This window comes from Metopolophium dirhodum, chromosome 1 (genome assembly GCF_019925205.1).
Source record: "Metopolophium dirhodum isolate CAU chromosome 1, ASM1992520v1, whole genome shotgun sequence".
In the NCBI taxonomy this organism is placed as follows: domain Eukaryota; kingdom Metazoa; phylum Arthropoda; class Insecta; order Hemiptera; family Aphididae; genus Metopolophium; species Metopolophium dirhodum.
In genome coordinates this window covers 148464568-148535068 of record NC_083560.1, presented here as the reverse complement: position 1 = coordinate 148535068, position 70501 = coordinate 148464568, and the positions used below count along the sequence as shown (strand labels likewise).

The following is a 70501-nucleotide window of genomic DNA, read 5'->3' as shown; positions in this document are numbered from 1 at the left end:
TACAGTTTAACGTCATTCGACGGTGGATCACACTTCATTATAATAATATTTTATTTGGTTTAAATAACTGTAAAATTTATTTAAAAAAAAATAAAAAATAAAAGTATTATCTTATTTAAATGTAATTTATTTTAGCTTATTTTAAAAAAAATGTATAATTATATTAATTATATTATAATATTATTTAATTTAATTTAAATGACTGTAAAATGTTTTTAATTAAAAGTAAAATTAAAAATTTAAAGTATTATTTTAATTTTTATTAAATTGCTCTAAGTTTTATTCTAATATTATATTTATTTAATTTATTCAAATGTTTGTAAATTTTATTTTATTTAATTATTTATCGAATTATTAAATTATTAAACTATTATTTGTTTTAAAATATTCGAACTACTATTTAATTTAATTCAGTTTGATTCTAAATTATTATTTAATTTAAGTTACAAGGTTGAACAATTTATAATATGTTTTTTTTTTTTTAATTAAATCGAAAATTCATGTTCCACAATCTTAATTAACACAACTATATTTTTTTTATAATATACTATGGTCATACGCTATACCATAGGAGACGAACAATAACGGAACTTAACTAGATACTTACAACAACGCAGCTGGTATGATTGTTGACTGTCTCGCTGGCAATTCCATTTCTTCGATGTACTGACTGGTAGTAGTTACTTGTACAGGGTCCTTTCTCGGAGTTGTTGGCAGGTGTACAGTCTCCCAACGGTGATTCAATGAAGAATTTGCCTCCTTGAATGGACTTAGATTGCAGAAAAAATTTCAAAAATTTTCGAAAATTCGAAAAAAAATTTCAAAATTATTTTTTCCTGTTCTCTAAGTATCTATTGAGATACCCTGTCCACAGCGCCAATTGTAACGTTCCCCAGTCAATAGGATTGAAAGATGATGGAATAAATGTAAATCTCGAGTGTTTAGTATAATATGTTTGATTTTATTTAACTTTTTCAACTGTGATAGATTATGTAAAAATTACTCTAAGTCCAAATATACGGATGAAACTAGCGAGATGTGACAATAGTTCTGATGACTGCTCCTAAGCTCGTTGGTTGTTCGTCTGATGAACGCTTGTCCCTGAGCTCTCCTCGATGGGTCTGTCCCTGTCCCTACTTATTTCTGGATAACCGTATATGGTCATCTGTGTCCTCGGCACGCGCTCGCGCCCGGCAGGAAGTTGAACATATATATATGCTATTATTGTACACGCGCGGTGCTTTATTCCATAATACTCACGATTTTATATGGACATTTTATGCGAGTTATTTATATAAGTAGTCATATAAAGATTGACGCATGCCGTTCATGGTCGCGCGCTCGTTATTCGTTTGTACTACTACACACGCAGCGCATACGCTATTACTATTACTATTAATGTTACGCGGCGCGTACTATAATATACGATATAATATGCCGTTCGATGCACACGCGTGTATATTTCTCGTACACTTTATTATTTATTTCTACTCATAACAACAACCAAACGTGGCGTTTCCGATATCTACGAATGCGGAAAACAAAACTGAACACACTCAAACCTCCAAAAAGGAACTCAAAACAACACAAAATCGGATTTTTTTAAAAAAACTGGTAAATATAATTGGCTAAAATACGTACGAGAGTCCACGGTATCCGCTGCTAGCGGCCGCGGCCGGCCTATCGCGTTTTTCCCTTATCGCGTTCCGATAACGTACTAATGTACAATGCACAACTCACAAAAACCAATTAAGAACGGTGTCAATTCAACAGTCAATTCAACAACTAATTCAAAAATAAATAATGGTACCAATTTAAACGCTTCACAAAGAAATCGTATACAGAGCGATTCAAATAATGTTTTTTACTCAAACTCATCAAATGTTGACACCGATTTTACAACAGTCCAGCACAAATCTAAACGAAATCTCTCTACTAACTCAAATGATAAAACGGAAACAATCAAAAAAAATAAACCTATTTTCGCATCTTCAAATAAATACGCCGTACTTGCCAATGAAAATGATGAAATCGAAAATTCCGATGAAATTCTCATTGATATCGACTCGGACACCGAAGCCGAACAAAAAGTCAAACCTCCTCCACCCATCTTTATAAGTGGACTTTTGGATTTTCCTGCACTTCGTTCACGATTAACAGAATTAATCGGTGCTGACAGTTTCTTTGTTAAATCAAATGTGAACAACTTAAAAATTCAAACCAACAACGCCGACTCATACAGAGCAACCATCCACTTTCTAAAAGAAAGTAAGGCCGAATATCACACATATCAAGCTCAAGATGAAAAACCTTTCCGAGTAGTGATTCGAAACATCCACCCATCAACTCCATCAGCGGAAATAGGCATAGCAATAAATGAAATTGGTCTTTTCACAGTCCGTAACGTATCCAACGTCTTAAATAAAACCACTAAAAATAAATTGCCAATTTTCTTTATTGACTTGGAACCTGCGGAAATAAACAAAGAAATTTTCAATATCACCTCTTTATTAAACACAAAAATAAAAATTGAAGAGCCATACAAAAGACGTATCATTATACAATGTACAAACTGCCAGGCGTACGGTCACTCCAAATTATACTGTGCCCATCATCCAAGATGCGTCAAATGTGCTGCTAATCACTCTACTTCCACCTGCACAAAACCCAAAGACGAACCACCAGCCTGCGCCCTCTGTGGAGGTAATCACACAGCCAACTACCGAGGCTGCCAAGTCCACAAAAACCTCCAAAATTTCCAACACGGTAAAAATACTCCAAATAAAAAATATAATTTAAGAAATGATGTTAAATATAATTCTATTGTAAAAAGGGGGAGGACTCCGGTGTCAAAACCAACCTTAACCCTCCCAACATAAATGACACCTCATCTTTTCCAAAGCTGTCCTCACAGTCTCACCATCCTAACACACCTAAACATACTTTCCCAAATGATACGGAAAATCAATCCGAATCTAACTTAGCTACACAACTTTCATCTTTCATTTCCGAATTTAAATTAATAATAAATCCGCTCATATCGCTACTTACAACTGTAATAAATAAACTTATAATCAATGTCAACTAAAAAACCAAATTTAAACATACTGAAATCATTGCTATGGAATGCAAATGGCTTAAAACAACATGAAACTGAATTACTGCATTTACTATTGGAAAAACAAATAGACATAGCACTCATAACAGAAACCCACTGCAAACCAAATACCAAACTCTTCTTCCCAGGTTTTAAAATTTTCAGAACCGATCACCCTGATAAAACAGCCCACGCTGGGACTGCTATTATAATATCTTCTAAAATTCAACATCAACTACTTCCAAGCGTTCAGCTTCCCACCATCCAATCGACAACTATTCAGATAACATTAAACCACGTTCCTACCAAAATCTCTTCAGTTTACCTTCCTCCTCACCCGGCGATATCCTCAAGACAACTAAATCAATTTTTAAAATCCCTTGGTCAACAATTCTTAGCGGGTGGCGATTTTAACGCTAAACACTCGCAATGGGGTTGCATTTCAGAAAACCAAAGAGGCAAAATGCTCCAAAAAATAACCAAAAATACACCTTACATATTCATAAGCCCAAAGGGCCCTACTTACTGGCCCCAACACCATAACAGACACCCTGATATACTCGACTTCTTTTTATCGTCACTACCTAGATACATAAAACATTCTATTAACAATCTAAATGACCTAAGCTCGGATCACACTCCAATCCTTTTAACTATGATTGCATCAATCGAACCAACTCCTCCACATCCATCACTATCTCAAGGTCCGATCAAATGGGACGAATTTTCCGAAATTATGCAAAACACAACCTACCTTAATATATCCCTTAAAAATAAGGATGATATAGAAAGCGCTGCTCAAAATCTTGTAACGTCAATTCAATCTGCTATATTTAAATCCTCACACCCAAAAACACAATCAAGTAAACAAAATACAAGCAATCAACCTCTTCCTACACATATTACAAATCTGATTTCTGAAAAACGGCGGGTGCGCTCTAGATGGCAAAAATATCACTACCCATCTGATAAAAAACTGTTTAACCACTTAGCGAACACTATAAAAAAACTAATATTAAAACATAAATCCGAATATTTTGAAAATAAATACCAATCACTAAACCAAACAGACGGTTCCCTTTGGAAAACAACTAAAAATTTACTTAGAATAAAGGAACAACTCCCTCCCATAACAGACTCAGACGGCTCCCTGGCCATCTCCGATATCGAAAAAGCCAATCTATTCGGTAAACACTTATCGAAAATTTTCACACCTCACGCCGATATAGTACCGAACTCTGACCACTCTGAAACCATCGAACAATTTATCAACAGCCCTCTTCCTATGTCATTACCTGCTAAACATACCTCGCCTAGCGAAATAGTATTTTTAATTAAAAAATTAAAAGATGGGAAATCACCTGGCCATGACCTAATTACTAATAAAGTTCTGAAAAATCTTCCTCGCAAACCCATTCTACTAATTACTTTTATCTTCAACGCCATGCTAAGACTATCATATTTTCCGCTAATATGGAAGTTGTCAACTGTAATACTTATACCAAAACCAAATAAACCAAAGACTCTAGCCACCTCCTACAGGCCGATAAGCTTGCTTCCAACTCTAGGAAAACTATTCGAAAAAATAATACTCAAAAGAATCAGACCTATTATGCAAACTCATAAAATTATCCCAAACTCCCAATTCGGCTTTAGAGCAAAACATTCCACTGTCCACCAAATGCATAGGTTGACAGACAAAATATCATCATCCTTCGAAATGAAGCAATTCTGTCCTGGTGTTTTCCTGGATGTTGCGCAGGCTTTCGACCGTGTCTGGCACGATGGCCTACTATATAAACTCAAACTTTTTCTACCTGCGCCATATTATCTAATTATTCGCTCATATCTCGAAAACCGCTCATACAAAATCCGATATGGTAGCTCATACTCTCCACACTTTTCCATTAAAGCCGGTGTCCCCCAAGGCAGCGACCTCTCTCCTGACCTATTCAATATTTATACAGCCGACATACCAGTTACAACAAACACCACCTTGGCCACTTACGCAGACGACACCGCAATACTTTGTGCTAATAATGACCCCGACGAAACATCGAACTGTTTACAAACACACCTTGATTCCATTGACAACTGGGCAACTAAGTGGCGAATAAAAATAAATCCTGACAAATCTGTTTATGTACCATTTACTCTAAAAAGAACAGAACCCCCACCTGTTCACTTTCAAGGTACTCAAATACCATCATCTTCAAATGTCAAATATCTTGGAATTACCATTGATAAAAGATTAACCTGGGGTCCACACCTTAAACAAAAAAGAAAAACACTCAACAGCCGCCTTCACCTACTTCGTCCGATCTTAAAGTCAAAACTACCAGTGCACACCAAACTTATAATGTATAAATATCTCTTGCGTCCAATATGGGCATATGCAATCCAAATTTGGGGCTGTGCTAAACCGTCCCAAATTCGCACAATACAAGCATTCCAGTCCATTACCCTCCGTATAATAACGTCTGCTCCTTGGTTTGTTTCCAACTCTTCTCTACACTCTGACCTAAAAATTGAGTCAGTTGACCAACTAGCCACCAAACATTACAGATCCTTCTACTTCAAACTACCTTCCCATACTAATCCATTAATATCACAAATCTCATCTACCCAACCCATAAACCCTATCCATAGACTCAAAAGAAAATATTGCAGAGATTTGTTAATCTAAAATAAACGCACGTTGGGTTCCAGCACTGGTTGGCCTCCCTCTTTAAATTATTCAAGTTAAATATTGTACATAAATTATCTAATTTACTTATTGTGATGTAAACACAGATTGTAAAAATCTTTTTTCTAAATAAAAAAAAAAAAAATATACGATTATGTATACGCATTAACACCGCCTAAATTAGTGTTATATTTTAGGTAATACGGCAGCGCTTATGCTAGTTTTATTATTAACGTAATTATTACGCGGTTCTTACTATATACGATTACTTTGATCTACCGCCCTTTTAGGTTTTATTTTTCGGAGTTTGTCGTTTGCGCATCATTAGTACCTCAGGTAAGAAATTTGGTAGGTCGTTTGCGCATCGCAAATTTTAACAATAGAAAGGTACCTACTACCTTTTACCTATCTACCTATTAGTGATATGACCGGATATATTGGTGAGATAATAATATATATAACTGATAAATGATCATTTATAAGCGTATCAACCACGCCACCACGGTTGTAGATTTATACGAAAAATGATTAAATAATATTATATATTTTTTTTTTTTTTGGTAAATGTGAATATTAATTTTTTAATTTTTTTTTAAATATGAATTATGAATATTGACGATTAGTTTCGTAAGTGTAAATAAAACCTGGTATACGTAATTTGGAATGCGCAATCGGCCTATAAAAAGGTTATTTGTAACAATAGCTAGGGAAAACACCCTATGCCTTTTTAACAATAGCTATGCGCAAACGGCCTATATAAAGATTTTTTTTAACAATAGCAATCGGAAAACACCCTATGCCTTTTTTAACAATAGTGATGCGCAAACGGCCTACAAAAAAGGTCATTCATTACAATAGCGATGCGCAAACGTCCTACGCCCTTATTTTTAGATAAATAGTTAAAATGTCACAGCTCGCTACATCATCAACTATTTGAATTTTTGTTATTTCATCATATTCTATTGTTTGCATTTGAACTTTTAATTCTAAAATATTAATTTTACCTTGTTTGGCTTTTGTTGACGCATAAGGTGCCTATAATAATAATAGGCTGGCCTAGCCGTCTTCCCGTTAAAATAAATAAGAATAATAATTTAATAATAGTGGACTGTATACATTTAATTGGCTGAATGAATAATTATAATAACACATTTGCCTGGTTGGCTATAAAATATAAGAGGTACAATAACAAAATATAATTGCCTCAGGCGGCTACAACTTTCAAGTATAAAAAAATTAATTATATAAATGTATAATAATGTGCCTCATGCGGCTTCAATATAATAAATAATATAAATATATAAATTTAATTGCATGAGCGGCAGCTCATACAATTACAACAAAAAACTTACGTGGCCACGCAGAACGACACGAATGAATACAAAAATATGCCGCCAACACAAACCCTCGAACAAACTACAATATGCTGGACCAACACAAGAGGTGGCCAAAATGCCCTATTGCTGGTAAAATGACAACCCTATAGCAAGAAAAAACTAATAATAATAATGATCAATTAGAGTTGCCGAACCATATTTACCAGACAATAGAACAGATCGCAGCAGCACAGCCAAAAACAATATTTAGTTTGTCACGAGGTTTTTACAATAATCAAAAAAGGCGACATAAAAGCATAATAATGATGCGTCTGTATGACAAGCACAAAGGTTAGACAATAATAACCGACAGAGAAAAAAAAATTTAAAAACAAAAAATGTAGTTGCAGAAAATGAACCATTATCAGTAAGCCCCATCATCGCAGCTGACTACCGATAGCACCAAGTGTTGCCAACATTAGCAGCAATACGACGACGGGAACTTAATGACCAATGGTGCAACAAACAGTACTACACAGAACAGCTTTAATATTGTTTGTCTTTGCTGTAGCATCAGTGTTTGTTTCTAGAATCAATGCATCATCATCAGTGTTTCTTGTAAAAATTATTTCAAATCTAGCATTGTAAATAATATTTAAATCTTTCATTGATCCTAAACCAAAGTGTGATAAAGGAATGATAAGCTCGACACTCCCTCCCCCTTCAGATGTAGATTGAAATCCTGAATTTTGTGTAGGACCATTTCCATCAACAGCATAACTCATATAACCTTTTACTGTACTTACTCTTCCGTTATTCTCACTTTCATCTATAATTTTATTATTTAATTTAATTGCAACTTTTTGAAACAAAAGTGCTCCAGTATTATCAGATATCATAACATTAGATTTTGCGGGATATTTAGTACCATCTTCTTGTACATATTCAAATGATAAATAAAGTTTTGAATTTTTAACATTCAGAAATTTATCTTTACCATCTACTATAACTTTTGTATTTCGGTTAGGTTTATTTAATTCTGTTGTAATTTGAGGTATATAACTTTCATATTGACTATTTATTATATAATTATCATACTTATTTAAATTATTTTCCATTTCTTATTTATATTACCAAATATATATATTTTTTTTAAATAAATGGATAAAGTAATAGTACAATTTTTATTGATGATGAAAATAAAAAACAATCTTTATTTGAATTACCTTCACGTGTTTTAATTATAGGACCATCTGGTTGTGGTAAAACAACTTTGTTGTATAATCTGATTATAAATTATTGGATTCCTTATTTAAATCTATATATTTTTACGAAAAATATTGATCAACCAGTCTATAAAAAAATAAAAAAAATATTTGATGATATACCTTCTATAAACACACATTTTTCTAATGATGAAATAATATCTGTAGATGATTGTGAACCAAATAGTTTAGTGATTTTTGATGATTTTCTAAAAGAAAAACAAGACAAGATAATTGAATATTTTATAAGATCAAGATCAAAGAATATTAGTGTTATTTATTTGACACAAAGTTATACATCAGTAGATATAAAAACAATAAGAAATAATTTGAATGTTTTGATTGTTTTTAATCAATCAAATTATTATATTGAAAAAATATGGTCCGATTTGATTAGTGACGATATAGCTTTAGAAAAATTTAAAGAAATTAATAGAACTTATTGTAAAAAATATGATAAAAAAAGTAAAATAAAAACATATGGTTTCATAACAATAGACTTGATAAAAAATTTAATCTATGACAATAAAGGTAATAAGATTTTATATATCGATGAATGATTATGTTTTAATTTAATTTTGTATAATAAATGGATATCAAACAAATTCAAAAAGAATTTAAAAAAAAAATTTAAAAAAATGTTACATTTGAAGATCAAACACAAAACAATTCCAAGGTAGGAAATAGTTTAAAAAACACATCAGGAGTAAAGATTCAGACAATAATTAATACTAAAAAAAAAATTACAAAATAGGTTTAAAGATGTATTATTAAAACCTAATGAAAAAGAGACTGTTATTATAAAAAAAAGATGATGAAGATGAAGGTAATATTAAAAAAGAAAAAAAACAATTAAAATCTACAGATGTAAATAAAATAATTAATCTTAAAAAAGATTTACAGGGTAGATTTAGAAATACAGTTGTAAAACAAAAACATGTAATTGAAGAACAACAAAAAAAGTTTGGACCAATAATAAACGCATTAACAAATGTTAATACAACAATGAATGCAGTTAAAGATGTTGCTATTAAAACTGAAGGAGACATTCAAAAATTAAATAAACCCTATTATTATCAACCTAGAAATCCAGAATTAAAACAATTAACAAGTTCAGAAGAGACTTTTGGAACTCCAAAATATTCTAGTCAAAAAGTAATTCTCCATTACCTAAAAATGTTATAAACTTAGGTGCTATTGCGACAAGATATTTACCAACTGTACTTATTCTTTTGGAATATATTATAAAGAAAAAGATGATATTCATATGATTGGAAAAAATAAAATAAATTTTGAAAATGATAATATAATTTTAAATGGAAAAACATATACAGGAACTCTAGATTTGTGGAGATTATTAACTCATGTAGATACTACCAATCCGAAATTTTATACAGATGATGATGTTAATATTTATAAAAATATATTAATTGAAACTAATTCTATATATCAAAACAATGATCAAAACAATGATCCTTCAACGAAAAGAGCTAAATCAAGTCGTGGTGAAAAATATAATGATATGATTAAAAACATTTGGAGAGAAATGAATGGAATTAAAACGAATAAAAATAATGAAGAAACTACGGATAGTAAAAAGAAAGAAACTACTGATAATAAAAAAAATAATAAAAAATTAATAAAAAGAAAGAAAATAATGAAGATAATGAAATATTAGCTGATGATAATCAAATAGGGGAGGGTTTAAAGAAATACACAGAAAATCGTATTGAATATCGTTATATTAGTAATGTAAACCAAGTTATAGATAATTTACAGTTTATTTCTGCACAGGAAAGAGCTGGAAATAATAATTTTAAAAACGAAAAACTTGGTATTCTTCATTTGTTTAAAATAATTATGGAAAACCATATTGATACTCCTGAAGGTATTGAATATTTACTAAAATATGTAACTTGTTTACCAAAGGAAGTGAAAAATATATCAAAAGAAAAAATAATTAAAAATATACAATATATATCAATTGAAGAAAGTAAAGGGAATAATATTTATCATAATGTAAAACTTGATATTCTTAATATTTGTATTAGAGAAATGGAAAAATTAATTGATATACCTATTCATGGTGCAGATTATTTATCATCATATGTTTCATGTTTACCAAAGAAAATTATTACAGGTTCAGGAATTGTTAATTTTCTTTTGAATTGTTCAAGTTTACCTCAAATACATTGGCCTGGTTATAATTATTTAGGACCGGGAACAAAGTTAGAAAAAAATAAAAAACCTAAAAACAAATTAGATGAAGCTGCGAGAGAACATGATTATTTTTATAAAGATAATAAAGATACTAAGACAAGACATATTGCTGATAAAATTTTAGAACAAAAAGCAATGGAAAGATTTTATGATCCTCATAGTTCTATAGGTGAAAAAACTGCAGCCATTTTTACAGCAAATGTAATGAATGTTAAAAGACGATTTGGAATGAATTTAATTTAATTTTTTTTTTTTGTATTATAAAATGAATCTAAATTTAAATAAAAATCAATTAAAGAAAATATTGGAAGCTCATAATAGTAAGAAAGATGTATCAATTCTAATTGAAAATAATCAAATTGATAGTGGAAAACATAAATATATTCTTGAGCCAGAACAAATAAGAAAATTAAAAAACGCTAAAAAAAATAATACCAGATCAAGATTAGAACTTAAACATGTTCAAATTAAAAAAGGTGGATTTTTACCAATAGCTATTGCTGTGATTGAAGGTGCAAGTGCTTTGGCTGCAGGTGCAAATGCAGTTTATACTGCAATAACTGATGCTAAACATAAAAAAAAATTGGAACAAGAAACAATTCGACATAATAAAGAGATGGAAAAAATTAGATCACAAGGTTCTGGTTTAAAAAAAAAAAAAAAAATATTGAAAAAAAAAATTAAAAAAATGAATAAATTTGAAATAAAAACATTTAGAAATAATATTGAAAAATTTGAAGGTATTTATACACGGTTTTGGATTAAAGAAAATAATATAAAAATTGATCCATTGAGTAATATAGATATAAATTATTTTGGAAATAAAATAAAAAATTATAGAGGGTGTTTTATGTTAAATGAATTACCTACAACACCATGGAAAATGAATGTGGAGTATTTAATTTAAATGATTCTACTCAAAATGGTTCTCATTGGGTTGCATGGAAAAAAATAAACAATACATTTAAAATATATTTTGATCCATTTGGTCATATAGTTGGTGAGCCACCAAATGAACTTTTAAAATATTTGGGTAAAGATAATCTTTTTTGTACTGTTTCCCAATTTCAATATTATAATGATCCACCTATATGTGGTAATTTATGTTTAGAATTTATTGAAAATTATAAAAAATTTATTTAAATATCATATTTTTTTAATAGAAATATTTCTATTAAAAAATAACAACTCGTTTAATATGTTTTAAATTATATTTATTTCTAAATAGCATAACAATATATATTTAACAACGAGTCAACGAGAAGTTTTTTTTTACGTTAACGAGTCGTTGTTATGTTAACGAGTCGTTGTTTTTTACGTTGACGTTAACGAGTCGTTGTTTTTTTTAAGTTAACGTTGACATTGTTTTTTTACGTTAACGTAAACGTTGATGTTAACGAGTTGTTGATGTACTCATATGTATGTTTTATTAATTCGATGTTAAAAAAATATATTTCTATTATAATAAATAATGGAAATTAGACATAATCAAAATCTAACATATTTAAATATCGTTAATGAAATTGAAAATGAACTACAACAACCTATGAATGATCCTGTGGAAGACCGTGATGATGATAAATATTTTTATTATGAAAATGAATGTTGTTATGAAAATGCTATAAGATATGTTCAATATAAAAAAAAAATCAATTATTAAGACTACAAAACCATGTAATAAATAAAGGTTGTTTCGTAAATATTATAAAATTTATGCATTGCAAAACACTTAATGAACAATTAAAAAAATTTAAACGACTAGAAAGAATTAAAAAACATAAATAATAATTATTTTTTAAACATCGAAAATGTAAATCGAATATAATACTTACGAATTATTATATATTTATATATTATAGTACCTATACAGTGTTGTATAATAATAATAATAATAATATATATATCAACGTTAGACTGATTATTTTTAACATCCTGTTGTAGAATGTTATCTGCTGACTACTATACAGTGTGAAGTATACAGCGTGGTATAATTATACTAGTTTAATTTTATTTAAATAGTGTTACATACTAGTATACATTACATATCTAAGCATTGTGGCGCGGTGGTTAAAGCGTGTGGTTTGAGAGCAACCGCATTGGGTTCAAATCTGCCTGACAATTTTTGTAGCGCTGCATTAATTGTTATGTGATTTGTTCCTACTGTGTTTGTTCTCGTAGTGGGATTTGAAATTAGGTGGGGGGCATTATAAAGCCGGCAATTGTAGCGCTTCGGGCGATTGGTGATTTACATGCGAATGTAAGTTGTCACGTGGTGCGGCCTACGTTGTCACCTTGATTTGTATCTACCTCAGGGCTGATTTCACCAAATATGCTTTAATCGTGGTTACAGTAATCATGATTAAAAGTTAATCGTGATTTATTCTCAATTGGATTTCACCACGTTAATCACGGTTCCACTAAACACGATTACGGTAACCTCGATTAACCGTATTAATCGTGATTAACGTTACTAGTATCTATAGTCATGGTCGTCAGCTGTGTCGTCTGATAAGATAACAACAGTTTGTTGATCGTTTTTCGTGTTTCAATTTCAAAATTTTTATCTGTACACTGTAGTACTGTATAGACGTATAGTGTACTGTATTTATCATCAAATTTAAACTATGGACAGTCAAAATTTAAAGAGGAAACGAGAGCGTACTTTTGAGTACGCGGAGAAGTCAATTCTCTTGGACTTAGTAACTGAGCACTTCAATATTATTGAATGCAAGAAGACGGATGGGGTGAGTGTGAAATTAAAAAACGCTGAATGGCAAAAAAATGCTGAGAAATTCACCGCGACATCATCAACTTACCCAAGAGACTCCCATAGCTTGAAAATGCTTTGGGAAAATCTTAAGCGGAAGGCGAAGGCGGCATCAGCTATGCAAGCAGATAATAATTACGGCACAGGTAATACATACACATTTCATAAATCATGTGATTTGACATTTTTACTAATTGATATTCTATTCTTTTTTTAGGAGGAGGAAAAGCGAGGAAAGTAGTAGCTGATCCAATAGTAGACATGGTTGTGGGGCTTATTCGGCCACATGTCGAACCCTTTCATAATATATATGACGACAATTATGAAGAGGGTATGAGCAACATCACCACTGGTATGTCTATTTATTATATAGTTATAATTATAACATTATTTGATTCATAAAAATATTAAGAAATTAATATTAAATAATAAAAAAAAAATGATCCTTTTTAAAATAAAATACATAGTAACAGAAATAGAACCAAAATATTTTTAAAACTATATCTAACTAAATAAACAATAGGGTTGTTTATCTGTTAAATAAAAAATATTTGTGTATAACATAAATGTATTTTTTTAAATATAAAGCTTTTTTGTACTATAGCTTAAAACACTAGATTATGATATTATATGATATGTTTATTTTTAATAATATCTTAATGACAAATTTACTTAACTTTTTATATATTACAGATAAAACAGATACTAATGAGTTTGAAGAAATTATTGTAAAAGATGTGTTATGCCCTGAGGTCAGTAACATTAATTAATTAATAATCCCATCATATCAAAAGCTTATACTTAAGTATACCTCATAACTTCTTGTGTTATTATAGGATATCAACAATGATTTAGAAGATGAGGACATTTCATTGCAAAATAATTGGTCTCAATACAATCCTGCCATGATGAAGACTCAGATATCGGCTGCTCTTCGCCAGCCTCCAAAAGCATCCCTACCAATACCCTCCACTTCAAAAATGTCAACTAATATAACTAATGCTAATATGTCAAAGGACATTCAGCCCATAACTGTATTAACTCCCCCAAAAAATGTAGATGGCAAAAAAGGAGTGTCACGAAGAAGACCAACTCTGAACACCACATTAGCTTCAGAAACATTTTTGGAAGCCAAAAAATTATCTCTTGATGCAATGAGTAGGGATGCTGGAGAAGAGCACAAAGTGCAGATGAAAATCTTAAAATTAAAGTTACTACAAGAGGGAGAAAAATTAAAACAAGAAAAAATGAAGACTGAAATACTGAAACTCCAGATCCAGCGTGAGACTGGAACAGAATGGGTATTTGACAGAAATAATGAGACTGATAACATAGACTGATAATTTATTGTTATATTTATTATTATTATTATTATTATTATTATTATTATGTTTTAATTCAAGTTTTTATTATTTTATTATTATTATGATTTAATTCAAGTTTTTATAATATTATGTTTTTATATACCACAGAAAATTTATTTTTATGTTATACATTTCAATTTTTTGTTTTTATATTATGTTTAATAAAATATATTATACCTCAAAACAAGGATACCAGAGATCATATTTTATATTATTATAATTTTTTTTTTTTTTGTTTGGAACACAGAAAAATAAAATAGAATATGGTTTAACAATATAACATTTATTTTTAAAACATGTTGTAGGTGAGTAAACATATTGCTTAACACTAATCATTTTGTTGATGTGTGATTAATCTGAAACAAAAAACAAGAAAAAGGTTAGATAATAAATTGGTACTCTAAAATAAACCTAGATTATATTCAACAAACATCTAATAATATCAACAAAAATAAATATAAAAGTTGTGACTGGAAAAATCTCAATAAAAAATTATGATATTAATGATTCTATTTTTTTTTTTTTTTTTATACTAATTGAAACATTTTAATTAACTATATAAAAAAACATTAAGGATAATTCTTCATATTATGAAGGTTCCTTGTCGAATACAATATATTAAAATTTTTGAAATTAAAAAATAATAAATAAATAAATCATTTATTTTACATTTTGTAAATGTATTGACAAAAAATGTAAAAATGTTTGCCCATCTATTTTTAAGACATATATGTACATATAGTTAAATATTTAGCTCTGTATATTGACAATAGTCTAAAATGAAATGTACATATTAATAATTTAATTCAAATAATTGAAGATATAGATACAAGTACCTACATACTTGTAATTGTAAAACAAATGTAGGTATACTTTTGAAAATAGAAATTATAGGTGTACACATTTCTATGATTTTCTGGTAGTGTAATAATATAACCTTGCACTACCACATTTCAAATACAGTAATGCAATTGTTACAATTGTACCACTGTGATCATGAGACATGAATCATATGATCTACTTGTGAATTATGATTAAAGATTTTTTAAAACCAATAATTTGATAGAACAGTTTATATTATTATAAAGTGCAACTGTATGTACTATGTAACTATACCATAGGCTTATACTACAAGACTCTACTATAATAACTATTATTTTTATGCTGTTCACTAATACATGATAAATGTAGGTAATGCATTTTTTTAAATCCTATTATTTTTTATTAATACAAATATTTTTTGTTAATTTATTATGTATTATGCAATCATACAATAATTAAGTAAAATTTTTTTATCACACACAATAGTATTATTATAATTTTGAATTATTAACTGCAATATTGAATACCCTCATAGGTACTTGTTAATTGGAAATAAATAATAATAAACAAATACCTATCTAACATTTCACTAAAAAGCATTCCTATTCTACTTGTTTTAAGCTCAATAGTCAATACTTATTTAACTAAACACAGCCAATGGCTGGGGAGTGTCCAACTATTGCAATGTAATTTTTTTCTCTTATACATTTTTAAACTATAGTTGGAAAATAAATAAAATATCGAAAAAAAAAAGAAAAAATTGAATAAAGGCTAACAAAAAAATTAAAAATAAATTTGATGGTACTAAAATGAATTTACTTACAAATTCAAAGCTCTATATATTATGTACTTATATTTATTATGAATATTATTCTGATTGTGCAATCAACTTATTAATATTATTGTATTTAATCATAATTTACCTCTCAAAGTGACCATCTATTAACGCCTGTCGCCCACTGTTTTGCTGTGTTACTCTTCGATTAATGGGGTTTGGCGCATATTCAATGTCTATGTTATCCTGGGCAAGTATTTCTTCCCAAGGAGCAGGGAGTATCATATTAAAGCCTCTGAGGACTTCTTCTCCAGCTATTCGGGCAATATTATGCAATACTAATGTTGCAGTGATGATAGGGAAAACACGCATCAGTTTTACTCGTAAATCTAAAGCCATTACTGGAAAACGTCTTTTCCAAACACCGAAAAATCTTTCAACAACATTTCTCGTCCTTATCTGTGACTCATTATACAAGTTTTCCGCTGGTGTATGGCATTCTTGTAGTGGTATCATCATGTAATTTGCAGAGGCATAGCCACTATCTCCTACCAGTACTGCGTCCCCATAAACTCCTTGCTCAAATAAAGCTCTTCTTTTTGACTCTCGAAATATTCTGGAGTCGTGAGTGCTTCCATCATATCTTGCAACAACATCAATTATTTCCAAATTAGCATTGCATATCGCTTGAACGTTTAACGAAAAATATCCTTTGCGGTTCCGGAAACGCTCAGCGGATTCTCCACCTGCAATTCAGAAAGAAAGACCACTAATGTAAAATGTAACTATAATTGTAAAAATAAAAATAAATAAATTACATTTATATTGTTAGAAAATTGTGTCTACGGGTGTAATAACTTGTACCTACTAATAAGAAAAACGGGTTTAAGTATTAATTATTTTTGTAAATACCTGGTGATTGCCACAACTTCACATGGGTACAGTCAATAGCACCGATGACTCTTGGGAACTTGGCTCTTCTGTAAAAATTTAACTGGTTCCGTCTTATTTCCTCTGGTGTTCCAGGAAATTTAATATATTGACTACGCAAGGACGCAATAGTACAACTAACTTTATGCACTATCCGATTTACTGTTGAAGAACTAAAGCCACACAGATCCCCTGCAGTGGTTTGAAAGCATCCAGTGGCATAAAATCGTAGAGTGCATAATAACTGGTTAATCGGGCATATACAGTTATTTCTGTCGAAAAAAAAACTGTTATAGGTACTTTGAAAAGTTTTTGTTATAATAAGCTCCAACTACACCGACTGACCTGTCTGTTTCATACTCGAGATGATGTTCTATTTTTGCCAGAATTGACAAAACTGTAGGTTTTGTCAGTCTGTACTTGTAATGAAATCCCGATCATCCAGACTATCGAAGTCTTCGGCTCTTTCCCGTATCCATCATGGACGGCGAACAGCGAAAATTATAAAATCGTCTTCGTCGTCTTCATCGTTTTCAAAACAAATTTAAAACACACGTTTACGAGCTCGGTGCATTTTGTAAAAATATAAATATATTTGAAACCAAAAAACAATTGAAGTTTAAACAAAATATAAAATCCTCATACAAAACAGAAAATATTTTAATAATTGATAACATTATCAATATTTTCGAAAACTAACCGCGATTAAGGACGATAATCGGCCGAAATTGGGCGGTTAGTTCTTAATCGTGATTAAGCAGCGGTTACGCTTAACCGGGTTTGGTGAAATCCGTAATCTCTGGTTATCAATGTTAATCGTGATTAAGGTGAGTTAACCGCGATTAACTGCGTTGGTGAAATCGGCCCTCAGTCTTGTTCCAAGGCTGACGTATATAATGTCCACCTCTGACCTTTAAATTCTACAAATAAATACATGTCTAATCCACCGCGCCACAATGCTTAGGTAAAAATAAAAGTATCTCTGTTGTACAGACAACCAGTTAAAAAAAAAAATAAAATAAAAAAATAAGAAAAGTGAGAGGTGGCCACCGTTCTGGATGTCTGTACAACGCAGATATTTTGCAAATTTTTTGCATTTTTTTAAGAGTTAAATATTACAAGTCCTATATTTCATTTATTATTTGGTATTTTCAAGTCGGATCAACACAGATATGTTTTATATGCTTATCTACACTACATATTAAAAGTTTACCCCCCCCCCCCCCCCCCGGCTTCATATTGTTCATTTAAGTATAACTCCGGGAATATTCATGTTAGAATGTTTATTTTTACGTCAAACATTTTTAATTTTAATTCTTTATAAGTCCCCCTCAAAGTAACATAGTGTAAAATCGTTTTCAAAGATTTTTGGATTTTAATAACACGTCCCCTATTTGGGTGAGCGTTAAATATTGAACATTTTTTTTAATAGAACAATTCTATTAAAAATTTAATTAATAATATTATTATATTCTAAGCATTTTGTGATCGGAATCTGTACCTCCCATGCTAAGACAACATATTTTAATATTTCCTAAATCTTGAACAACACAAATATCATAGAGATATTTGAAAAAATAAGTACCAGTTGTATTTATTAAATCATTAGCTATTTTACAAATTTCAAGCCATGTTGGCGAATCTAGTATTTTAGAAGCATATGGATTTCCATTTCCAGAAATATTGTGTCCATGATCGACAGTTAAAATATTTCCTTTAATTGGAATTGTATTTAGATTATATTTCATTATTTTAATATTATTATTATTAGTATTATAGTATTCATATTTACAAAACTTAACAAAGATTTCATTACATAATATTGATTTTTCTATTTCATTTAGCATTTCGATTTCTTGTGCCTTATTAAAATCTTTGATAGTTGTATCCATTCTTTTATTATAAATTTCATTTCCTTTAACTAAGGTACCTATTCAATTTCTTTTTAATACATTTTTTTTTCATTTAGATTTTTATTTTAAATAGAACAATTCTATTAAAAAATATTTTTAAGAAATATTGCATTTGGAATTGAATTAATTAATTTAATAAGTTTTGCGGAAAATATTTTTAATATTTTTGCATTTCATAAGTTTTGTGAAAAAATATTTTTATTATTATTGCATTTCAATTTTCTGATCTTTTTGCACATTGCTTTCTTTGTGATCTTTTATTGATATAATATGAAAATTGAAAACTGTCCCAGGACATACATTTATATACTACTACAAGATTTTGAAGTATATAACCTAAACAGCTCAAGATATCGAGAGAGGTTTTAGATTAATAAAAATGTTTGCGATTAACCACGGTGTACCGATGGATGATTTATTCAACTATTATGAAAGGTAATGTTATTAAACAAATATATTTGGTTAAGGTCTACAATTAGTCAACAGTTTATTTTTTATTTATCTTAATCATGTAAGAATTTATTAGTTATTATTTTATCTATCTAGGTATTGGTTGCACCGTGTAGGTGCTCAGATTATGTCAGTGTATGGCCTTCCAAGGAGAACAAACAACAATCTTGAGAGCTTCCATAACCAATTAAGGTTGAAATTCTCTGTGACACATCCTAATTTATGGATATTCTTAGGTAAATATATCAATATTTATTAATTATAGTCAGTAGAAGTTATAATTGACGTATAAGGGGACGAGGGGGAGTGAAAATGGTGTGCAAAAAGTTTAAAAAAATTGAGTTTACAAATAGAGAACCTACCTTTAAGATTTGCCCAATTTTGAAATAGTATTAACAAATAGGTATTATCTACATCTATATTAATTATAGGTATGTCTATGACAAATAATCATATTTTATAGCTCATTCATATATTATTCACCCATTTTTATCGTTAACCATGTCTTTTAATCTATGTACAATGCACAAGCATAATAACTGTCTCATTTGTAATTGTTAAAGCACTTTCAAAATAACAAGTTATAAAGTTGACAACAGTTAATAAACAGATCGCTAACACAAACAATAAATATTAAACATAGACATTGTGATTTGTACTAATTTAGTATTTACAATCACTATGACTGTGTAATGACAACCTAAACTTAAAACCGCAATTAATAATAGGTTATATTTAGCAACCGACTCCAATTTAAGACAAGAATTTGAATGTAGTTAGTGTTTAGTTCATTTTTTGGTTTATACTGTTAAAGATCAAATTTGCTTGAATGTTTTGTGTATTAATATAACACATTGTTTTATGAATTTAAAATAGTTAGTTTAAAAATATATTAATTATTTTTGACACAGTTTGATATAAACTAAATTTAATTTTAAAGTAAAAATTGTATTAAACTTTTTTTTTACTATACAACTACTAATATTGTTTTTTTTTATTTTTATGGTTTAAACTTAATTTTGTATTTACCATATTATGTTATTTTGAAAAGCAATAGAATTTTTTTTACTTTTAGCAAACCAAAGTACTAACTAGATCAAATTTCTTACCAGAAACCACTTTCAAAGTTGTAAAACATAGCATTTTTCACGCCTCAACAGGTGATAACAGACATTAAATACATATTATTGTAAGATTCGTATATTTATCACCACGCAAAAGTAAATTTAAACCATTAAAATAGAACTGTTTGGTAAATATTAACATTAAAAACTACACACGTATCCTAAGTCCTAAGTTATTACAATGTTCTACAATTTATTTATTAATTAATAATTTCTTTCACTTAAAATAAATATATATTTTTTTTTTATTAATAGGTAATTTGAGTAATTTGTTTAAAAATTACCATATAATTTTTAACCAGCTCAGTAATAACCTTCAACCAACCAGAAGTTTAAAGATGAAGTATCTATTGCAATCAAAAAGGATCAAAAATGCCACAAACCAGTATAATGCTGGTGTTATAAGTATTTGGCAATTTATGCAAATGGTATCTTATTCTACTTCAAGATACCTGAATCAACAAGTAAATTGGGTGAATGAAGTAGATTTAGATCCAGAACCGGAAGCAGGAACGGCCCAAGAAGAACAAAATATAACAGAAGAACCACCACAACCTGTAACAGCAGAGTCGCAAGAGTCTGTTTGTATGGTTTGCATGTTTAACACGGCAGCAAATAGTCAACAGTATATTATTGTACCTTGTGGTCATGCATGGATATGTAACACATACATTGACAATCTCCAAACACCAACCACGATGTAGGATGGAAGATGTGTCGTTCCAGAGATTATTTATAGAAAAATAAAATATTAGATTCAACCCATGTACCCAGATAGCAAAATTATAATATTATGACTTTGTAATATTAATTTCTCCATAATAAAATAATATTACATTTATAATGAAATGAGGATATATTTTTATTATTATTATTAGATAATTTAAATAATATTTTAAATATAAGGTAATAATAATATATTTTTTATATTTGAATAATATTATTATATTAATAAGAATATAATAACGTTATTTTTTAAATATTATTTTTATAATATTATTTTATTATTTTTATTAGGTATACATATATAATATCTTAATTACGTATTATTAAAAAACAATATTATAATATTATTTTAGGTGGTAAATGTGCCGACTTAAGGTTTATGTAAATACTAGACTGGAGTAAATTCCCCAGTTGCCACCCCCCAAATAACGCCACTGAGTACACACTACAGTCTACAGTCAGTGCGCATACACGGTGCATAGTGTAGTGGATCTGGACAAAGTTTAATTTTGTTTATTTTATTAAAACGCCTAAAAAAAAATCACCGAACAATAAACATAACTTTATCGTGTGATTTTGAATTTTTTCTGTTTACACTTTTACTATACTATATTTCAAATAAGAATAAACCGCTTTTGCGCAATGCGACTGAGGGCTGGCGGCAGTCCCGAACCCAATTTCTCCCACTCTTGCGCTCGATCGTGCACGACAGTCACCGATCATAACAGTCCGACAAGTATACACCAATTTCAAATAAATTGACAATTGTACGTTAATGGTTAGCGCACGATAATATCTTAAATTGTTGGTTAGCGTGAGAGTAAACACGTATAATATTAAGTTGTGCTAATTGGAATTGGCTGTATATTGTTCACTACTCTATGCGGCGGTAGGTAGCGCGCACGTCGCAAACCGCTGGTTCTTGGTGGTGTACTGGTGTATGCGCGACGCCGAACGTAAACCTGTCGCGACGGCGGTATATTCTACCGCTATAGTGTAATTTACAGGTTATGTCACAAACTCACAAATCTCGATTCACAGTACTTGCGTTTGTACTTATTCATTGTTCTCAAGACGACTTAACAGTTGGAATTTGGTTTTAACAGTGTTCATACTTCACATACCTAAATACCTACGTACCACGCGTAGTCAATACCTATTCGAACACCACATATTTGTACTGTCGTCGTTATCGTTTGAAGTGTAGGTAAGTTTATTTCATGTTAAATAAGTGTTGTATTTACTATTTTATGGACTGCTGCAGTTACTACAGTTCTAAAGGTTTACTGTCACCATGTAAACACACCTTTATGCTTTTATGCTTCCATTATGCTTTGTCATTTTTATTGTTACAAAAACCTAATCTTAGAATACCATATAAGCAGTGGCGCCAGAATTTATATTTACCTATGACAATTGTCATAGGTAATTTTAGTAGGTAGGGGGTCACTTTTGTCATTCTATAGCTATTTTATGAAAATTTGTTCAATAGACAACATACAAACTATACTTGGTGTATGGTAAAGTAATTATAAGAAATAGGTAAGTGTCAAAATTTTATGTGGAGATGTCTAATGTCATAGGTGAAATTTTGGACTTCGGCGCCACTGCATATAAGGTATTGTTACTTAAGTACTTTACATAGGTACCTATTTAGTTTATTAATTATTTGTATTATAAAATTAATCGTCAAGACGGCAATATACAATAGGATTTATTTACTGTTTAAATTAGTTTTAGTTATTTCATATTTACATAGAAACCTATAGGTATTTGGTGCAAATAGACAATTATTAAACTTTTAATATACCTACCTATTTAAATTATAATTATAAATTTTAAACCCTAAATTTAACATTTTATTGATTGGATAGTAACTATCAGGCAGTCTTCTAAAAAATATTTTTCTAATAGTTTTTAAATAAAGATATAAATACTATTAACCGAGTATTTTAAATACAAGAAAACAAGTACTTTATGAGTACTGGCAACAATTTTTAACTACTAGATATTATATTATGCTCATGTAGGTACCTATCATAGTTTTGGTAGTTTTGTTACTATATTTCACTCCTATGCTGCACTGTAACTGGGGAAGACAGTTAGAACTAAACTACAAAAATATCAAAAATAATGTTTTGGTTTTATATTGTTAATAATATCATATTTTATAAGGAACTGTGTCTATAAATACTCTAAGTCATAAGGAATTTATGGCATTTAGTTGGGTAAATCATCAAGACTAATTGTTTTATATGGTTATATTATCAGTCTTAAATTGTATTTAGAAAAAAAACAATATTATAATGATAGAGGTAGGTACTCGAATGATTTACAAGACCGCCTGTAGTTTATTTTTTAGGTACTCTAGAATTTTATTCCTATACTTGTGTAGATTAATTTATCAATTCATTAAATTTTTTTTAAGATACCCACCTCAGTTTATAAAAAAAATAATCTTCTATAATAGGTTACCAACGTGAAAGTTAATATTTTAATATTAAGTATTTTCTATATAATAGTTTTAGTAGGTAATTAAATATATCTAGTAATTATCTTTCATGGCATACATTTAGGTAAAGAAGAAAATGGGGAAAAATAAAAATATACCACTTAGCCGTAGAACCAAAAAAAGACGTATTGCAGATCAAATATCAATAATGACTAGAAGTCTTCAAGCTAACCATCCTATTATTTCTTCAACTTCTCATGAAAGTCCTGAATTGATACACCACAGCTCAGATATTTCTGAGAATGAATTTATTCAATGTAATGAACTGCCCAATATTTTACCAGATGATCTTATTTCGGATAATCAAAGACCTGCTTTATCTTCAGAAGACGAATTAGTCAAAACGAGTAATTCATTAGAACAATTTATTGAAAATGTGAGAATATGGGCTTCAAACTTTAAAATCTCAAACAATTCGCTTGATGCACTTTTAATTATATTGAAGGAACATAAATGTTTTCAACAACTTCCTAGAACTGCTAGGACTGTAATGCAGACAAAACCAATAGATATTAATAATATGCATACAGTAGAGCCTGGTCACTATTATCATTTTGGTATTAAAAAAGCTATTAAACGGTATTTACCTAATGAATTTGAAGGATTTGATATTAAAATTGTTATTGGAGTAGATGGACTTCCCATTTCAAAATCTAATTCAAACCAATTTTGGCCTATACTAGCCTATATTAGACCAAGTAGTGCAGTTTTTCCCATTGGAATATATTTTGGTAAATTAAAACCAAAAGATAGCAATCAATTTTTGGATGAAATGTGTAAAGAGGCAAGTGAACTTATCACAAATGGATTAGAAATAAATAATATAGTTTTTAATTTTTCAATTGATGCTCTATGCTGTGACGCACCTGCGAAATCATTTTTATTAAAAACCAAAGGACACTCTGGTTTTTATTCCTGTACTAGATGCCAAATAGAAGGAGAATATTTACAAAACAGAATGTGTTTCCCATATGAGTCACTTTCAAATGCTTCACCTAAACGCAGCCATAATGATTACTTAGGAAAAAATAAAGAAGAATTTCATATTTCAAATGATGTATCAATTATAGCCTCTTTACCTGGAATTAATGTTGTTACTTCCTTTTCATTGGACTACATGCATTTGATTTGCTTGGGCGTGGTTCGTAAACTTATTATGATGTGGATTAAAGGACCTGTAAGTGTTCGTTATCCATCGTGGAAAATAAAAGAAGTTTCCTCAGCTATGGAAAAATTAAAAGTACAGATTCCATGTGAGTTTGCTCGAAAACCCCGTAGCTTCGACGAAATAAGTCGATGGAAAGCAACTGAGTATCGAACATTTTTATTGTACACCGGTCCAATTGTTATGAAGTCAATTCTCAAAAAACATCACTGGAAACATTTTCTAGCTCTTAGTATTTCCATGACAATTCTTTTAAGTCCAGATCATTCAAAATTTTTATTCATCGCTCGAAATCTATTAGATTATTTTCTTAAACGCTATGAACAAATTTATGGATCCTATTTAATGTCTCACAATGTCCATGGTTTAAATCATATTTCTGATGATTATGATATGTATGGTCCTTTGGATAATGTTTCAGCATTTCCCTTCGAGAACTACATGGGACAGTTAAAAAAAATGTTGAGAAAACCTCATAAACCTTTAGAGCAAATAGTTAAACGTTATAATGAAACTTTTTTACTACCATTAAATGAAAATAAATTGAAGCAAAAACAAATATGCTCTGGATTACATCAAAATGACCAAATAATACAAAATAATATAAATGAATTGCAATTTAAAACTTTAAATTTGAAAAATGTGACACTTAAGACACATGTTGAAGCAGATTCTTATTTCTTAACCACAAATAATGAAGTAGTTAAACTTATGAACATTATTCGTTCAACAGAAACACATGTTATAAGATTAGTTGGCAAAATATTTTTACAAAAATATGATTTGTATCAAAAACCTTTTGAATCTTCTAAGTTGAATGTTAATGTTGTAAATTTATTAAGTAATGAATTGTTTGACTTTAGTGTTCAAAGTATAAAAAAAAAAATGATTTTAATACCGTATTCAAATAATGGTTTCATTTCTATGCCTATTGTACATAATGTTAATGCTTGATTTTAAGTTCTCAAGTTTCATGTGTATAAATTTATATTTAAGTTATTATATTCTATAAGTAAAATTTAAAATTTTTAATATTGTATTATAATTTATTGTAGTTTAAAACATGTCGTGGTCTGTAGTTGAGTTTACTACCGACAATTCAATGTATGTTGTACCATCTTTTTGGTTAAAACAAGATGAGTGTGCTTGGCCAACACAAAATGTATCCAAATTTATTACTCGACGCAAGCAGCCGAATGAAATAGAATTCATTTATCTAGACGCAAAACAAATTGGTAAAGCATTAGGTATGTTTCAGATGGTTTTAAATATAATTGTTGCAATGGTTTGTTTATATTATTATTACATAACATGTTATACAGACTCATATGAAGATGCAAAAGGTCAATTGTCCATAGCAGAATTTACATCAGATATGTCATCAAGTGAAAATAAGAAGAGTAGAAAAGTCCGAAGAAAGAGGCCTTGTGATTCGGATGTTGATAGTATAATAGTGAAACACAAAAAAAAAGTATTGCCGAAATCTGTAAAAGAGAAGAGTTCTAATAACTTATGGAATGTATTATCCACTGATGGATCATCAAGTAAGATTTACATGAATTATAAAATCATGTTTTTAGTAAATTGATTAATATTGTATTATAAATTAATTAGGCGAAGATGATGAAATTGCAATTGAGAAAGGAGACCACGCTTTAAAGACATTGTTACCAAACTGTGCCCACACATCAATTAGTTCATCAATTACAGAGGTCACCATTCCTGCAGTCGATAAACATTTAGTTCATGAAAAGAGCTTTAATTCATTAAATATATTATCTGGTAAGTTAAAAATATATCTATAAATAAGGGGTGGGCAGTAACAAAGGTAACCTTGACTGATTGGACTTAAGAGGCTACTGAAAACATAATGTTAAAACTAGGTATTATTACTAAATTATTTATAATTTATTAAATTATGTATAAACTACACTATTATTATACTGCTACTTTTTCAAACAGTGTAAAACTGTAAACTAATATTGGCAATACTAATACAATATGTGTGTGGGGGTAATAGGCATCAATTTTAATCAGAAATAAGTATTAATATTGTTGCTAATTCAATTTATTTCCATTGTTATAGACCCCCTATACCCTATACCCTATACCCTTGTGAAAAAATCTGTGTCCGCATCTGGGTGTAACTAAAACAATCATTGATTAATAAGGTCACTTTAAATAGTAATCGATTGTTTTGATTTAAATTTAACTGATTGCTCAATTATTATATTTGTTTGTTTTCAGCTAGTTTCGACGAATCTATAATAGTTGACCCTACTAATGTCAATGAAAATGAAAAAGTCAAATCACAAAATGTGTTTACTATTAAATATTAAAATTAATGAATACTTTTTATTTTTAATAGATTTTGATATATTTTTAGCGGATGATTTTCAAAGTACTGTTTTAAGCTACCTTGCCAAAATAAGTGTTGATATAGGAGAAATCAACAAAACATTAAACAGGCATGAAGATATTCTAAATACTTCATCTTTTGGAAATAGAACCAACGAAAGTTCCTCTTCTGATATTAACCAGCATTCAAATTTACGATTTCCAATACAAAATATGACTGAACTTGAACAATGTGAAGAATATTTAACTGATAATACATTTAAATCAAAAATGGTAGGTTAAATAAAAATTGAAACATTTTTACAGTAATTTGTAACTAATGATTATTTTTTTTTTGTCATAACATTATTTCAGGTAACACAATTAAGTTATCTAGCAAAAAAATCGTTATCCAGTACTGTCAGACAAATAACATCTAGATTGATAAGTGATACAGTTTTACAAGAATTTAGCTATATTGGACAAAAGAAGAAGAAAATATTTAATAAATTATTGATTTGCAATCTCATTATAGGTGAGTTATTATTAAAAATATAAACTCAGTATTATTTTGATTAAAATGTTTTAATTTCTTACATGTTTTTATACCTAATTATATTTTTGTATTGATTTTAATTATTTTAGATGCTGTCAGAAATATATCAAAGTTTTCCAATGCTGTAAATTTAGAAATTGAAGAACCACTGAAAGTTTTTATAGCAGGTGCAAAGTCTAGAATAAAAATATAAGTGGATATTTTATATTATATTATACAAGTTACAATCATTATACATACTTATAATATGTATAGTTATTCAGATTTATATGTTAGTACTATGATATTGCAGTTAATTATTCATTATTTTAAACTTTTTTTTCAAATTTTAAATTTTTATTTCTTTAACTTATATACTTAATAATAGATTCAGATTCAGAATTTTCTTTTTGTTACAATTTTAGTTTTCTAACTAATTTATTATATTACTTTTTCACAGTTTTGTTTTATGAATAAGTTTTTTTATTTAATTGTTTATATTAATGTATTATAATGCATACTATAATCTATATAGTTTTTCAAATTTTATAAATAAAATATTATTTTTTTTGTTTATTTATGTTAGTTAATTAGTTATATACGCGTATAACTGATTCTGACTTTATATATATATAATACGCAGAGATGTTTAATTTATTTTGTTAAAATGTATCGTTATATTTTGAATAAAGTAAATTCAAAATAAAGTGTTTTAATTTAACTATTTTATGTTTTATTTTTTAACCCAATACTTGGTTAAAGAAAGTATATCAGTCAAATAAAATTTTGAAAATCATTGTTTTACTTACATAAACTTATGAAGTACAAAATAGCAAGCAATCCGATTAGTAAATATACAATTTATTCATCTGATTTTTTTATTTTTTATTATTATTCAATAAATATAATATTATTATTTTAAAAATGTCTAATAATATTATAACATTTTAAAAATAACATTGTTAATATAATATCGTTATTAATACATAATTTTATCAAAGTTTGCTCAACACAATTGCATTATTATAACATTTGTATAATATTATTATAATGATTATATAATCATTATAATAACATTATGGAACTATTAAAATATTTAAGATATGATTATTTATTCATAATAATACCATAACAAAAATGTTATTATAATATTTATATAATTATTATTTAATCATTATAATAATACTATAAAAATGTTATTTTTTATAATGTTATAAGAACGTGTTTGTGTTGGGCAAAATTTGATAATATGATGTATGAATAACGTTATTGTATTAACAAGCTTATTTTTATAATGTTATAATATTATTTGAAATTATTAAAATAATATTATTTTAATATTATTATAATGTAGTTTTGCTATCTGGGTATTACCTAAAATCCAACTATAACTCAGAATACCTTAGTTTAAACATATTCTATATTCATAATATATACTAATGTATATATTATGAATATAGACTATAATGTAATTATTGGTATCTGTGAGTGTGTACGATTATATCATGTATTTTTTCACACATAGGTAATTACATTATTACACAGGGTTGAATATGTGTATCATAATTTTAGATGTTTTTTTTTATTTACACACTGTAAATACTAATATTAGTGATACAAGAAGTCAATGTATTAACTAATAAATACAGAGTAAATAAATACTCTTCATCAATAAATTATGTATCTTATAAAACAGTTTAGTTTTTTTTATGTTTTATTCTTAAGTATTTTGTATTTTTATTTTTTTTAATTGTATGCAGTTTTACAACTTGAAACACAGACACCCTACTATTTTTTACTAAGAACTCATGTTACTTATCTATATTACAATGTGGGACATAATATTATTATGTATACTTTAAAAACAATAATTTAGATGTTAAATGAAAAAAAAACAAAAAATCCGTTAAAATACATTAAACGATAGCTTAAATAATACATTTAAATTGGTACTTTATTTTTTTATAATTATTTAACCTAATTTAAAAATATATTAATTGTTGGCAACATGTATTAATTAAATAAATTAACATAATTTGTAACTTACATCTTTAATAAAATTATGCATTATGTTACATGAATACATTTTTGTAAGCTATTTAGCTATGATGTTTAAAATTTGATACAAATTAATATAGTTTCTTCTTACATTAAACCACACATATTTACCTAAAAATACAAAGAATAACGTTATGCATAACTAATAAATGATGAAGTTTTTAAGGACTATTATTATTTATTAGTATAGGAATATTAAATAACTAATAAGTTGAAAACGGTTTTCTGTTGTTATCATGGTTTTGGTTGTTATCATTGTTATGGTGGGACCATAGAGTACAGATTTCCCGATTTTAATAACAATTGATAACAGTGAAATTGATAAGAACAAAAAAAGAATGCTCATGCCAAACTACAAAAGTTAGAAAAAATCCCAATTCTTGCGTCGTTCACCAGCGAATAAATCAACGATAGTACTTACATTGAATGATTTAGGTTTACAATATAATACATTAATACCTATTTGAAAAACCTATGTAACGGACCACACTCCGATACGTCATGACGTTGTATTACATATTTATATAACTTAAGACTCTAATAAATGATTTTCGAACTTAAACTATACATATTATTTACATACTTTTGTTCGCATTTGGTAAGTACGCCAGCAGCATACAACATTCTATGCCAATAGTTTTCCAAGAAGTAGTTACCTATTCATATCATCACATCGATCATAAATATATTTAAGAGTGTTAAACATGAACATTTGTTTACAGTGGCGTATGTAGGATTTTTTAATGGGAGGGGGCTTGAAAATTTATTACAATTTTATTATTATTTTGTCCAGTCTTATAATTTCAGACGTTTATTTGAGGTATTTCAAAATGTTTGTAACTTCTAAACTTTTCTGGAAGAAAAAATGCTCAGATCATAAACTTCGATACCCGACGTATGTTTTTGGATACAAATTGGATCTAGTTGGTACTTTTAGGAGGATGAAATTGAAAATGCTCAGTGCTTTTTAAAATAATTGGAGAAATAAAATGAAAATTTATTAAAACTGTTTGGTAACCAACTTGGTTATTCCGTCCTCAGACCTCAGACTTTTATTGTATTTGGTTAATTAAAATTTTTTTTCTATAAATGTCAATAAAAAATTATTTATCCGGTCAAAAAGCTTAAAAATGTAATGCGTAAGTTTTTATTATAGCTAAAATATTAACGATACATAGACATCATGGTTATTTTTTATAAGCATTTAAAGTCCAAATGTCGTCAAAACCACAGCTAATTTGTACAAAACTTATAAAATATTAAATGTGTAGAGCTAATGCTATATAGACAATTTAATACAAAGTCTTTCATACAAGTCGTTCATACTTGTACCGAAAAATAACAGATAATTTTAGGAAAATTGGTATGCAAATACAATATTTTTTCGAAAATGAATTCATTCTGAAAAGAGATATATGAAATCTACGTATTTCTTACTATAGTTGACAGTTGAAACTTGATAAATATTTTTTGAAAAAGTAATAATAATATGGTCAATGGGGGAGGGGGGCTTCAGCTCGTTAGCCCCCGCCTGTGGACGCCACTGTTTGTTTATATAACTGATGGTTTTTAAATTTCAATCATCAAAGTTAATGATATTATATACGTCTCAAAAAATGATTATAATTAAATGTATTTTGTTATAATACTATAATATGACATGTCTTGAAATATACTAACGCTGGACAATAGGTATACACGTACAGTAAATTAGTAAATGACAGATGTATATTATAATATTAGGTATGTACTCTATTCAGAACAATGTTGTGGTCGTTTGTTAGTAGATGAGATTAATCTCACATAGGAGAACGGCAAATGGTGAAATATAAAGTCCATGGATAAAGAACTTTATGGAGATTCTATTTAAATGGTCGGTGTAACGAATTTAAAAAAATTCAAAAATAAACGAAAAAAATCATACAAAATTCGTTTAATCAAATAATCAAAAATTTTAAATTATAATAACGAATTATTAATTAGTGGAACCATGGTTCAGGTTTTAGACGGTTACCACTTAAAATATCAGCAAACAATAAGGTGAGGTTATTTTCAATAATTCATATGTAAATAATTGTGTTCTTATCTTCACTGGTCTCATCATAGAAGACATAAATAATAAGGATCTTTATACCCGTAGTCTTATACAGTTATACAGTTATACACTTTATCACATTGAGTCCATACCAAGGAATCTGCCCACATATTTTTCCTCTAAATTCAATTAAGAGGTTTTCACCATCGTTTTTAAGGGGTTTAAGATAGGCAGTTTACAAAACTTCCGAATTTATACGGTCCGGAATAATATGTTCCGTCAAAATATGGATTTCGAAATTTGATTCCCGGGCATATACGTTCCGGGGATATATGGTTTCCAAATTTTTATATTCCGGAAATATCTGTTCCGGACAAATATAGTTTTCAACTTTCGGATTCCGGCAATTTACGTCCCTGATAAATACATTCCGGTCACTTACGGTCCGTGTAAATACGTTCCGGAATTATACGTTCCGGGCAAATACGGTTTTCGAATTTTAGATTCCGGGTATATAAGGTCCAGATGAATACGGATTTGATTCCGGAAAAATACGTTCCGGGCAAATACGGTTTAATGATTTTGGATTCCGGCGATATACGGTCCGTGTAAATATGTTCCGGGATTTATACGTTCCGCCAATTTATTTTCCGGAATTTTACGGCCTTCCATTAAATCAATACTGTATACTTCATCATGGAAGGCGTAATAGTCAAATCAATATTCAGCGTACATCAACAGAATAAAAAAAAAATATTTATATTGTATACCTTGTTGATCAACCTTTATCTGTTATTTAATATAATTGTTCGTTCTTTATCCACTGTTCAACATTCAAAATGATTACATTTGGATAATAATTTTTATTATAAAATATGTGCAAAATCTGAATCAGTTAATTTATATCATAATAATGACAGAATTACATTATCCAGTGATAATTTAAATCGATTGAAATTATTGGAACCATGTATAAATCCAAATATCATAGAGTTAACAAATACATTAGTGATGTATCAAACTGTTTTCAATAATGCATGTATAATTATCAAGTATGATATTTTATATTTATCACCTGATTGTATTAGAAGGGATTTTATCAGTACATATATTAAAGATTATAATTTCAAAATGGATGATCTGAAGAATGAAGAGATATCATTTTTACTTGATCTACAACAAATACATAATGGACAGTTTGCAGACATTATATTAAAGCCTGACATAATCAATCAATAAAAACCAAATAATCATGATTTGATTTATTACATTTTAGTTACTCATTTTTATTTTACTAAAATTGTATGATGTTGTGATTATATTGTGTTTGATTCTGTTGTATATTATAATATTATATCTTTAATCATTAATATTGTTTTATATTTGTTGTAATCTGTTAATAAAATAACATATATTTTATAATGATTCGTCTTTTTATTTCAAAAATATAATAATAAATGTATCATAGTTCTTTGTTTATTAATTTGATTATACATAATAATATCATCATTTTTTTATATAACACAATATAAATATATATATATATATATTGTCAATTACACATAACTTTATTTAAGTGTGATACAACTTGTAAATTAAAATATAATAAATGTGTAGTCTTATTATTGATAAGATTCAATTTGTTTATCATAATTACACATAAATTTATCCATCATCAAATCTTGTAAATTATTGAATGCTAATATTATTGCATTGTCCGCTTTAGCTTTTTCGTTGAGTACAATTTTTGCGTTAAATGTACTGGTTTTCCATCTATTTAAAAATCAAAATAATGGATACATATTATAATTAATTATATTTGTATATTATAATAGATATATTATTAAATGTACTACACATCACAATTGTTGTTACCTCTCTTTTGACTCTACTTTTTCCATATCAGATGTCTTATACAGTTATACTTTTGAATAACCAAATAATCATCTCCTCCTTGGTTCACCGGTATTTTAATTGAAAAATTACCACCACCTGTTTTTTTTACATGTATACAGTTTTGATTGTTTAATATCGATCCCTCATATTCTTGTTCTAATTTTAATAAATGTGACTGAAACTAAAATCAATATTATTTAATAAATATAATATTTTAATATTTTACTTTTTGTTTTTTTGCTTTAGACTTTATAATGGATTTGACATTTTTTAAATTCTGTATTTGATTTTTTCGATTACCGTAATGTTCCTAAATTTATATTATCATGTTTTCAACTTAATGATGTTTAATACAATTATAAAATATTAATAATATAACAATAATAATAAATGTATACATACATCGATTTCTTCATCATCCGAATTTTGGTTCCTTGTACTCATTGTTATTTTTTGTTTTTTTTTTGTTTACCATTTATATTATTTTTGATTTTTTTTTAAATTCTTCATTTTAGCATACATTTTCTAAATTGTAATTAATATGCTTAATATGATTACAATACTTCGTGATGATTAATGAAAGTAAGCTAAAAATAATAATAATGTTGTACATACGTTGATTTCTCCATCATCTGAATTTTGTTCACTTGTGTTGGTCATTATTTCATTCTGTTTTTTTTTGTTTAATGTTTGTACTGCGTTAAATTTTTTTAAAATTCTGCATTTTACCCAGGGACGGATTGGAATTTCGGATCAGCCCGGGAAAATACTTTTTTACCGGCCCACTATTTGTTGGGAGATTGGGGGCGACTGGCAAGTGTACCTTACTGAAGATCCTCTTCCTTTACTACCACTTTCGTGGGCTTTACTGCTCTTCTTTATTGCGGTTTCCAAGTGATCTTTCATTTGAAAATCATATTTTGTTAAAAACAATGATTTCTAAAAAATTTCCGTGGTCAAAAAATGGATTAGCTAATGTGTGTGCTGCTTCAAATTAATTTTCCCTATAACTCAATCCACGTTTTCCTTTTTTATATAAGTTTAACAGCTTCAATCACTCTTGTAACAATTTCGCAGTTTTTTTTTATCTCTTTCTTAGTTTCTCAGAAAAGAAGTGAACCAATATCATGTTTATTTGAATGGAGAGAAAAAAGCTGATACACAATTTTTATTTACCTACTGTGCTTTTATCATGTTCATCAGTTCGAATATAAGTATGACTCCATACATTTAAACCTTTAGTAAAATTATTACTTTCTGAAGAAAATGCAAGACACAGATAGCAGAATAATTGTTTTGGATTTTTATTGTAGGTTAACCATTTTCGTTCAGAGCCATTACTTCTAAAGAAAGCTTTTTGAAAATTAAATGGAGTTTCTTCATTTAATTTTAGTTTTTGAGGATGATATTTAAAAAATTGATTAAGCTGTGTAATTTTAGGTTTCTTGAATATATCTAGAGGGCCAAAATTAAAAAAATTACACATTTATCGGTTTGATAATTTACAAACTGCAATAGACACAAAGACACGTAGGTTATAGGTATCTAATAATGACCCAAATGCTCAAATTATTAAATTGTAATATAATATTTCAACAAATATTTTTAGTTTAATATTATAAGTTATAATAATATTATTTACTTTTATAAGAATAATATGAATAGTTAAATATAATAATTTAATAGTACTTTTATAAGTAAAACAATAAATTACAAGACTTACTTCATCTAAAGTAGATGTTCCAACTTCAACATCTGTAGTAGTTTCATCCTAATTAATAATATCATTACTCTAAAAATAAATCTATAATTATTATACTAGGATGGGTATTAATGAGTTAAAAAGTTTAAGTTAAGTTAAAAACTCAGTTAAAAAAAAACATTAATTTGCCCAGCCTTGTTATTAAATCAATAAATCATAATTTATACTTATAGATAAATATTATCTATAGTTTTTAGAAGTAGGTATTAGTTGAATATCACACTAAAATAATTTAATGTATATTGTCATATTAAAAAAATAAAATAGGTACCTATTGAATTAAGTATTTTGCAAAATATGTTGTTTCTTTCATTCTCCATCAATAAAATAAATTGTAGATTATTGTACTTTGTACAGTAACAGTTTAATATTTTTAATTATTAATATATTATTATTATAATGACAACGTTCAGCTAAAACTCACTTCGCTATTCTGAGAATTGAAAAATTATTTAATGCTTTTAGAAGCAAAGACTTCTAAAAGTAGTATTTTTTTATTTTTGTCTCGAATTTTTTCAGCTCCTCCTTTTCGTTTTTAACTACAGTCTGATCCATCCATTTCCATTTTATTTTATAATTCATAACTATTGTAATATATTATTATGTGGCAAGGGCGGGAAGTGAGCCACACATACTATTTTTTGTCACGCCCCTGCGTTCATGGAAAAGGTTATGCAGGGATCTATGCAACAATTATAGACTATTCTACAAAAACCCACATACCCGACAATCCTAGGAAAATACTAAAAAGGCGGTGGTGTCGGGACCTATTAATTTAGTTATTTAGTTAACTACCTAATCTTTATTTCTATTCATAACTTTATTGTTAACTTATTGAAATGTACATAAACAGCTGACAAAGTGTCTTCACTGGAAGGCTTCTTAAATCCGTCCTTTCCTCAAGCCACTTATTCTATTATTTATTTTACTTATTGTTCATTTTATTGTAACAGATTGTAAATAAAAATTATAAAAATAAAAAAAAAAAAATTCTACAAAAACAATTTCACGGAAGACATTTTATTTTATTTCAAAATTACAATTTTCACTTTGTATATTTTATTATTGTAACTGATAAGATTATTATACAAATTGCGTGAAATAAACTTACTAACGCATCGTTCGACGCACTTATTTAGGAATAGTGCAAATTAAATATGTTTAAATGTTTATGCGTCATGCAAGGAGGTTATACTATACATTTAAGATGTAACCAAAAGTGTATGTTTTGTAAGAACCGTGGTAGGTATACATTTTAGTTTCTGGTTGTGCAGGGGATACGCGCCCGGCGGCCGGCACTTTTGGGGATTTCTTCTTTTCCGTCCGGCACTTTTGGGGATTTCCTCTTTTCCGCCCGGCACTTTGGGGATTTCCACTTTACCACCCGCTGGACGGAAAAAGGACGCTTTCGAACGCTTCAACCGTGGTCGAAAACCAAACTTTCGGTGCAGGCGTGACAAAAAAATATTTTATGAATTATTCCTAGTTAAGTACTTAGTAATTGAATTGTAAAATTAACCAAATTGTGCTGAACTGCTGACTGCCGAGTGCTGATATCGAGGTTTTTAATGATATTTAAATATAAATAATATAAATTTCAAATAAAAATATTCTTATTAGGTATTCATATTAACGACCCACATCGACTTGTATCGTCAAAATTCGTCGTCATTACCCGCAACCCGGCGGTCCATCTGATCGACGACAACCCGAATAACCAATTATTTATAGATTTTACTGTCCACGGAAGTTGATTTTTTGATTACAGTTATTGTTATTACTTATTGATAATTAATATCATTATTCAGTTTCTGTTGTAGACTTTGTATACTTGTATCATTACAATTTACAACGTTTCGCGTTATAATATTATAGACTGTTATTACGTAATATCATTGAATGAATAATTTATAATCAATGGTAATATTTATTAATTATTAGATGATAGATTTTTTTTTTTTTTTAATTGATCTTTAAGCCCGGCGACTATGGCCATTAGCTGATTGTGGGGTTTTTATGATTGTAGGTAGTGGGATTTGTAACGGTAGGATTTTTACACGTGTGTGTTGTGTTTGGCAGAATTTCTTAGATTATATTCACGTCTACTTACTATTTACTATTTAGTACGCGGCCCATCGGGAATTTCCCGATTTCCCTATGGCCCAATCCGTCCCTGATTTTACCATATTGTTCCTAAATTATAATTAATATGTTTATAACATTTAGTGATGATAATTGTACATTAATTTATAAATATTAATGATATATTAATTATTATTATAATGTTGTATACTTACATTGATTTCTTCAACATCTGAATTTTGTGCACTCGTGTTTAACGATATTAGTGAACACTCTGACTGTTGCTGACTATCTTCTAACAAATAGTAGGTGGTTAACCAATATTTATATGAAGTCTAACAATGAAAACTGTGATTGACTATAATCTATTCCTCGTTATAACTATACTGCTGACTTGTATATTATGTGAATAGGCGTGAACAACTTATTGTTTCCACCTTTTGATCTTAGTTTCCTGTAACGTGCCCCAATCAAACGAATAGAAGGATGAAGGTAAAAATGTAGATCTTGAGTTTATAGTATAATATATTTGATTTATTTAATTTATTTAACTGTGATTGATATATAAAAATTACTCTAAGTCCAATTATACGACTAAAGCTAGCGAGATGTGACTACCCAGATAGCAAAATTATAATATTATGACTTTGTAATATTAATTTCTCCATAATAAAATAATATTACATTTATAATGAAATGAGGATATATTTTTATTATTATTATTAGATAATTTAAATAATATTTTAAATCTAAGGTAATAATAATATATTTTTTATATTTGAATAATATTATTATATTAATAAGAATATAATAACGTTATTTTTTAAATATTATTTTATTATTTTTATTAGGTATACATATATAATATCTTAATTACGTATTATTAAAAAACAATATTATAATATTATTTTAGGTGGTAAATGTGCCGACTTAAGGTTTATGTATTTACTATTTTATGGACTGCTGCAGTTACTACAGTTCTAAAGGTTAGTAGTATATATTTGTATGTTCACAGCCAGCTTTTCCACGGTAAAAATTTTTTTTCAAGGGGGAATGTCCCACTTGGAGCACTCAGATTTACCGTGTAACACATTTCACACCGATTGTTAGTAAATTTTACCTCGAAAAAATGTACTGTAAGTAGTATATATGTACCAGTCCTGGCACAGTCCATATTATATCAATAAAAGATCACAAAGAAAACAATGTATAAAAAGATCAGAAAATCGAAATGCAATAATAATTAAAATATTTTCCGCAAAACTTAATTATTAAAAATAAAAATCGAAATGCAATAATAATTAAAATATTTTTCGCAAAACTTATGTTATTAATAATTAAAAATTGAAATGCCATGATCCCCCAAAATATTTTTAAGAAAATCTAAATGCAATAATAATTAAAATATTTTTTAATATAATTGTTATATTAAAAATAAAAATCTAAATGCAAAAATGTATTAAAAAGAAATTGAAAAAATTAATTTAAAAATTAAAAATATAATAAATAATAAAATAATGGAAACAACTATCAAAGATTTTAATAAATTACAAGAAAAAGAAATGCAAAACGAAATAGAGAACTCAATATTAAATAATGAAATCTTTGTTAAGTTTTGTAAATACGAATACTATAATACTAATAATAATAAAAATATTAAAATTATGAAATATAATCTAAATAAAATTCCAATTAAAGGAAATATTTTAATTGTCGATCATGGACACAATATTTCTGGAAATGGAAAACCTTATGCTTCTAAAATACTAGAATCGCCAACATGGCTTGAAATTTGTAAAATAGCTAATGATTTAATAAATACAACTGGTACTTATTTTTCAAATATCTCTATGATATTTGTGTTGTTCAAAATTTCGGAAATATTAAAATATGTTGTCTTAGCATGGGAGGTACAGATTCCGATCACAAAATGCTTAGAATATAATAATATAATTAATTAAATTTTTTAATAGAATTGTTCTATTAAAAAAATATTTGATATTTAAAATCCAAAAATCTTTGAAAACGATTTTACACTATGATACTATGAGGGGGACTTATAAAGAATTAAAAACAAAAATGTTTGATGTAAAAATAAACATTCCAACATAAATAGCAACGGAGTTATACTTAAATGAAAAATATGAAGCGGGGGGTAAACTTTTAATATGTAGTGTAGATAAGCATATAAAACATATCTGTGTTGATCCGCCTTGATTTTATAAAATATTAAATGAAATATAGGACTTGTAATATTTAACTCTGTATAATTATACGAACTCATTATTAATAAAAAAAATGCATAAAATTTGCAAAATATCTGTGTTGTACAGACATCCAGAATGGTGGCCACCTCTCACTTTTTTTTTATTTTTTTATTTTTTATTTTTTTAACTGGTTGTCTGTACAACAGAGATATTTTTTTTACCTAAGCACTGTGACGTGGTGGGTTAGACAGGTATTTATTTGTAGAATTTAAAGTCAGAGGTGGACATTATATACGTCAGCCTTGGAACAAGACTGAGGTAGATACAAATCAAGGTGACAACGTAGGCCGCACCACGTGACAACCTACATTCGCATGTAAAGTCGATGTATCAGTCGAGTTACATATTATTATTAAAACTAGGTCATTACACTTTAATTATTATTATTCGAATCATGTAATTCCTCTTGTATTAATTTACGTAGTTTGTTTAGTGAAAGTTTAATTTCATTATAATATAAATATATTTTTTTTAACATCGAATTATTAAAACATACATATGAGTACATCAACGACTCGTTAACGTAAAAAAACGACTCGTTAACGTAAAAAAACGACTCGTAAACGTAAAAAAAAAAAACGACTCGTAAACGTAAAAAAACGACTCGTTAACGTAAAAAAACGACTCGTTAACATAAAAAAACGACTCGTTAACGTAAAAAAACGACTCGTTAACTCGTTATTTTTTAATAGAAATATTTCTATTAAAAAAAATTATGATATTTAAATAAATTTTTTATAATTTTCAATAAATTCAAAACATAAATGACCACATATAGGTGGATCATTATAGTATTGAAATTGGGAAACAGTACAAAAAAGATTATCTTTACCTAAATATTTTAAAAGTTCTTTTGGTGGCTCGCCAACTATATGACCAAATGGATCAAAATATATTTTAAATGTATTGTTTATTTTTTTCCATGCAACCCAATGAGAACCATTTTGAGTAGAATCATTTAAATTAAATACTCCACATTCATTTTCCCATGGTGTTGTAGGTAATTCATTTAACATAAAACACCCTCTATAATTTTTTATTTTACTTCCAAAGTAATTTATATCTATATTACTCAATGGGTCAATTTTTATATTATTTTCTTTAATCCAAAACCGTGTATAAATACCTTCAAATTTTTCAATATTATTTCTAAATGTTTTTATTTCAAATTTATTCATTTTTTAAATATTTTTTTTCAATATTTTTTTTTTTTTTTTCAAACCAGAACCTTGTGATCTAATTTTTTCCATCTCTTTATTATGTCGAATTGTTTCTTCTTCCAATTTTTTTTTATGTTTAGCATCAGTTATTGCTGTATAAACTGCACTTGCACCTGCAGCCAAAGCACTTACGCCTTCAATCACAGCAATAGCTATTGGTAAAAATCCACCTTTTTTAATTTGAACTTGTTTAAGTTCTAATCTTGATCTGGTATTATTTTTTTTAGCGTATTTTCTTATTTGTTCTGGCTCAAGAATAATTTTATTTTTTCCACTATCAATTTGATTATTTTCAATTAGAATTGATACATCTTTATTATTTTTATGAGCTTCCAATATTTTATTAAATTGTTTTTTATTTAAATTTAGATTCATTTTATAATACAAAAAAAAATAAATTAAATTAAATTCATTCCAAATCGTCTTTTAACATTCATTACATTTGCTGTAAAAATGGCTGCAGTTTTTTCACCTATAGAACTATGAGGATCATAAAATCTTTCCATTGCTTTTTGTTCTAAAATTTTATCAGCAATATGTCTTGTTTTAGTATCTTTATTATCTTTATAAAAATAATCATGTTCTCTCGCAGCTTCATCTAATTTGTTTATAGGTTTTTTATTTTTTTCTAACTTTGTTCCCGGTCCTAAATAATTATAACCAGGCCAATGTATTTGAGGTAAACTTGAACAATTCAAAAGAAAATTAACAATTCCTGAACCTGTAATAATTTTCTTTGGTAAACATGAAACATATGATGATAAATAATCTGCACCAATAATAGGTATATCAATTAATTTTTCCATTTCTCTAATACAAATATTAAGAATATCAAGTTTTTCATCATGGTAAATATTATTTCCTGTACTTTCTTTAATTGATATATAATGTATACGTTTAATTATTTTTTCTTTTGATATTTTAACTTCCTTTGGTAAACAAGTTACATATTTTAGTAAATATTCAATACCTTCAGGAGTATCAATATGGTTTTCCATAATTATTTTAAACAAATGAAGAATACCAAGTTTTTCGTTTTTAAAATTATTATTTCCAGCTCTTTCCTGTGCAGAAATAAACTGTAAATTATCTATAACTTGGTTTACATTACTAATATAACGATATTCAATACGATTTTCTGTGTATTTCTTTAAACCCTCCCCTATTTGATTATCTTCAGCTAATATTTCATTATTTTCTTTCTTTTCCATAATTTCATTATCATCATTATTTTCTTTCTTTTTATTAATTTTTTTATTATTTTTTTTATTATCAGTAGTTTCTTTCTTTTTATTATCCGTAGTTTCTTCATCATTTTCATTCGTTTTAATTCCATTCATTTCTCTCCAAATGTTTTTAATCATATCATTATATTTTTCACCACGACTTGATTTAGCTCTTTTCGTTGAAGGATCATTGTTTTGATATATAGAATTAGTTTCAATTAATATATTTTTATAAATATTAAAATCATCATCTGTATAAAATTTCGGATTGGTAGTATCTACATGAGTTAATAATCTCCACAAACCTAGAGTTCCTGTATATGTTTTTCCATTTAAAATTATATTATCATTTTCAAAATTTATTTTATCTTTTCCAATCATATGAATATCATCTTCTTTATTATAATATATTCCAAAAGAATTAGTATCTTTTACAGTTGGTAAATATCTTGTCGAAATAGCACCTAAGTTTATAACATTTTTAGGTAATGGAGAATTACTTGTTGATTTTTGACTAGAATATTTTGGAGTTCCAAAAGTCTCTTCTGAACTTGTTAATCTTTTTAATTCTGGATTTCTAGGTTGATAATAATAGGGTTTATTTAATTTTTGAATGTCTCCTTCAGTTTTAATAGCAACATCTTTAACTGCATTCATTGTTGTATTAACATTTGTTAATGCGTTTATTATTGGTCCAAACTTTTTTTGTTGTTCTTCAATTACATGTTTTTGTTTTACAACTGTATTTCTAAATCTACCCTGTAAATCTTTTTTAAGATTAATTATTTTATTTACATCTGTAGATTTTAATTGTTTTTTTTCTTTTTTAATATTATCTTCATCTTCACCTTCATCATCTTTTTTTATAATAACAGTCTCTTTTTCATTAGGTTTTAATAATACATCTTTAAACCTATTTTGTAATTTTTTTTTCTTATTAATTATTGTCTGAATCTTTACATCTGATGTGTTTTTTAAATTATTTCCTACCTTGGAATTGTTTTGTGTTTGATCTTCAAATGTAACATTTTTTTTAATTTTTTTTTTTAATTCTTTTTGAATTTGTTTGATATCCATTTATTATACAAAATTAAATTAAAACATAATCATTCATCGATATATAAAATCTTATTACCTTTATTGTCATAGATTAAATTTTTTATCAAGTCTATTGTTATGAAACCATATGTTTTTATTTTACTTTTTTTATCATATTTTTTACAATAAGTTCTATTAATTTCTTTAAATTTTTCTAAAGGTACATCTTCACTAATCAAATCGGAACATATTTTTTCAATATAATAATTTGATTGATTAAAAACAATTAAAACATTCAAATTATTTCTTATTGTTTTTATATCTACTGAAGTATAACTTTGTGTTAAATAAATAACACTAATATTCTTTGATCTTATCTTATAAAATATTCAATTATCATGTCTTGTTTTTCTTTTAGAAAATCATCAAAAATCACTAAACTATTTTCTTCACAATCATCTACAGATATTATTTCATCATTAGAAAAATGTGTGTTTATAGAAGGTATATCATCAAATATTTTTTTAATATATTTATAGACTGGTTGATCAATATTTTTTGTAAAAATATATAGATTTAAATAAGGAATCCAATAATTTATAATCAGATTATACAACAAGTTTGTTTTACCACAACCAGATGGTCCTATAATTAAAACACGTGAAAGTAATTCAAATAAAGATTTTTTTTTATTTTCATCTTCAATAAAAAATTTTACTTTTACTTTATCCATTTATTTAAAAAAAATATATATATTTGGTAATATAAATAAGAAATGGATAATATTTTAAATAAATATGATAATTATATAATAAATAGCCAATATGAAAGTTATATACCTCAAATCACAACAGAATTAAATAAACCTAACCGAAATACAATAGTTATAGTAGATGGTAAAGATAAATTTCTGAATGTTAAAAATTCAAAACTTTATTTATTACTTGAATATGTACAAGAAGATGGTACTAAATATCCAGCAAAATCTAATGTTATGTTATCTGATAATGGTGGAGCATTTTCGTTTCAAAAAATTACAATTAAATTAAATAATAAAATTATAGATGAAAGTGAGAATACTGGAAGACTAAGTACAGTAAAAGGTTATATGAGTTATGCTGTTGATGGAAATGGTCCTACACAAAATTCAGGATTTCAATCTACATCTGAAGGAGGAGGAAGTGTTGAGCTCATCATTCCTTTATCACACTTAGGTTTAGAGTCAATGAAAGATATAAAACAAATTTACAATGCTAGATTTGAAATAATTTTTACAAGAAGTACCGATGATGATGCATTGATTCTAGAAACAAACACTGAAGCTACAGCAGAGTCAAAAAATGTTAAAGCAAAAAAAGGTAAAATTAATATTTTAGAATTAAAAGTTCAAATGCAAAATATAGAATATGATGAAATAACAAAAATTCAAATAGTTGATGAATTAATTAAGAAACCGTTTATTTTAGATTTTAAAAAATGGCAATGTATTGAAATCAGAAATCTTACTGGAAAAAATATAAGATGCGATTTATCACCTAATTATCGAAATAATGAACATCCATTTTTTGGTGTTGTTTATTTTCAAAAAAATAAACTAGACAATCAAGATAGTAATGCTGCTTTTTTTGATGATTGTAATGTTGTAAATTATTCTTTTAAAGTTAATGGAAAAAAATATCCTAATGAATTGCAAAATCTTGATTTTAATGATATGAAATTTTGTCAAGCATATGAAGATCATATGAGTTATAAAAAAACCTATTATAAAGCACATGAAGAAAATCCATTAATGTATTTAGATAAACAAATGTTTAAAAAGAGACCATTTTTTGTTGTTAACATGAGTAGACATCAAAGTCAAATTGCGGTCACCAACTGTACACTAATTTTAAACGTAGATTTCAGTAAAAATTTACCTGAGAACACAATTTGTTATGTTTGTTTAATTTCTAGTGCAGTGTATACGTTTGATATTGAAAGAGGAATAGTTGAGGAAGTTTTATAAAAAAGATCGTTCCATACTTTATTTTTTCAAGATATTTTATCTTGAAAAAAAACTTTTCATATTTATTTTTTTTTTATTAGATCAAGAACACCAATAAATTCTTCATCAAAATTAACAATATTACCTTTCAAATCTAAAATATAAATTTCTATTTTTTGAAACCGATTTTTACTCACTCTATATATCATTTTATGAGGTTTAATCAAAACACTATTAGAATTATATTGAAATAAAAATAAAACTTCATCATAATGAGATAGCTCATCAATATCATGTGTAATAGATTCTTCAATTATATTACAATGTACTTCTAATATTTTGTTGTTATTATTTAATGATGAATTTTCTCCATAATGTGTATATATTGTATCAATCCCTCCTAAACTTAAATTTAAATCTTTATCAAATGAAAAATAATCTTTTGTTGTTATTTTAATGTAATCACCATTATTTTCCAACTTCATAATCGAATTGAATAAGATATTTAAATGCTCAATTGAATAATTTCCTTTTAATAATGTTTTACTATTTTCATTAGAAATAATACCATTTATTTCTTTTAAGAAACCTTGAGTGTAAAATTGTGGAGTTTTTATTCCTATTACTGTATAAGTAATATCTGGTGCTGTATACACAACACCTAATTCAATTTCTTTCCCTTTAGGCCATGTTTTATTAATAGGGATTAATTTTTTTATAAAATTAAAGCCTAAACAATTTGATAAATATTCATCAAACCACAGACCAATTGAAGCAGTTATTTTTAATAAATTTTTATTTATTTCAAGATTTATTTTAGGAAAATTTTCCACAAATTTAGTTCCGAATGAATTAAATAAATTTTCAATTTCACCTATTGAATAAATACCAATAAATATTGTACCTAGTGGGATTTGACCATTTCGACCTAATCTAAATTCACATTCTTTTTCAATATTTATGTAATATTCACCATCAATAGGAAAGTACATTTTTTTCTCACTTGTCATTGAAAAATCTATATTACCATTAAAACCTAAATATTTTTTTAATTTTTCATCTAATTTATAATAACAAGGAGATTTGATTGTAATTCTATTAGTTTCATCAGAAAATGATATAATAAGTGGTTCTATTTCTTTGTTCAATTGTTCAATACTATATCTACCTGTTTTTATATGTATTATATTCTGTTTAATTGTTATACAACACTCTGATTCAATATTAATAAAATTGTTGCCTTTCAAAACTAATGAATAGAGACCTAAAAAATGATCACTATCATTATTGTGAATAGGTTTGTTTAAATGAATACAACCCTTTTTAACTTTTATAAATACCATTTATAAAAGTAAATTTATTTTTTTATTTAAAATCAAAATCATGTCTTGTTTTCCCATTCTTTAAAATTTTTTCACAATTATAAATAAGATTCAATTTTGTTTCCGAACATGTATTATACCGTGTTATTTTGTTTTCTGTAAATTCATTTGTATATCTTTCTGGTAAATTTAACATATATTCATCGTTTAATACAACACTTATTCTTTTTCCAAACTTTGTATCAATCATTATGAACTTATTTACTTTGTATGGTTTTCCTTGTTCCAAATCATTAAATTTTATAAATGTATATCCATTGTTCATTTTATTTAAAGCATCTTTAAAGTTTTCCATTTCCATTTCTTATTTATATTAGAAAATATAATTTTTTTTTATTTTCAATAATTTTTTTTAAAAATTTTCTATTTAAAAAATTTTTTTCAATATAAATATAAAAAATGAACGAAACTATATATTGTCTTAAATGTAAAATTCAAACAAAAAATATTAATGCAAATAAAATTCAAACAGTTAATGGTAGATGGAGAATTTCATCAATATGTTTTAAATGTAACACAAATAAAAGTAAATTTATAAAAAATCCTACAATTGGACATAATATTTCCAATAAAAAATTAAATGACCCAGATAAAATGATATTAGCTAAAGAACTTCATAAACCAGTTAGAAAAAAATTTCCTAAACGAAGAATAATTACTAAAGGTATTGATGATTTATGGGCTGCTGATTTAGTTATAATGAGAAATTATTCTGATGAAAATGAGGGTTATTCTTATATAATAACTGTTATAGATACGTTTTCAAAATTTTCTTGGGCTTTAGAACTCAAAAAGAAAGATGGAATTAATGTTTCAGAAACATTTCAAAAAATAATAAAACAAGCTATATCACAAAATCATCAAGCACCAAAATTACTCCACGCAGATAAAGGTTTGGAATTTGAAAATAAACATTTTAAAAAAGTTTTGCAAGAATATGGAATTAAAATGTATCACACCCAAAATGAAGAAAAATCGTCAATTATTGAAAGATTTAACAGAACATTAAACAGTAAAATGAGATTACATTTTGAAGTTACAAATTCTAAAAAATGGATTAAAATTTTAAAAAGTTTAATATATGAATATAATTTCAAAGACATACATCGATCTATTGGTATGAGACCTTGTGAAGTAAATAAATCTAACGAAGATGATGTTTTTCATAAATTATTTTCTACAAAAAACAAACCTAAACCAAAAATTAAATTTAGTGTAGGTGATAGAGTAAGAATAACAGCTTCTAAAAAAACATTTGGTAATAAATATAGTAATAATTGGACAAAAGAAATATTTATAGTTAATGAAATTTTATACACAAATCCTATTACTTATAAAATTATAGATTTAAACAATGAAGAGATTATAGGGAGTTTTTATAACCAAGAGTTACAAAAAACAAAATTTTAAATGATATTTTTTAATAGAAATTATTCTATTAAAAAATTGAATGTAAAAAAAAAATAATATTTTATATAATAAAGAATGGATGGATTAAATAAAATTGAACCTTTAGTTAAAGAAATTGATATCAATAATAAAATGGATGTATTAAATAAAATTGAATCTTTAGTTAAAGAAAATGATAACAATAATAAAAAAATATATCCTGCTAAAACTTGTGATAAATGTAATTTAACAGTTAAATACAGCAGTTGGTCTACTCATTTAAAATCTTATAATCATCAAAAAAATGATATAGATCAAACAGTTTTACCTTTTAGATTTAATAAAACATACAAGGGTATATCAATTAATCAATATAGACTAAAAAATTTTAATTATTTGAAATTAATGCGAAATAATATAAAAAGAAGTATAACAAAAAATAAATGTTATGTGAAATTTTGTGCTTTTGAATACTATGAAAATTCTGTGAATGTTAAATATAATCTAAATAAAATTCCAATTGATGGAAATATTTTCATTATTAGTCAAGGAGATGTTGATTTTGGAAATGGAAAGCCTTATGTTTCTAAACTATTACATTCACCAACTTGGTTAGAACTTTGTAAAATAGCTAATGAGCAAATTATTACAACAGGTGATTATACTCACCTTTTTCTAGATGATATTAAGTTTATTCAAGATTTAGGAAATATTAAAATATGTGAATTTTTTATGGGATCTTAATATTATTTAAATGTTATTTTTAATAAAAATCATTTTTATTAAAATATTGAATGTAAAAAAAAAATAATATTCTATATAATAAATGGAATATATAAATAAAATTGAACCTTTAGTTAAAAGAAATGTTAACAATAATAAAATGGTTAACAAAACTTGTGAAAAATGTAACTTAACAGTTAGTTACAAAAATTGGTCTAGACATTTGAAATCTATTCGACATCAAAACAATGATCCAGATCAAACAATTATACCTCGATTTAGACGAACATACAGAGGTACAACAACAACAAATGTAAGAACAAGACAAGAGAGCATACAAAGACCTGCAGATAAAACTTGTGATATTTGTAAGATAACTGTTAAATACAACAGTTGGTCTAAACATTTGCAGTCTATTCGTCATCAAAATAATGGTATAAGACCAAGAATATCAAGAGAGCCCAAAGCACATAGAGTTTTTAATTTTACTGAAGAAATGTTTGAAAAAAACAACACGATTCGACCTATTTTACAAAATGAAGAAACAGCATTTCAAAGTAGATTAAAAACTTATATTATTAAAAATAATATGGGTATTAAAGATATACAAACATTTTTAAATCGTTTAGATAATCCAGTAATAGGACGAGTTAAACATGAATTAAAAAAGAAAAATTTAAAAGTTAATATTTGGTTATTTGCTATATATAAGAGAGGTAATAGTGAAGAAAATATGGAATATGAGGAAAAAAATTTTAAAACACAAAATATAATCTTAACAAAAAATTCTAACTTAAATGATTTTTATACAGAAGTAAAAATTAAAATTGTACAAGAAGAAGAAGATTTTATATTGAAAGGTTCTCAATGGAGACTTCATCAAATTTTAAGTTTGGGAATAAATATAAATAAATATGTTCCTTTTAAGGGTTCTTCATATATTGAATTACCTAAAAACATTGGAGATAAAAAAGCTATTATAAATGTTAAAAATGAAGATGATAAATGTTTTCTTTGGGCAATACTCTCAGCTTTACATCCTGTTGAAAAAAATGGACAAAGAGTTACAAAATATAAAAAATGGGAAAATGAATATGATGATGTAATTAAAAAATCTAAAATAGAATTTCCAGTAAGTACCAAAGATGTTCCAAAATTTGTTAAATTAATTAACAATTTATCTGTTAATATTTACTACCTAGAAGAAAAAAGTAAAAATAATCATATAATTGTACCATTAGAAGTAACTACAAATGAAAAAACAAATCATATAGATTTGTTGTATTTAAGAGAGGATAATGAGAATAAAGGTCATTATTGTTGGATTAAGGATTTATGGAAACTTTGTGGAAGTCAAATGACAAAAGATGGTCATAAAAGATTTTTATGTAAAATGTGTTTAAATAGTTTTGATACAGAAAATAAGTTAAATGAACATAAACATTATTGTGCTAATAATAAAGCTGCTAAAATAGTTCTACCAGAACCCTATAATAAAACTTTAGTATTTGAAAAATATAATAATTCCTTAAGAGTACCTTTTATGGTTTTTGCTGACTATGAATGTACTCTTAAACCAATATATACTTGTCAACCAAATGATACAGAGTCTTTTACTAATTGTTATCAGAAACATATACCCAATAATTTTTGTTATTATATTAAATATAGTAATGGTGATTATAAACCTCCTGTAACATATTCTGGTCCAAACGTAGCTCAAGTATTTTATGAATGTATGAAAAATGAAGAAATAAGTATTTCTGAAATATATGATAAAATAGTTCCTATGAAATCATTGAATGCAGAACAATTAAATAATTATTATAATAAATCTAATAAATGTCATATTTGTGAAAGATATTTAAGTGAAATACCTCCAATGTTAGAGAAAAAATTTAAAATATATAAAAACACTATTGAATATTATAAAAATACTGATGATGTTAAAAAAATTAAATTGTATGAAGATGATCTTAAAATAATTAATGATAATATTGAATATTATAAAAATACTGATGATGTTAAAAAATTAAAATTGCATGAAGATAAACTTAAAATAATTAAAGACACTATTAAATATTATAAAAATACTGATGATGTTAAAGAATTAAAATTGTATAAAAATATACTTAAAAATATGATTAAAGACACTATCGAATATTATAAAAATACTGATGATGTTAAAAAATTAAAATTGCATGAAGATGATCTTAAAATAATTAAAGACGATATTGAATCTTATAAAAATACTGATGATGTTAAAAAATTTAAATTGTATGAAGATAAACTTAAAAACGAAATAGAAAATAAAAATAAAAATATGAGAAAAGTTCGGGATCATGACCACTTAACTTGAGAATATAGAGGAGCAGCACATTCTATCTGTAATCTTAACTACCAAAATCCACGTTTTATTCCAATTGTTTTTCATAATCTTTCAGGTTATGATGCCCATCTATTTATAAAAGAATTTGGGAACGATAATGAACAAATAAAAATGCTCGCAAATAATGAGGAAAAATATATTTCTTTTTCAAAAATTATACCACGTGTAGTAACTAGGAATGGCAAAGACATAAAAATATCTACAGAATTAAGATTTATAGATTCATTCAAATTTTTACCCAGTTCTTTAGACAAGTTAACAAATAATTTAAGAAATGATTCGAAATTAAATTTAAAAAATAAATTTAAAGAACTTAGTAAATATTTTCCTGAAGAACATTTAGATTTAGTTACTAGAAAGTTAGCTTATCCCTATGAGTATATGGATTGTGAAGAAAAATTTAATGAAACATGTTTACCTCCTATTGAAAAATTTTATAGTTCTCTCATTGATAAAAATATAACTAAAGAGGAATATGAAAACTCACAGAAAATTTGGAAAGTGTTTAATATACAAAATATGCGTGAATTCACTAGTTTATATAATAAGATCGATGTTTTATTATTAACAGACATAATAGAAAATTTTAGAGATATTTCTTTAAAAAATTATAAATTAGATCCTATGTGGTATTTTACAACACCAGGATTTGCATGGGATTGTATGTTAAGAATGACAAACGTAAAATTAGATTTATTAACAGATATAGATCAAATATTGTTGTTTGAAAATGGAATCAAAGGTGGTTTATCTCAATGTAGTCAAAGATATTCAAAAGCAAATAATAAATATATGGGAGATAAATTTAAAAAAAAAGAGGAATCAATATTTTTAGAATACTTGGATGCAAATAATCTTTACGGTTGGGCAATGAGTAAATATTTACCTACTGGAGATTTCAAATGGGTTGATAATCTAAATGATTTTGATGTAATGAATATTTCTGACAAATCATCTAAAGGTTATATTTTAGAAGTCGATTTAACTTATCCTGAAGAACTTCATGATCTACATTCAGATTTCCCTTTAGCACCGGAAAGACATTTTGATGACAAACAACTCCCAAAATTATTAACAACTTTGTATGATAAGAAAAAATATATAATACATTATGAAACACTAAAATTATATATTAAATTAGGTTTAAAAATAGAGAAAATTCACAGAGTTTTAGAATTTAGTCAATCTCCTTGGTTAAAAGTTTATATTGATTTTAATACTAATCTTAGATCAGAAGCTAAGAATGATTTTGAAAAAGAATTTTTCAAATTAATGAATAATAGTGTTTATGGACGTACTATGATGAATGTTCGAAATCATGTTGATATAAGATTATGTTCTAATGCACTCCAAGTAGAAAAATTAATTGCAAAACCAAATTTTGATCGAAGAACAATTTTTACTGAAAATTTAGCTGCAGTACATATGAAAAAATGTGAAATAACTTTCAATCAACCAATATATGTAGGAATGTGTATTTTAGATTTATCTAAAATGTTAATGTATGATTTTTATTATAATATAATTAAACAAAAATATGGAAATAGAGTTAGATTGTTATATACAGATACAGATTCACTTATATTAGAAATAAAAACTAATGATTTTTATCAAGATATGAAAATTATGTTAGATCATTTTGACACTTCAGATTATCCAAAAGATAATATTTATGGTTTACCTTTAGTTAACAAAAAAGTCTTAGGCAAGTTTAAAGATGAATTAAATGGAAAAATTATGACTGAATTTATAGGTTTAAGATCCAAATTATATTCACATCGAATCTTAGATTCTGAAAAAGAAATTAAAAAAGCTAAAGGTGTTAAAAAAAATGTTGTGGAAAATAAAATATGTTTTAATGATTTTGAAAATTGTTTACTAACAAAAAAATCAAAATATGTTAAACAAAATTTATTTAGAACTAAGAAACATGATATTTTTACTGTAGAACAAAACAAAAAAGCTTTAAGTGTTTATGATGATAAAAGATTTATTTTAGAAAATGGTATTGATACATTAGCTTGGGGACATTATAAAACAAAAATAGACAGAAATGATTTTGTAGACCATCTCAATACATTAATTAGAAATCAAAATCAAAAAGATTAGAAAAAATATTTTAATTATTATTGCAATTGGATTTTTAGAAAAATATTTTAATTATTATAACATTTCGATTTTGAAAAAAATATTTTGGGGTGATTTTGCAAAAAATATTTTAATTATTATTGCATTTAGATTTTCTTAAAAATATTTTGGGGGATCATGGCATTTCAATTTTTAATTATTAATAACATAAGTTTTGCGAAAAATATTTTAATTATTATTGCATTTCGATTTTTATTTTTAATAATTAAGTTTTGCGGAAAATATTTTAATTATTATTGCATTTAGATTTTCTGATATTTTTATACATTGTTTTCTTTGTGATCTTTTATTGATATAATATGGACTGTGCCAGGACTGGTACATATATACTACTACTGTATTTCATTTTTACTCATGTTGGTTACACTGATTTTTTTAATAATAATAAAAACTTTATTTATTATTTACAATAATTTTAAGTTATAAGCTGATTGCTGATTATTTTTTTCATATTCAGTTATTAATGATCCATCGTTCACTCAAGTCGTGTCTCATTTTTCTTTATTTTCTCAAAGTTTTATTAAATTGTATAAGTTATTTAATTTCTTCAAAAATGAATTTTCAAAAATGCGCAAACGATGTCCAGTCATTGGTCGATCAAATACGATTCAATTCAACGCCAGCGTATCCAGAATTCTCTGCATTTGTATCTAGGTTACGATCTTTTAAAAGTTTTCCTTCAAATACCGGCCAGAATAAGTTCAAGCTCTCAGAATGTGGATTTTACTATATCAATCTCGATGACGCAGTTCAATGTCATTGGTGTGGAGTAATTCTACATAGTTTTGAAATCGATGATAATTGTTTTATAGAACATACCCGATTCTCACCAAAATGTTTATATGTATTATTAATGAAAGGTAATCAGTTTGTTCAAAAAGTCTTAAGTAAATATTGTCAAACCGAAGTTATTTGTAATTGTGAAACCGGTTCGTACGACACCATTTGTTAAATCATGTTTTTTTTTATATAATATACTGTTTATAATATTTGCTGTATTGAATAAAAAAAAAAAATAAAAAAAAAATTGAATGTTTTATCTTAAATGTTTTATTATTCGATTTAATATCTCGTGGACGTATAGCCTAGCGGGTTAGTGCGTATATAATAATTTAAAATGTTTTTCAGGTATCAGGTTAGTAAGTATATGTAAATTCCATCTCTAGTATGCACTAATTGGCTATCTGTACGTTCACATTTTTTGCATTTTTTTTTTTTATCCGAGTTTTTAGTATATAATATGACTGCAAAGGAAAAAACTAACAGTCCAATGTATAACTCCTAACAGTTATATCCTACTTTTTACTGTGTACTTTTTTAAAAAATTTAGCAAAAAAAACTTCATTATGAGTCCACCAATAATTGTCTGTAAGTCTACATTCGACATCCGAGCTTTTAACAAGAAAAGTATTACAGTTGGATTACTAATTAATAAGCAGATTTCAATTATTTTATTATTAGAATGTAAACTTTCAAAGAAAATTATTACATTAAGTTTAGAAGAATGGTTCACACTGATGTCTGAATCTAATTACAATTCAATTATTAATAACCTAAATACCAGGGTGAGGCGTGTAAAGATTACCGATTCCTTTTCATATTCAATTAATGTCAAACAGAGTTCAATTATCCTACATCTAAACGAGGAATATATTACCTTGACACACGTAGATTTGTACCGGCTTCGTCAATTACAGAATTTGATTGATTTGTATGTGGTAGACAAGCAAAAACGTTTAGCAAATTATCAAATTACTTTCAACACTGCATATGACCTAATTAAAAATGATGTCCGTGGTCTGCCATCCACTTGCCAAAGGAACGAATTTACCAACCAATATATTCAAAACTATGATTTTAATTATTATAATCATTTACAGAACGATGACACATCATTTTTATATGAAATATTACAATTTCATTTTAACACATTGTCCGATATGATTTTACAAGATCTAATAATATAAAATATATAAATATGTTTAATAATTATTTATTTAAAAAATAAAAACTTTTTTATTCAATTATAAACTTGCTTTTTTTTTCTTAAATTACATGTCACCTTTAATCATAAAGAATAGTTTTAATGCGTTTTAGTTTCAAATTTTATGTTTTCAGTAAATAAGTAGATTAAATTTTGATAGTACAGAATTGATAGCAATGTTTCAATTAGAAATTTTTTTCTCAGACATACTATATAGTTTATAGGTTTATGTTTTCCAAGACCTTTGAGTATTGAACAAATAAAAACATACATGTATAATAATATTTTGTTTTATTAAATGAAACTCATTTTTCCGTATAATAATCAAACAACCGTCTTGCTTTTAATAGTTTAACGCTTTGGATCGGTTAGTAATTTATCAAATATAATTTGCATTGTCTCATTAAGACCAGTATGAAGTGTTTGATCTTTTGATTCGTCGGTCGTGTACAATCTAACAGTAGCTTCACTGAACTTCCATCTATTACAACAAATTATTTTATTTAAAAACAAAAGAAGTAAATAAAATCAGTAAAAAAAAAAAACAGATTCAGCAATAGTTTTTAAATTTAAACCAATGTATTTACCTGTCCTTTACTGGTACATTCTCGATGTTAGTAACCTTATAATGACTTAGCACCCAAAGATCCTTTCCTTTTTCTTCAAAATGCGTCTTTATTGTCACAACGCCATCTCCTTGTCTGAATGTTAGCGAATTAAATACTTCAACATCAAAATCTTCTGATCTCAAGCGTTCGCTGATATTATCTCTGTATGATGCATTCTATAAAAAAAAAAATAAATTATTTATGCTATCATTAGGAAAAAATATTATTTTTATTACCATTTTATTCTGCTTCTTTTTCATAGGTTTTTTAACAATTGTTTTTTCTGCAGAACGTTTTGATCCAGGTTTTGTTTTTGAAAAAGACGGTCTTATATCAATTGATTCGCTAAAATGTTCATTCTGTGAAACATAAAACATAGTATATTATTTTTTACTGTTTTTTTTTTCCATTATATATTTTTTCTATGTCCCAAGAATTATACCCAAAGCGTTGAGTAATGTTACGACACACTTCCAATATACTATGTTATAATCAGTCATTTAATATTATTTTAAGAATTATAACCATAGCGTTGAGTGGTGTTACGACCGGCCTCCAATTTGGTATGGTTATAAGATATTTACTAAGTAGTTACTAACCTCTGAATCAGTTGAAGCAATTGTACGGTACGACATTTTATTTTGGTAGTATTTCTGTTGAACTGAGCTTCTTGTCCTGGGATGAAATCTTGAAGACTGGTGAATATTAGAGAATTCCCTCTGTCTTTTATACACAGATTTTTACCACTACTTCAATAATTAAGTATACAAATGGTCATAGCGTTACATTATAGAAACCTGCTAAAACATGAACATTCAGGTACAACAGCAAAATCACATTACATGACTTTAAATTGACGCTAACATAACCTATCCCAGCCAAATGTTTATGACATTCACCTTTTACCATGGTCAATACCCTCCTTGAATAAATTTCTACAATAACCTTACCTTAGATGGGTGCTGAAACATGTTCATATACAACAGCAAATTACATTACATGAATTTAAAATATTACAAACAGGATTTAAAATAAATTAGAATGTATACATTCATTCTCAAAAACCAATTACATTATATGAATTTTAATTGTTGCTAACATAACCTGTCCAGCCAAATGTTTTCACATTTACTAAATGTCAATGCTTGGAATGTATACATTCATTCTCAAAAAACCAATTATATTATATGAATCTAAATTGCTGCTAAGATAACCTGCTCAGTCAAATGTTTTCACATTTACTTAATGTCAATGCCATTATAATATTAAAACAGGATGTAAAATAAGTTGAAATGTTTAAATCCATCACAAAAAATTCTAATGAGAGAAGAGAGGGTTATTTTCGGGTATAAAACCCAGAATTTCTTAGCTTATCGTCATCAGTTCAAGCAACAGCAGTTCCAAGAGCAGCCAGCAGCAGAATAGTCTTCTTCGCCAAAACAACAGCCAGCCAGCAGTTTACCAAACATCTTCAACAGCCAGTCAAAAGATTGTCAAAACAACTCTAACAAATAGACCAGCCATCATACTTAGAAAAAGTACCTCAATTTCTACAAGCTATGTAAGTACTATTTTTTTTTTATTGTTATTTATTAAATTTAACATCATACTTCTTTTTTTTAAAAAATAAAATAGAATAATAACAATTTATTGTTGTAATGATAATACAGTTTTATAATATTACTATGGGTATTGAGTGTTTAGACTTAAAGATTTTTTTTCATAGATTATTTAAAATAAAAACATTAAAATAGAAGTAGTTGAAAGACGGTTTCTCAACTCTCACTTTTAGTCACTACTATAATATAAGCTGTTTTCTTTTTTTTGTTAAGTTATGATCAAGTAACAATAATACGTTATAATTACACCACGACCACAGTATAGAAGATAACTTACTGATGTACCATACTATCATAGATTTACATAGATAAGATAGAACATCGGGCTTATCATTCATCAATAATATTGATAATTATTACCTAACCTCAAAAATCTTTAATAGTCAATCTCTTTCATGATAATAACTATAGATACCGTTATCTAGTAGTTGTTGCACGATACCTTGTTTTTATCAATGTTAAAATACTATAGCTGATTATAAATATTTGTTATAGATAACGTGATTGTTGTATTACACGTGTAATATTATCTTACGTAAAATGTTTTAATATAAAAAATTTTTTTTATTATATTAAAATATTCAATAATGTTTAATGACTGTATAAAATATATCCTAAAACGTATATTATATACATATATAAATTTAAATTATTTTATCTATAATGTTTTTTTTTATTGCTTTTACGTTAAGATTATTCGAAAGCTGCTGTCGCACGTTGATAGTAAACACGTAGTTGCTTTCGTGACAACGTAATGTTACCGTACGAACTCTACGATAGTTACAATCGCCCTATCTACTATTAACTAACATATAAACTATCACGTTTTTTTCTATTATCGTGTGACGTAGCTTCACTAGCAACTAAAATTTTATTTTTTATGATATAAAATATGCTATATTGTCTAATTTTTAAAGTTTTTTTATTTAGCTTTGAATAATATAATTAGTTATAATTATATATACGTATATACGTACATTCGTTGTTTTATAAATAATCGCTTTAATAATTAGATTTATATAATATTTTATATTTTATACTAATGTATTTAGTCAAAAATTACAGATAATGAATTTTTGGCATTCATATGATTTTTGTAATGAACAAATTCAATATTATGGAGAACAAATTGTAACCTTAACGAAGATGATTGATGAAAATAAGATTAAAGAAAGATATGAATATAAAGATCTCAAAAAAAAAATTAAAAACCTGAAATTCATTATTTATTTTAGTGGAACAAACTCTAACCCAAATTTTTCTTATATAAAAGATTTAAACACAAAATTAGTTTTATTAAGAGAAGAAAAAATGGATATATGTAAAAAATATAGTGATTCATGTTACAAATTTTCGTAAGCGAGAACACTGTTTCGGTAAAAGGTTAGATTTTATTACAACAGCAGAATCTAAGCGCGAAAGATTTAGATCAGGTTAAAACTTTTTTTTTTAAATTTGTTATGAATAATTAGTAATAATATTATAAGTTTAACCGAAAATTATATCCCTAGGGAAAACTGTAGTTCTTAAGTATTAATAAATTATGATTAATACATACAAATTTTTAATATAAAAGTTAAAAAACATAAAAAATAGAAATATGTTGGAAATAAATTATTGTCATTAATATGCATTATTTTTTTTTATCTGGCAGATAGTTTACAAATTCTATATAATTTTTCCAGATTTTTTTTTAAAAAAAGAAAAAACATGGAAACCAAATCGTTAATTCACGAGCAAATCATTCAAATATTGGAACAGCAAAAAGAAAATGACCATGCTCAAGATGTTGACGAAAAAATGTTCTATTCCAATATTAAAAATATTAAAATAAAAATTCAAAAAGCGGTGCTGAAAGAAACCAGAAAAAGACTTATTGAAGAAAAACAGAATTTAATAAACGAATTTAAACATTTAACATATATAAATTATTTATGCGAGAAAAATATTCAAAAAGGTCTAAATTATTTATATAGTAAATTAGATAATGTCGAATAATATTCTGTTTTTCAATAAATAATTAAAATATTATTTTTTTTTTTTGTTATTATTTATTATTTTATCATATAATTATTATTGCGTATATAAGATCTGCTGGTATGATAAATGTTTTCAAATAAAACTAATTTAATAAAAATGTTAGGAAAAGTGGTTTAGATTTAAAAAACGTATCAATTAGTTAGTTTTTGAAATTCTATGTAATTTTCAGAATCATGAACCCAGAAATAAACGTAATTAAAAGCAGAATTCTAGCAGCAGAACAGCAGGTGCGTGACAATAAACGCTATTATATCGAGAAACGGAAAGCATTTCGAAAAGTATTTGTAAAAATTAATGATAGTATGAAGAAAAATTCATTTTTTAAAAATAAATTGATAAATGAACATAATAGATTCGAAAACTATTCAAGTGAATGTAAAGCAGATCTTCAGTGTCGGTTAACAGAACTAAACAATCGGTTAAGTGAATTAGAATCTGAGTAATTTCTTATTATATTAATCAATTCTTTTTTTCATTGTAATAATTTAGAATTAATACTTTTATTATATTTTGAAAACAATATTCTGAATTGCTTGCATAAGATTTAAAAAAAAGAAGTTGATGTTATAATACATTTTACAATATTATGATTGCTTATATCTGTGTTTTTTTTTATTTAATCTATTTTTTCAGTTTCATAATGAAAAGAAAAACGGTTACAAAACACGAGTGGATGTCATCTTCAGATGAAGGTTTATTTGAAATCGAGAGATTTAAGAAATGTTCAAAAACATTTTTGATTAAGAATACTTTAAATTTTATAGACTACACGCTTTTTTTTAACTATTTTAGAGATAAATTAATTTTAAAGTTAAAAGAATCATGTTTACAATCATCTATAAAATTTAATTTACATGTGGATAGCGTATACGAAAGAATACTCACTCAAGAAGTTCGGGACATAGCTTTCAAAACTTCTAATACACTTGCATGTAATTCATCCGATTTCAATAAATTACTAAATGGAATGTTCAATAAATTATTATCTGAACAAGACCAGTTTTTAGCGAAAGGATCTGGGTGGTCCCTTAAAACTATAGATGTATTACAATTGAGAATTAATACAGTGAATCCTCTCAGAGGAGGAACGTATCTAGATCTACCTGAATATATAAAAGATAAAAGAGCAATTATAAATGTAAAAAATAACGATGCTAAATGTTTTAAATATTCAATACTATCTAAGTTTGATAATCGATCGAATAAAACTTATTTGAATAAGAAATATTATAAAATGTTAGAAACAAAAAGTGGTTTAGATTTTAAATGTATTGATTTTCCAACACCAATCAGTCAGATGAAAAAATTTGAACGTACAAACGATGTATCAATTAATATTTATAGTTTAAATGATACAAAAACATATTTTTCCTTTGTATATTTGTAATACTGAAAGAAAAAAAACATTTCGATCTTTTTCTGTTCAATAATGATGAAACATCACATTACTGTTATATAAAAAATTTTTCAAGATTCGTTAGAAGTCAGAAAACTAAAAATTGTGAAAAAGAAGAAAAACATTTTCAAAGAATTAAAAGATGTGAAAAATGTTCAAAACATTTAAAAAAAAAAAAATAATTTAATTAAAGTTCGAGATTACTGTCATTTTACTGGTATCTAGCGAAACCACAACCAAGGAGGTGGGGCATGTGTGTTTCGCTGGGCGCCGCGGGGTTGACGGACCGCGGCGCTTGCCGAAGGCCGGGGCGTCCACGTCGCCGGCGGATGGATACTGACTTATAAAGTTTGCTAACACCGAGCCAATCGTCCCATTAACGGTTGATTACGTGAATCAACCGGTGACACGAGATCCAATCGCGGCGTCTCCGACGAGCGACTCGCTGGAGTGCGTGAGATGAGAATCACAGAAGGCCGACGCTAGCTCCTATATGCTTAAGGCGTTGCGTCGGGTGATTACTTCTCCGAACATCCCTCATGAGTACCTTGACCGATAGATGGTTCGCATCAGCTATGTGCAAAGATGCGTCCCTGGCGGAAGAGATCAAACCGAGCGGATGGGAAAACGCACCGGCGACTCGCAGGAGTGCGGGAGATGAGAACCACAGAAGACCGACGCTAGCTCCTATATGCTTAAGGCGTCGCGTCGGGTGGTTACTTCTCCGAACATCCCTTATGAGTACCTTGACCGATAGATGGTTCGCATTAGCTATGAGCAAAGATGCGTCCCTGGCGGAAGAGATCAAACCGAGCGGATGGGAAAGCGCACTGGCGTCTCGCAGGAGTGCGGGAGATGAGAATCACAGAAGGCCGACGCTAGCTCCTATATGCTTAAGGCGTCGCGTCGGGTGATTACTTCTCCGAACATCCCTCATGAGTACCTTGACCGATAGATGGTTCGCATTAGCTATGAGCAAAGATGCGTCCCTGGCGGAAGAGATCAAACCGAGAAGATGGGAAAGCGCACCGGCGACTCGGTCGGCGGATGGGCGGTGATTTGGATTCAGTCAATCGCTTACAAATGACCCAGCCCGGGAGGGAGGACTCCGGGGTTGTGCGCCGGAACCAACCTCGACGACTGGGTGCCACCAGTGGCAAAACCTTGAACGCAACAGCCGTAGGGCCGGCAAACTCAGTTTGTCGTCAAAATAAGCACAATTTGTTACCGTAAGACTGAAATCACCGAAGAGTGGGCGGAGACAGGATCCACATGCCTGATCTACGGGCAGGTAACATCTTAGTAACGTTAGGCGGAAGCGAGGAGGCGGGGGCTAAGGTCCACCGCTCCCGTAAGAACTGCTAAAGAAACTGCGGTGACGACGGCGATGGGGGGTTCGGATCCCTCGCCTCTGAGCGGAAACCGACCGCTACAGACAACACGAGGACACCAGAACTCTGAAGGCGGCAGAGCGAGGATGGATCCGGGGGGCCGCCGGCTACACCGGGCCGGTGATCCCGCGCCTGCAATGGTGAAGCGCCCGTCGGTTCGGGAGGGAGCCGGCGGACCCCCGGAGTGGTCTGACCTAGGTTGCTGAAAGGGCATCGAGGTAACCCCGTGAAGACTTACCGGCGCCCGCCCACCTGGCAAGGACGGCCCAACCGGGTCACGTTGAGAAACTGGCTGACTAATCTGGTCCGGGAAAGGGGCAGGCGGGGTACGGTCTTAACGAAGCTAGCCCTAGAGCTTCGGGTTAACTGAACTGTAATCACAAGGGCCCGGGGCAGGTCATCCTTGGTGCTATCGAAATGACCAAGGACCTCCGGGTTTCCTGGGCCACCTGTACCTTCCAAGGTGGCAGCCTGGTGGTTTAGAATGCGCTAAGCCATAAAAGGGTCTGAAATGGGTAGGAAGGCGGGGGGGCGCTCAAACAAGGCTACACCCTCGAGCGCCCTCACGAAAAGCTCACTCATGACTGTGTGGAATCATGAGGAGCAAAAAGAGCCGCGGAATTGAGGCCGCGGCTGACGATGTCCTGCCCGGGTACAGGATTGGGCGGTTGACGAACGGCCTGAAGGCGTCTTCGCACCCCCGGGCCACCTGAGGGCCCCGTCCCGATCTCAACGCCAGTGGAGGGCGCATCTCCAAACCGAGCTTCCCGGGGGAATAGGAAGCACCTTGAGGTGGTCTCAGAGACTTACCGGTGGCAACGGGAAAGGGTCATCAATGAAGGAAAAGAGGACTGGCTAGGCAGCTTTCAGCAGACCAGCCATTCCAACAGTAACCCCAGAGATGGGCAGCTTGCCAAATGCAGGTCCCCAAGGATCGCAGAGCATCTGCTTACACATACGACTGCCCGACCGTCGGCTACGAAAAAGATCCGCGCTCAAGGTGCAAGCGATCGGAGCGGACCGAAACGCTGAGCGCGGACTCACGGGAGAAACCAAAAAACCGTGTTCCGGGCGTATCAACACACTGACGATAGGGAGACCTGATAGGCACGTCAAAAGACCCCGACGTGGGTCCTCGTATAACGATGACCGAGGTGATGAAGAGCACCTTCCTTTTCCGCACGGGAACCATCTACCCAAGTGGGAGAACTATACCACCTGCGACAAACCAGTGAGCTTGGGCAAGAGGCGCCAGAGCATGACGAGGGAAGCAGACGCGGACCTCCGTCGGCGCGCTGGCGCTTCTAGCACGAACCCGACTGAGAGCACACGGGCCCGACCAACTCGTGTGCGAACACGTGCAAGGTGGAAGTCCGGCTGGGGGACACCCTCCGTCAAGCACTCAAAACCCGAACACTCGGTACGGACACGGCACCCGGCAAAGAAAACCGCACCACTCATAAAAGGTCGCGTCGCGACAGCGTAAACAGCTGCCCCGACGCCGATGCTAGTGGGAAAAGAGTCGTTGTGAGTACTCTGGATAACGGATCCTTCAAGCTCATCTCGCGGGCGACGAGGATAGCCCCACTGGAAACCCGACTTAGCTAACGCCCGAACGGTAACAGTGCCCGTCGAGCTGTGTGGCGTGCGTCCGACTGACGTGCGCGGGTACCTCGAGTGCTCGCGCCCGCCGGCCGCGCGTTCGCGACATATGTGGATGGCCTCGCGGGGGCTGCTGGGAGGAGCGCCTTAGTAGAAGGGGGGTTATTTGCCTGGAGTCAAATCCAGCGCTCGCCGACGCGGTTATACGAAACCCACCGATCTATCTCGTACGAGAGTAGCCGGCGGGGGACCGTCAGCCTGGCGCCAGGGCGCCCTGACGTAACCCGTCGGAGGGATGTTTCCGCGTCACCCAAAGGCGTGAAGGAGTCGCCCTCGAGACATATGGCTAATGATGTAAAAACCCCCGAGGTGTCGGCCTTATAACTCCCCGTCACACAGTGGTTAGTAATGTCATTTTACTGGTAAATATAGACAATGTCTTTGTCTCGAATGTAATTTTCAAATAACTTATCCATCATTCATTCCAATTTTCTTTCATAATTTATCGTACGATAGCCATTTCATAATTCGAGAGCTCGGTTGCGATGATCAAAATATTCACGTTATTCCTAATTCATCAGAAAAATATATATCCTTCAGCAAGGAAATCGCACCTAAATTTAGTATAAAATTTGTTGATACATTCCGTTTTATGAGCGAGTCATTAAGTAAACTTGCGGAAAATTTATCTGAAGATAAGTCGAGATTTAGAGAAACTCTTAAAATATTTTCTGCGGAAGCACTAGATTTAGTTACACGAAAAGGAGTCTTCCCTTATGAATATGTCGATAATTGGAGTAAATTAGATGATACTTTTCTACCATCAAAGCTAGAATTTTATAACTCTTTAACAGACGAGAAAATTAGTGATGAAGATTATATACATGCTAAAAATGTATGGCATACATTTGATATAAAGACTTTAGGTGAATATAGCGATCTTTATTTAAAAACTGATGTTAGCATACTAGCCGATGTGTTCGAAAATTTTAGAGACTTATGTTTATCTACGCTCGAACTAGATCCTGCTCATTATATGACTGCTCCCGGGTTTGCTTTTGACTGTATGCTGAAGTATACCAAGGTCAAATTATCAAGGTTAAAGGAGTATAACATGTTGCTTTTCTTCGAAAAATCGATTAGAGGCGGGATATGCCAATCAACCAAAAGATATGTTAAGGCAAACATACCAAATATCGAAGGATTGGACTATAATGCAAATGAACCGATCACATGGATTACATATCTCGATTGTGTGAATTTGTATGGGAAGTCTATGTTAACAGAATTACCTTTTAAAGATTTTGAATGGGTTGACGATCTCAACATAGATGTAACTAAAATCGCTGATGATTCAGAAGTCGGATATATATTAGAAGTTGATATTGAGTATCCTAAACATCTACATAAATATCATAATGATTTCCCATTTTTACCGTTTAACGAATGTCCACCAAATTCGAAAGTTGAGAAATTGTTAACTACTTTATCACCGAAAAAAAACTATATTGTACATTACAAAAATTTAAAACAAGCAATTTCTCACGGTCTTAAAGTAGTAAAAATTCATCGAGCTATCCGTTTTTCCCAAAGTAAATGGATGGCATCATACATAAAATTATGTACATCTATGAGAGTACAAGCTAAAAACGAGTTTGAGAAGGATTTCTGGAAGTTGCTAATTAATAGCGTTTTTGGTAAATGTATGGAGAATGTTCGAGCAAGAACTTCTATAAAACTGGTTTCTTCAGAACAAAAAGCAAGGAAATTAATGGCGAAAACTAGTTTTAAAGACAGAACTATATATTCTAAGAATCTCATGGCCATTCATCAGCATAAGGAAACAATTAAATTCGACAAGGCAATTTATGTAGGATTTGCAATTTTAGACGTTTCGAAAACATTTATGTATGACTTCCATTATAATGTAATGAAGAAAAGGTATGGTACTAAAATTAGTTCTTTATATTCGGATACTGATTCCCTGATATATGCTATCCAAACAACAAATTTTTTTGACGATTTAAAAAATAGTTTATTACCATATTTTGACACATCTAATTATCCTAAAGACCATTGTTGCTTTAGTGAAATTCATAAAAATCAACCAGGGTTCTTTAAAGATGAAATGGAAGGAATTATAATTAAAGAATTCGTTTCATTAAGACCGAAATTATATGCTTATAAAACTATAGATGACGCTGAGAAAAAAAAAGCAAAAGGCGTAAAGAAATATATAATTAAAAATCACATGCAATTTAACAATTATATGAATATACTAAACGCTTTTATAAACCATAAAACTCTCAAGGATGAACAAACTCATAGAAAAATGAATTTTATCCAATCAAATAAACATGTTGTTCATTCGAAAACAATGAGCAAACTTGTTCTAAGTGCAAACGATGATAAACGTTATATAATGGATGACGGGATAAATACTTTAGCTTATGGTCACTATAAACTTAATGACTCAGTTTAAAAGCGTTATCTAGCGGAACAAAATACAGCAGTATTATTATTTTCATTGATTTATTTACCACTAGATGACGTTTTTTGTTTTTATCGATTGTAGATATATATATATATATATATAGTTTTAAAAACAGACTAATGAGGATCAGGAGATCATGTGAAATAATTAATTCGACTTAATAAAAAAAACTGATATTTTATTTTATTAAAAAATAAATAAATAAATAAATAAATATTACACATAAAAAAAACATTATTTTAAAATATCTGATGATGTTATCCGTGAATTTTGACTTGAATCAAAACCTAACCATTTAACAAACATTTTATTCCCAACTTTTTTTACAATACGTTCAATGAGAAAGGTGTTTGGAAAATCAGTTAATTTAATTTCCTGTTCATAAAAACCACCTAAAATTATACTGCCTGATTCATCCTTTAGTTGATAAGTTACTGGATTTGTCTGTAAAACTTTTGAAACTGTAAATATTTCCGTTGTCCAATTTGGTGTATATTCTTTAGTAAATGTATGTTTATACTTAGATATTCGTACTTTATCGTTAACTTTAAATTTTGGTTTACACAATGTTTCATAATTTATATATGTGTTAAATTTAATTCTGTTTGTATCCATTCGAGCTTCACTAGGTGTACATTTGATTGTTCTGTGTTTTGTGTTATTATAGTTATGTATAATTTTTGATATTGTATTGTACCAATTCCATGTGCCTGTTGCAGTAAAATGTCTATATATATTATTTTTAAGAGTTCGAATCACACGTTCCGCGATTGAACATTTGATAACACTGTATGAACTGTAATGTTTAATTTTATACTTTTTCATTAAATCTTGGAATTGGACATTGTAAAATTCTGTACCATTATCTGTCTGTAAAAATTTTGTTTTAGCTTTTTTCAATATATTAAACATTCCTTTTGTACATTCTTTACCTGATTTATTTTTCAGCGGTTCCACAAATACATATTTGCTATATGTGTCTATAACAATTAATATGAATTTAAAACCATAATTTTTTTTAGAATGAGATTGCATATCCATTAAATCAGCTTGCCAGAGGTCGTCAATAAACCGTGTTACCACACTACGTCTAGGAAATATTTTTCTCGCTGGTCGATGTAGCTCATTAGCTATACTCTCTAAGGTTGTTATTATACTATAATATTTCTCTCACGCAGTTCTTCTAAAATAGATATAATTTCATTATTGACACCAGTATTACCAACACTTTGTGATGATGTCAGAAGATTTAATCTAGTTACTAGCTCATTCGGATCGTCACAATAAACTAATTGTGTTTGAGGTAATACATCTTTATAAAAACCTCTGCCTGTCTTAGGATCAGATGATGAAGTAAAATTAATCATATCTGTAGACATGTGATCTGCAGGTGAAAAACTGATTGCTGATTGATTACAATCAAATGGTTAAATTTCTTGTGTTATTTTTCTACGTTTAGCGTTAAATAACCCAAAATGAGTAGAAGGTAAAGTATTGTTAAATGATTTTAAGCTAATTCGAGGAGTTGTATTCTCATTAATTTTAGCTATTTCTTCGTTAAACTGTTTTTCCTCCATTTTCATTCGATCATACAACGGTTTTACAACAGTCATCCATTTATGGTACCTCGAGGTTCTAGGTTTTCCATCTGCTTTTAAATGGACTCCAGAAGTTTTAAAAATATTGTAATAAGATTCTATATCTTCTATAGTTGTTTTTTTTGGTTCCTTCTCACATAATAAAGACCATAGTCCTGGTGTAAATTTATAATATTTATTAAGCAGCAATAATTTACCGTGACTAAAAGTTGCAGAGTGTTTTCCTATTTTATACGAATCACTATCTTTATCATAATGCAAACCATAGGATTTATCATAACGTGTTGATTTAGGACGGTTATTTAAAAAATTTTCAAATGGCGAATTTAATTCGTTATCATCATCATCTTCACTAGTACATGAGGTTTCTGATTTATTTTCTAGCTCAGTTGACTGTGTGTTCCATATTTCATTTTGTTTTGTATGTGTACTCAATGGTTCAATTATTGGCTTAAATGCCTCACGGAAATAGTTTTCAGAATCTATAACACCGCGTTTCATTTCCATTATTTTTCGTTGAATATTTTTTTTTGATGTTATTAAATTTTCCAACAAGACTTTTTCTTTGTTCATTGTAAATAATAAATGTAATATACCTGTATCGTGTGACTACCGATAACACTATGCAGATAATTACTTTGTGACGGTATATTTATATATGAGTATAAGCATATAAAATTATCTTATTTTAATGAACGTATGAAAACCACATCTATACCTTCCTTCATTCATTTCCCGAGTTTTATCGATGACCATAAACCCATAATCACTATGATTCCAACATAAATGAGAAATTTTACGAAATTCTGAGAAATCCATATCTGTAGATGAATGATCGTTGAATATATGTCGTAAATTTGTATCATCTTGTTTCAGTATTATTAAGAAGTTTGCGTTATCTCTTACTAGCTGTTTGGTTATTTTAGAATATGTCTGTGCTAAATAAAATACAGAGCTAGCACCCGAATGTCTACCCATACTAAAGTATTCTCTAATTACGGACTGTGGACCACATATCACATCGTCAAAAATGATGATGGAATTTTTCTTGGTTAAGTTTGGTTTTATAACCTTATCAGCGCTTGTAAATATGAAAAAATTAGCACCCTTTATATCATCTATTATTTTTTTCAATAAAACATATTTTTCCTGATTAGAGGTTTTCGAGTATAAATAAATATTTTCAAATCTTAACCCGTTTGCATGTGTGATCATATTTTACATTATATTTATTTTTCCTGAACCACTGGGGCCAACTAGTATAGCACGTATAGTATCGGGTAATAACGAACCATGTCTTGATGGTTTTTTTACTACCTGAACATCTACATTTATAACATCTAATTTATCTTTCTGCTCAATCAAATTCATATTATTTTCATATAAATACTTTAGATTTTTTAAATTTATAACCAGTTATAGATGGCGTGTTCAACTCGTAAGTACAATTCAAACAAGACTGGTAATGGATTTGTAAACTTCCTTATAAATAGTCTTCCGTTTGAAGCCCACGTTTCAGATTATCGGTATTGCGGTCCTGGTACGAAATTAAAAAAGAGACTAGATCGCGGTGATAAAGGAATAAACCCGTTGGATGCTGCTTGTCGTGACCACGATATTGTGTATGCAACGAGTAAAAGTTTAGACGATAGACATAAAGCTGATAAAGTGTTAGAAAATCGTGCTTGGGAAAGATTTATTGGAAAAGATACACCTAGAAAAGATAAATTAGTTGCGTACGCAGTAACAAACGCAATGAATGCTAAAAGAAAAATAGGTATGGGCTGTAAACGGAAACGTGCTATAAAAACAAATGGTATACTAGCAGCGAAGAAAAAAAGAATCTCAAAGAAAAAGAATGGTGGTAAAAGGCTGATTTTAGCACCGAGACAGTCAGGAGGTGTAATTCCCTTAATACCTATATTTGCGGGATTGTCGGCACTTGGCAGTTTAATGTCAGGGGTTGCTAGTGTGTATAATGCGGTTCAAAATTCAAAAAGAAAAAAAGGCAGTGGTTTGAAATCAAACAAAAATAGGTTAAGAAAAAAAACTGATGATCACGCTACCTAACGGACCGCTTTCGTCTCAAGATATTATAAAATATGTCGGAAAGTTGAAAATCAATCATTTCCGTGGAGTCTTTTCACGTGATAACTTACCTAAAAA

At 28.4% G+C, this 70501-nt stretch overlaps 4 protein-coding genes and 1 pseudogene across 4 annotated transcripts; 2 read left to right on the top strand and 3 right to left on the bottom strand.

The window, feature by feature from the left end:
- Nucleotides 1-13208: 13208 nt before the first annotated feature.
- LOC132933330 (myb/SANT-like DNA-binding domain-containing protein 3) lies at nucleotides 13209-14691 on the top strand. Its single transcript, XM_060999631.1, has 4 exons — nucleotides 13209-13497; nucleotides 13569-13703; nucleotides 14054-14103; nucleotides 14188-14691. Exons 1-4 carry the CDS (start codon nucleotides 13209-13211, stop codon nucleotides 14689-14691), a joined length of 978 nt encoding a protein of 325 aa, XP_060855614.1.
- A 1765-nt stretch (nucleotides 14692-16456) lies between these two features.
- On the bottom strand, nucleotides 16457-17059 carry LOC132934604 (putative nuclease HARBI1; the record flags this gene model as incomplete). Its single annotated transcript, XM_061000939.1, has 1 exon — nucleotides 16457-17059. A coding segment is annotated over one exon (603 nt), but the record flags the coding sequence as incomplete, so codon positions are not given.
- A 5389-nt stretch (nucleotides 17060-22448) lies between these two features.
- Nucleotides 22449-28364, top strand: LOC132937428 (uncharacterized). Its single transcript, XM_061004245.1, has 7 exons — nucleotides 22449-22662; nucleotides 26188-26379; nucleotides 26455-26676; nucleotides 26747-26914; nucleotides 27519-27763; nucleotides 27845-28004; nucleotides 28115-28364. The coding sequence occupies exons 2-7, from the start codon at nucleotides 26196-26198 to the stop codon at nucleotides 28216-28218; spliced, it is 1083 nt and encodes a 360-aa protein (XP_060860228.1). The 5' UTR covers nucleotides 22449-22662; nucleotides 26188-26195; the 3' UTR covers nucleotides 28219-28364.
- A 5305-nt stretch (nucleotides 28365-33669) lies between these two features.
- LOC132933329 (uncharacterized) lies at nucleotides 33670-39011 on the bottom strand (annotated as a pseudogene).
- Nucleotides 39012-55938: 16927 nt separating this feature from the next.
- LOC132937452 (uncharacterized) lies at nucleotides 55939-56969 on the bottom strand. The gene is made up of 4 exons (XM_061004279.1): nucleotides 56795-56969; nucleotides 56432-56554; nucleotides 56175-56371; nucleotides 55939-56068 (listed from the first exon to the last, which is right to left on the bottom strand). The coding sequence occupies exons 1-4, from the start codon at nucleotides 56828-56830 to the stop codon at nucleotides 55939-55941; spliced, it is 486 nt and encodes a 161-aa protein (XP_060860262.1). The 5' UTR covers nucleotides 56831-56969.
- Nucleotides 56970-70501: the final 13532 nt, after the last annotated feature.

Coding starts and splice junctions, on each gene's coding strand:
- LOC132937428 (XM_061004245.1), top strand. CDS start 26,196: ATGTCGTGGTCTGTAGTTGAGTTTACTACCGACAATTCAATGTATGTT. Junction 27,764..27,844: donor ATACATTTAAATCAAAAATG/GTAGGTTAAATA, acceptor ACATTATTTCAG/GTAACACAATTAAGTTATCT. Junction 28,005..28,114: donor GATTTGCAATCTCATTATAG/GTGAGTTATTAT, acceptor TAATTATTTTAG/ATGCTGTCAGAAATATATCA.
- LOC132933330 (XM_060999631.1), top strand. CDS start 13,209: ATGGACAGTCAAAATTTAAAGAGGAAACGAGAGCGTACTTTTGAGTAC. Junction 13,498..13,568: donor AGATAATAATTACGGCACAG/GTAATACATACA, acceptor TTCTTTTTTTAG/GAGGAGGAAAAGCGAGGAAA. Junction 14,104..14,187: donor AAGATGTGTTATGCCCTGAG/GTCAGTAACATT, acceptor GTGTTATTATAG/GATATCAACAATGATTTAGA.
- LOC132937452 (XM_061004279.1), bottom strand. CDS start 56,830: ATGTCGTACCGTACAATTGCTTCAACTGATTCAGAG. Junction 56,372..56,431: donor AAAAGAAGCAGAATAAAATG/GTAATAAAAATA, acceptor TTTTTTTTATAG/AATGCATCATACAGAGATAA. Junction 56,069..56,174: donor AATGTACCAGTAAAGGACAG/GTAAATACATTG, acceptor TTGTTGTAATAG/ATGGAAGTTCAGTGAAGCTA.